General features: G+C 32.5%; 4 protein-coding genes across 7 annotated transcripts; 1 reads left to right on the top strand and 3 right to left on the bottom strand.

Annotated features, from left to right (window-relative positions):
* The first annotated feature begins 25,630 nt into the window (after positions 1–25,630).
* Positions 25,631–35,237, top strand: LOC106721233 (glucose dehydrogenase [FAD, quinone]). Its single transcript, XM_045683137.1, has 15 exons — positions 25,631–25,723; positions 26,946–26,977; positions 28,433–28,675; positions 28,855–29,026; positions 30,317–30,516; positions 30,734–30,858; positions 31,584–31,764; positions 31,999–32,259; positions 32,748–32,896; positions 33,250–33,415; positions 33,612–33,822; positions 33,897–33,941; positions 34,120–34,267; positions 34,690–34,750; positions 34,907–35,237. Exons 2-14 carry the CDS (start codon positions 26,960–26,962, stop codon positions 34,736–34,738), a joined length of 1,968 nt encoding a protein of 655 aa, XP_045539093.1. The 5' UTR covers positions 25,631–25,723; positions 26,946–26,959; the 3' UTR covers positions 34,739–34,750; positions 34,907–35,237.
* A 260-nt stretch (positions 35,238–35,497) lies between these two features.
* On the bottom strand, positions 35,498–36,717 carry LOC123722182. The gene is made up of 3 exons (XM_045683147.1): positions 36,609–36,717; positions 36,150–36,244; positions 35,498–35,567 (listed from the first exon to the last, which is right to left on the bottom strand). The coding sequence occupies exons 1-3, from the start codon at positions 36,666–36,668 to the stop codon at positions 35,498–35,500; spliced, it is 225 nt and encodes a 74-aa protein (XP_045539103.1). The 5' UTR covers positions 36,669–36,717.
* A 524-nt stretch (positions 36,718–37,241) lies between these two features.
* On the bottom strand, positions 37,242–48,838 carry LOC106707268 (condensin complex subunit 3). The gene is made up of 26 exons (XM_045683351.1): positions 48,540–48,838; positions 48,252–48,422; positions 47,944–48,069; positions 47,446–47,594; positions 46,923–47,082; positions 46,359–46,540; positions 45,899–46,093; positions 45,535–45,695; positions 45,037–45,227; positions 44,665–44,763; positions 44,252–44,323; positions 43,872–44,000; positions 43,490–43,603; positions 42,894–43,068; positions 42,486–42,568; positions 41,692–41,809; positions 40,925–41,010; positions 40,716–40,835; positions 40,459–40,626; positions 39,805–39,901; positions 39,604–39,672; positions 39,056–39,163; positions 38,541–38,678; positions 38,056–38,217; positions 37,344–37,548; positions 37,242–37,248 (listed from the first exon to the last, which is right to left on the bottom strand). The coding sequence occupies exons 1-26, from the start codon at positions 48,696–48,698 to the stop codon at positions 37,242–37,244; spliced, it is 3,444 nt and encodes a 1,147-aa protein (XP_045539307.1). The 5' UTR covers positions 48,699–48,838.
* A 966-nt stretch (positions 48,839–49,804) lies between these two features.
* LOC106714604 (glutamic acid-rich protein) lies at positions 49,805–60,596 on the bottom strand. Of its 4 annotated transcripts, none has more exons than XM_014507684.2 (13): positions 60,468–60,596; positions 58,187–58,382; positions 54,745–55,352; positions 54,383–54,554; positions 53,026–53,236; positions 52,473–52,749; positions 52,230–52,330; positions 51,820–52,132; positions 51,524–51,715; positions 51,009–51,119; positions 50,667–50,818; positions 50,382–50,589; positions 49,805–50,089 (listed from the first exon to the last, which is right to left on the bottom strand). In XM_014507684.2, exons 2-13 carry the CDS (start codon positions 58,374–58,376, stop codon positions 49,892–49,894), a joined length of 2,733 nt encoding a protein of 910 aa, XP_014363170.2. In that variant the 5' UTR covers positions 58,377–58,382; positions 60,468–60,596; the 3' UTR covers positions 49,805–49,891. The 4 variants fall into 4 exon arrangements, with proteins under 4 accessions (XP_014363170.2, XP_014363171.2, XP_014363172.2 ...); XM_014507685.2 differs by having other exon boundaries at positions 60,406–60,596; XM_014507686.2 differs by lacking the exon at positions 60,468–60,596 and adding an exon at positions 60,361–60,382.
* Positions 60,597–61,417: the final 821 nt, after the last annotated feature.

The following is a 61,417-nucleotide window of genomic DNA, read 5'->3' on the forward strand; positions in this document are numbered from 1 at the left end:
CATAAGTGTGCGTGTGCCGTTTAGCGTTACGCTCCATTTCTTACCAAGCTATTAAACAATTTATGCGTTACAACAGGTTTTTTTTTTCCAAATTTTAATGATGTTTTTCCTGAAAAGTCATTTTGTTTTGACTTCGATAGCTAATTATGACAGGCAAAACTTTGTCCGTGAACAAGGAAAGAAAATTGTTTAATTAAACATCAAAAACTAGTTATCCAGTCAAGAACGGCACGCTGTAGTTTAGTAATACCTTTATCATCGCGTGAACTATCTTAGCTTACATCTCTTTCATCCGTTTTTTCTTCTCTCAGATTGTATGCTGTATAACTTCTTAATATTGCATAATTATAATCTCAAAACGTGGGTCGTTATGTTAACTAACAATGGTATTCATTAAACTATTAGTATTAGAAATCTGTCGGAATGTCTGTCATCTGTTTCTGAATCACGTTCCCTTAGCAATGCACTGGAACTGAATGCACGAACATTGTGGCACGCTAATATTTCACTATCGATTTGACACTATAATTAATGCAATAAACATGTTGATACCTAAATTACACGATTTATTGAAAATAACAGCTTTATATAAAAAAATATCCTAAAATTTACAGGAGTATTTATTGCGTTTGAAGCCAAGTACATTTTGACTTGCATAATTCAATAAATGTGCATGTCAAAATGTACTTGGTTTATATTATTTCTTCACTTGTTCTTTCTCTCCCGCTCTCTCGATCTCCCTTTCTTTTTCGTGCTTTGATTGGTTCAGTCAGCCTTGCAGCTGCATCTGCAGGGGATGATCTGCTTTCATCGGTTTCTGGCTATCCTTGTATACAAACCAAAAAACCATCTACTCTTGCAGATTTATAAAATGATGCGTTTTAATAGTGTTGTGATATGTGTTTCTATATCCTATTAATTGAAAGGAAACTGTGATTTAGTGCAAGCGTCATTATGTAAAGAAAATCAATGAAAAATGTATCATTGTTAAAGCTATATTTGTCAAAGTTTTATATTAACTAAAACCCGTTAATTATTGATGCAAAATCATTGGAATTTATCACTACGTCTGTGTTATTTATATTTATAAGCACGGTATTTTAAAAGCTCTTACATTAATCGTTATTTTTTTTATCACAGTGCTATAGCATTAAAAACTCATAAAGATTGAATTTCGCGCGCCTTCAACGACTTGAATGCTTTTAATAATTCAAGTGACAATTTTTTTCCTCGCAGTTGCGGTACGACGGTCATAAATCTTATGAAGTGCAACCTGTCTGTATTGTGGTTGAAATACTTTGTCTTTTTTATTGATATCTCTGGTCGGAATTTGTCAACACGTAAAGCAAATATATGTATACTAGCTGTAGCCCGCGACCCTGTCCGCACGGCATTAAACACTAAGTAGCCTATGTGTCCTTCTAAACTATGTAATATATTATCTGTTTACGGAGATACCTTCAAATATCCATCTATCCATAAATACATCCATCTAAACATTTGCATTTATAAAGTAAGATTGAATAGTCGATGCATTTTACGCATATGTATAGTAGTTTTTGATGAAACAGAGCAATGTATGTGTAGTGGATTTTTTATTGACAGCGCCATCTAGCGATTTTTTAAGACGAGTGTGTTTTGTCAAGTTCTGTTGAAGATCCCTAAAGGGGCGGATACTATTTCATATAAATAGGCAAACTCTGTTGTTATGTTCGTTGACAATTTATATTGCTATAAAGCAGACAGGCAACGGAAATATCTTGAATGTCAATCTTGTTTAATGATCGGAACGCTTACGAAACAACGCTTAATGAATATAAGACACGAAAACAATTATCATAGTAGGAGATTTAGTTGTTAACGAAAAGTTGTTTAACGGAATGTTTTATCTACAAGTCAGTTAATGCTTCGGGCGCGCTGAAGAAATAAATATGTATTTTATTAATATGTCTATATTAATATCTGAAATATTTCAATGTATGTTTGATCTTGAAAAATTCCAAACTACTGAATTGATTTCAAGTATTCTTATACCAAGCTTCCTTATAATTCTCTTTTTCTAATCACAAATACATAGAAAATATAAAAGGAAGATGTACGGAGCGTACATCTTCCATTAAAACCCTTGGTCGTAACTTTATGGTAATACACAGGACAGATAATTCCAAAACCCGGTTAGGGTAAAAGTAAAAGTTTTAAGCCAGTAACACACGTTCAGTTTAAACTGTACTTAAAACTGTTCAGTTTAAATTGAACAAGTTTAGCCGGCTTTAGGTAAATATAATTTTTTTTCTATAAGACCTTGAATTTAAATGACTCAATGAAAAGGCGGATCCATTACGTGTTAATGAGTCAAGTTCTTACTCTACAGTATTACTGATTATGTTCCGGTCGACTTCCCGTGTATAACCTAACATGCTAAGATTAGTCGATAATAAACACCGTTTTAATTATAACTGTGTTAAAATTAAATCAATCTATAAAATCTGTATGTAACTAACGAGAAATTGTAGTTAATTGATAGTGAAATCGAATGAGCAATGGAACGTTGTGAAGTAAGCCGCGAATGTGTCGGCGTAACGGACTTCAGTGCAACTAAAGACGTAATAAACCACACAGATATGCATCAAGATCGCACGCGCTAGTTTTGGCGTTACCTAAAAATAGGGTGACCATAACTTAACTATTTTTTCCAAAATTTGTATTTTTGATTTCATTTTTTCATTTGAAGGTTGAGGTCACACAATCATATTCTTTTGTAGTCTTCTAAAGTTATATAATGCTACTTAATAAAAAAAATTATAAAAGAAAAATATGGAAGGTAACCTCTTTCTGTGTTTCTCCTCGTCCGTCGATTATAGGTAGGTTAATAATTTGCAATTGCGGATTTTTATGTACACGGGTTGCATAGCTATTTCGGTGATTCAGGTGGCTGTTTGCTTGTTTGCCACCTTATGATATAAAAAAGAGTTTTTTGAAACGAAAGTAATTTGATTAAAAATAATTTTAGAATTTGCTATTATTTTTGTCCTAATTTTTGAAACATATTTGTGGCTACCTTATTATAATGATAATAGCGCACCGAAATTTTACACAACTTGCGAAACTGTCTATCAATTTATATTATTTACACTACAGGGTATGTTTAAAAAGAGGCATTTTGAAATTAAACGTTTTATTATGTTTAAATGAAAGAATTTGTCGAGGCATACAATTATTATTCCGTTGTTCAAATATTTACATTATGCCCATAGTTATCAAGTAATCAATAAAACTGCCAGGTGTCTGCGACAAGTCTAAATTTAATCCAATCATTAAGTCCACCAATCTATCATAAATTAATGATTAATTCCTATACATACAAACATGAATATACATCGCAAAACTGTTTTGTACTTAAACTAGATCAATAACACTCAACTATAATGTCGTAGGCGTATTGTATTCTTAACCTTGTGGTTAACCCTTTCACCGGCGAATCTAGAAACTTCTAGTTCGTTATGAGAATTTTGACAGCTGTCAGACCGAATCTAATATGGCGGCAGAATATTAAAAATAACCAAAAAACGTTACAATGATCAAATACCTTTTGTGAATTAAATCTAGTGACCATATTACAGTGTTAATTTCAAATAGATATCTTACTAATATTATCAATGCGAATGTTGGTTGGATGGATGGATGGATGGATGGATGTTTGTTATAAGGTATCTCCAGAACTGCAACATGGATCTAGCTGAAATTTGGCATGGATCTAGAGCATATTCTGGAAGAACACATTGGTCACCAGTTAAGTTTTTTTCTTAATTCCGCGCGGATAGAGTCACGGGCGACAGCTAGTTATTTATAAAGGTCAAGGAGTTTTTGTACCGTTTAGCGATCATATAATAAATGCTACATGTACTCGCAAGGTACAATTGATACGTGATCTATACATGAATTTAGATGTGTAATTGATTTTTTTTATTGATTGCACGGTCCTGGGCGTGCCATTTAACCATGACACATTTTTTTACAAATCTAGTACTTGTGTTACAATCTTTTTAAAATGGTAATTTTGTTCATGGGTTTTTTGGGCAAAAGTAATACTCTTGCGAAAGATTCAAAATTTAATTACCGTCATTTACAAAACAAGAAGAATTCAACATCCTGTTGTCTTTTACTTCAGGTTGAAAGAAATAAGAAACACTTCATTGACAATTATAGTTTTACAAAGTGGGCATATGCAGTTCCTTTTTATAATTATTATTTTTCTCTACTTCATACGACCTAAATATACCTATACAAGTAATTAATTATTACAATAACTTAATTTATATTGTTAAAGAAAAAAAAGTCCGTTATGATATTAAACAACAACACAATACCCAGTCCAAATAACTTCCTCGATCGAACAATTGTTTGATTTCTGTCCAATATAAATGCTAAGCTAAAATTAGGTCATGTCTAGAATATTCCCTGTAATACTGACACACCCTTCATTTTGCGAACAATTGACCTTTCGGCGGTAGCGACAGGTAGTCATGACTCTTGATTTGGTGTTAGACTAGCTCTGGGTAAATGCTAGGAATTCCTTTGCCGCAGTCGACAACGCTTTAAATTGACCTCTTATTACATTTTAGTGTTTATTTTCACATAGCGTCAAGCCGCGCGACGCGCGACGGTTGCTCGTAGCTGTCATTTTGACAGCCGTGACCGCCGCGTCAGTGGAAGACGCTTGATACAATGCAAAGACCACTCGGCAAGAGTCGCGCGGTTAGCGGCTAAGTGGAACTAACCCTATAATAAGTCTTATTTGTAACACGTTAACACCGACAATTATCTATTATTAAATTAATAGTATTAAGGACACAATACCTTATTTCAGTATTTACTTGAAGGCACTTTTTTGTGATAGTTTATTTGTGAAGCAAGTTGTATGTAGCGTATATAACCGTGGATTTGTCGAAACGCAAGATACAAAAACATTTTTCCTCTGTTTTTTTAAAGACTGATTAGACAGTGAATTGTCGCGGTTATTCTAGTATTCGAAACATTGTAAACAAATTGTATTTGTAAGTTATAAAATATGGGTATCTGTTCTTCATACAAGGCATTTAATTTTGTAAACTTGAAAATAATATAAATACATACAATAAACTAGAATGGAAATGCAACGGCGACCAAATTAACAATTTCCTCGCGAAATTTAACAGTTAAGAATTTAATTAACGTAATGTCTTTAAATCGCCGGACTACAAACCCATGGATAAGAAGTTTAAAGATATGCGTAATTAATTTAATTAAGCAAAAAAAAGAAGAAACAGCTAAGCAAAAACAAAAATACAGCACAGAACGACTTTTTTTGACAAGTCGACAATATTTAATTACCACACATTGATGTTAAAGAACCAATATACCTACTATATACAGTCTGTAAAGAGATTTTACTAAGACAAATTACGCAGTCGACGTAGTTAAGAATATTAAGATGTTAATTAGATTAATAATAGATAAATAGGTCATATATTTGTTCAAATGAAGACATCAAGATGCATCTAGATTTCGTATATTCTACATTAGACGAGATTCGGTCAAGTCACGCTCTAATACCGCTTTTTAAACCGCATATATTTATTTATAATTAATTTTTTTCTCGATTACTATCTTTTGTTAGCTATAGATGTAATCTTTTGGTATGAAGTGGCTGTGTTATAATAAATTCTCAGTGAAACTTGGCCTTGGCTTTGGTGGGTTAGGAGTTACGACTATCCGTCTAAAACATCGAATATATAAAAAAGTAATTAAGTAAATATGTCAGATGTTATATAATTTACTTATTTACTTTTGTATATAATGTAAGACAGAATACATGGCATCTAAATTTGAATTGGAATCGGTCTTAAAGAAGTACAATAAAAAAGGATCACAAACGAGCGATACGCTGCATCTCTTGAGTCAGAAATTATGCCTTTACTATAAAACATTTTTTCATCCAAAAACAGACATTCATCTGTAACAAGGACATACTTGTAAGTAGTTCTCGATTATTACCGTCTGTTATTAAATTCTCTATTTGCATTGAAAATAAATTAATCATCACAACCTGAGAATGCAGTGAAAACAAAACACTGTTCATCAACTATAATGATTGAGTTTAAATATATTTATATAACTGATTTACCTACTTTAATAAATGAATAAAAGTCAGACAAATTTATCTGACCCGGTGAATATAAGTGAAAATAAATCTTTAATGCTGATCTTTAAATTCAAAAAAGGGTCACATTGTCCTTGTATGACTGTAGCTGTATTGTTGTGTCTTGTCATCTGTATCATTAATTATATTTCGTATATTTTCTGACAAATACTTGATAGCAGAGCCAAATAAGCATCTCTGACTATAGGAATGTTTAAATGGAGCAGTGGCATAATTTGTCTGCACCACGTAAACTCATCATTTTAAATTCAAATCTGCAATTCAATATTTATAAACGTTCAATTTGTAAACTTCATAGATTGATTTATAATAGTAAATTTAATAATCACAATATGTCTATTTCTGTATTTATTAATAAAGTAGGAATTAATCTGTGATATAAAAATATTACTGGAGTCTATTCACGCCTTAATGGTTCTAATCAATTAGTTTTATCTTTTGACACCATCGATAAACAGCTGTCATAATTTGACATTGTCTTTGGTCGTGCAAGACTGCATGTAGTTTGTCAAAACTTTATTAGTCGGAATAAATGATAGCAACTTACATACATACGGTAGAAAAACGCCAAGACCTTGGATACCGGATTTGATTTATTGTAAATAATTTTATACGTGTATGTATGTAACTATGAATCAGTGGATTTATACATAATATGTGTTATGTTATTTATAGCCAGATAGTAGAAGTAAGTTGAAAAATGAAATTGAAATGCATCTATCGATTAAAAAATCAGATTTCGAACCCGTCATACATCGGGTCGAAACTAGTCGTTTGATTCACCGGACTATACGTGAGTTCGTTCTTTGTTTTATTTTATTACTAGCTGTCGCCCGCGACTCCGTCCACACGCAGTTAAAAAAAAAAATGAAAAATAGATATTGGCCGATTCTCAGACCTACTGAATATGCTCACAAAATTTCATGAGAATCGGTCAAGCCGTTTCGGAGGAGTACGGGAACGAAAACTGTGACACGAGAACTTTATATACCTATTAGAAAATATTTATGAATAGTTAAAATAATTGTAAACTACGAATATGTAACATTTAATTTATTTTTCCAACGCCTGTATAATCTTATTCCTGTTTCTAATAATTAACTTTGATGATATTTTAGATAGACTGTTGTTAATTAGCGTCATATTATTAACTGTCGTGAAATTTAGACAATTTTATCTATTCTGGCAATTCTAAAGGTATTATGATTGAATCAGATCATTGCAAAGTTATATATTTAGAGCGACCTCTAGGTGAGGAGATTGGAAGTTAAAAGGTCGAGAATTACACCAGGAGTGGCTATCCAATATCCATACCATTGCTATAGTTTACATTTAGTCATATCGCGGACCTTTGTATTACTACGCCTTAATATTTTTATTATACACGATATCGTGATTTATGTTTTAAACTATCTGAAATAAAACTATTATCTTAAATCATTTAAACGAAAATAGTCTTAGAATTAATTAAAAACATCGATAAAAAATTACGAATCGACCTTACTTCATAAAATCATTTCAGTCGTTCAGTCTACCAGTAGTAGTACCTCCAGATAAAACAATTGAAAAACAAGCAAAATATATACATTCAAAACATGTACATACTCGCGAAAAAAATATTTACTTGTCAGTCGAGTAATAAAAATTACAATATTATGTAAAACAGTGTTCTAATTAATCTACATAAGTATAACAGGGACGTATGTTTAATACGAATTATACATTAATATACTCCGGAATAGCTATTATATAATACATAATATTTTATAAGGTGTGGTAATTACAATGGAGTATACCTCTACAAGCGTATTAACACCACGCACAAATGTTACGCCCGGGGGCATAAACAATTAAATTTGATTGAGATTCAAGTAATACCATTTATATGAATGTCGACATGTTTTACTGGCGGCATATCTCGCCTTGTTATTTTAATAGATTAAAATTAGTCTAGAATTTAAGAAAATATTTTTTTAACCAAGGAAGAATTTGCAAGCTTTTGACTTCAGTGTAAGTGTACATTTTTAATGATAATTATAATTTGTGAAGATATTAAATCACTCTCAAGTAATTAAAATGGAAGAGCTTTAATAAAGTTACAGCCCTTTGCAATTTTTTTTATAGTAAATTTAATTATTTCTGTAATTCCTAAAACTTTTATGATAACGTTAATAATGATAAAGGTCAACCAAATATTATCTAAACGGTGTTTATCGTAAAAACTAGCTTTTATCCGCGACTTCATCCGCGCGTAATTAAAAAAAAACACTTTTCTAGTGGCCTATGTGTTCTTCCACATTATCAACAGAGACTAGGAAGAAATGTTTTGTAAATATCAGACATCAGACTATAGGAAAAAGTACCAATGGAATGCTTTAACCATACTTCAGTATCACAAATACCTTAATACGTAGCAGTAATAAGTATTGTCGACGTACCCCAATCAATCGTTACTTTTCGATCTACAACAGTTATTAGTTATTTGTACTTAATTGTTTTGTAAACAATTTTTATGCAAATTTTATTACACCTGATTACCGAAGTGCTAACCGTTTTAACGTACTTAAATTAAGTCTCAAATTAATTCCATTGCGTGTAAAATGTCATGTAATTGCAATAGATAATTTGTTCAAAAATGTAATTATTTCTACCGAGATAAGTTAATCAAACGATTATTGACAGACAGGACTGCTTACTTAGTTACTTAGTTATATTGGCAGTACAAACCTATGATTTATTACTGAAACTGGACGGTTTTTTTTGTCTACTAAAGTCCAACGGATCCGTCTAAAGTTGAGATGACCACTTCGTATCACAAACATCAATAAGTGTCAACAACAATAACCAGAATGATGTCTCTTGTTTATATTAGATATGAAAATATTAAACTAATTATAGAGAAGAAAATGGGAAGAGGGATGGGATTGACACCGTTCCGTTCGAAATTCATCAGATGAATTCCACATGCAGTACCTCGACTTCACCTTTCCATTTTATGATGATGTTTACGGTGAAGTTTTCATCATCTTCACCTTTTCTGAATATAAAAAAATGTTAATAAAATAATACAAATTATTCGTACATAGATTTTGTCTCGAGAAAAATACGTTATAGTTTTTATATGGGTCTAACGCAATCCGCTGCCGTCACACTTTTATGGACGCGTTGGTTAAAATTGTTACTTGTAACCTCGTTTCTATAACCTCCAAATGTTAAGTGTTTTGTTGCAAATGCGTAATTGAAGTAAATCGATACATATTTTAATTGTGCAACTTGTTATATATTTTTTTCTAATATTATTCAGAATATCCGAGAAAATAATTGTTAAATATAACTAAACGCTTTAGATTGATCAGTTTAAGATTAATTTACATATTTATGGAGTGCTATAAACTATTTATAGGTTGAAATTTGCTTTGAGTTTAAGTAAATTAACACAAGTAGACAGATAATATAAATTTTATTAAAATTTAAGCATTCCTTACTGTTAAAGATCTGTCAAAGGAGGTTCAATTCAAATCCGAAGTTTAGTTACAAAATAAGTTTTGTACAAACCACAAATAACTGAATATCACTGATTGGTGTCGTATTGAATTATGCAGATATGTTAAAAAATATATCAAAATTATACAAGGTTTAATATTAAAAAAAGTCAGTGACGTCACATAACATAAATTTAGATTGAGTGTACGAATAGAATTATTCATGACTAGCAGTTACACGAAAAAATAACTATTAATAGATATACTTCGATGGTCATAAGTTGGTACCATCAAACATATAATGTTTTTATTGGCACTGCACAGTTCACTGATACTATTAAAATTGCATGCAATTAATATAAAATATACATTAATAGAAATTACATACAATTAATATATACTAATAATATAAAAGGTATAATTTTAAATTAATATCAACTGATAGCTTTAACATAAAGCACTACAAGGCAAATGAACCTTTCCTAAAAATTCTATAACGAATTCAATAATTAAGAGAAAATAGAAATAGGTTGATATAGAATTTTCCGAAACTATATCCTCTACTTACGATTTTGTATTAATATTACGCTCTAAAATGTTTTTGTTTTTTAATTAAGACATTAAGTAACAAATATGTTAACGCAGTATTTACGCTTTATTCGCATGAACTCAACCTTCCGCATTTTTATGAACAAGTTACTAAAATTGGTGTGGATTTCTTAAATGTCACAGTCTAATACCGCCGACAGAATGATGTATGAATATACTATTATATTTAAATTTGCCACAAGATACAGCAATTAGAGTATACGAGAACTTATATTGCACTGGTTTTCTGTCCTTCGGTAAGGAACATTTAATTAATTTTATTGACGATATATGTAGGGTTGTCACTTGCCAATAAATGCGACGGTTACAAAAATCTTACTCATACATGGGCTCATCATCAACCTGCCCTTATTCCTATGAAGGGTCGGCACAGTATGTTCTTCCATACAACTATATTCGTCATATCTGAATTCACCCTCACAAACGCGGATTTGCGGAGAGAGAAACAGACAAACAGACAGATTCTTTTTTTGATGTTAAATACAGACTCAAATTTTATTGATTGTATGTAGATAGATGGATGAAATATTTAATGTTGCGAGGTTTATCTAGCAATTAGCATTCCAGTGTCGCGTGGGATGCGCTCCACTGGTTCGGCTGCGGCGAGGAGTTGCAAATCGACAACTATCTTCATACTTGCGGATAATTGCCGTCAGTTTCCTTTCCTCAAACAGATCGTTATCAATTTCAATTTTTTCGGCATTTCCTTAATTTTTTGTAGTATTCCGAGGGTTGGCAGCACTTTATTTTCACGTCAGACTGTCTGTTTCTACTGCAATGAAATTTATATTGACACATGTCATCTCCCACAATGTCTTTGAAAAAAACAGAGACAGCAATACATTAATAATGAACTTTTTAACAATTTAAAAAAGGGTTAAAAGTATCTCCTGTATTACTCGAGGCTATTTTCTACATCTGCGCCTAGTATCAATAAAATGTGTGGAACTGTTCCGGAGTTACGAAGTAAATTTTAAATCAAACGTATCCCACGGGAACCGTATACATTTCCCAGATCATTGGTAGGCTAACTAAGAACACATCTTTCAGACTGTGTTCTACATATATACCAAATTTAATCGAGATCTATCACCTGTTCTGGAGATACCTTCTTCCCACACATTCAAACATTCATCCATCCATACATTCAAACTTCGCATTTAAAATATTATTAGTAGTGACTGCGACTCCGTGTGCGCGGAATTAAATTGAATACTTGATTAGTAGCTTATGTGTTCTTCCTGACTGTGTTCTACATATGTGCCGAATTTCATCAAGATCCGTTGAGCCGTTACGGAGATACCTTCAAACAAACATCCATCAATCTATATATAATTTCGCTTTTAAATTATTAGTAAGGAAAGAAGTAAGCTAGTGTTGTAGAATATTTATACAGTGCCTTTTTATGATGGTCGAAAAGAAAACGCAAAATTACACTTACAAAAAAAATACGTTACAAATTCCAAATGTCTATCTCGAGGCTATCTATTAAATTGCGAAATATCGTTTGAAAAATCTAAGCGAGTTATTAAAAACGTAATATTATAATGCTTTGTAAGAAATAAATTAACACATGATGCAAAACAATTACGCACAACCCTGGCGGATGTGTTTGTCAAGTGTTAGTACAAAATTTTTAATTGAACCGGTCTTTCGTCATTTACTTACAAGGCGTTTGAGTGAATACAATGTTCAACTTGTAGGTTTTTTTAGAGGAAAGTGACAGCTCTTTTATCTATCAATTATATCATGAATTAGCATGAACAAAGAAAATGTTTTCTACTTCGTCATTTAACTATAAAAATATCGTTGTATTTTTCGACAAATCTCTTTCTACTAAAAAAAAAAACTGTAAATACGTGAGAAATAATTTTACTAAACATTGTTGTCAAAATACGAAACAAATTCGTAGAATTGTAGTTTAATTACTAACTTACATTGTATTGCTATGCAATTGCTTCATATTTCATTGGTTGTTCTGACACCCACCTAGACATCGCAGCGTCCGGTCTCACGAATTTCATTTCATACTATTATTAATTCTGATGTCCCTAATAATCTTGAATGAAATTGTTATAAATACTAATTAATTAGAATTCTTAAGGTGAAGGTTAACATCAAGAGAAAGTTAACAAACGGTTTATTTAAATACTAAGCATGTTATACTTTGTCATGCGATGATCCTCTAATCATCGTTGTAAAAATGTTCACATCAATAGAGGTGAAATGCTAACATTCTCATAAATTATGCTTTCATCTATCTGAAAAACCTTTTTTTGTTGGCAATGTTTTTGCAATGTCTGTTAGATGTCTTTTGGCTTTCGAATTATAATTAACATGTTTAATTTCATCTGTAATATCTGATAATAAGATCTAAGATATACTTTACCACATAGACTACTTACGAACTGATAATTAATAGAAATACAACGCCCACTTTCTATTTCATCTAACTCCATTTATTCAACAATTATAATATGAATTAACATCAATCAATCGTGTAATTATCTATGGATCAAACAGAATGTATTTATTTATATAATTATAATGTCGGCTGACAAATAAAAAGATTTTGTTGTACGCAATAATGACAATGCGTTTATATCAATGGTTGTAATATTGCGTGCCTCATTTATAATATATAGGGTAAGTGCTACGAAAACACAATGCGCCATAGACACACCGCACCCACTTGGCAAATGAGAGTGTACTGTCGTTGACAAAATTGCTTCGGAATTTTTTGTTACATTTGAGAAATACTATATCCAAAATGTAAAAATTAAGTATAAGCGCCCGACTGTACAACATGGGAAACTTCGGGGAAGAACAATGGGTTTAGTTTTTTAGGCTACGTGAGGTCACTATCGAATGAACATATTACGTATATTGAAACCTAAAATCATGCAAACTTATTTACACGCCAGTTATTTTATATTTTTAAATACACATATATTTAATAAAAAGTTAAGTAAGATATTGTTTTTATATATTCCATTTAATATTAGTTGATAATTATAATGTAGGATGGTTTTAATTGGCGCGATCAGGCGTACCAATTAAATTACCTTAACATAAGGCACGGTAATGACTAACACCAATTGCATTGCATTTATTGATGTATTCTTTATCACAAGACTTGAGTATTATTTTACGATACCAAAGAATTGGGATAAAGTAAGTATGGATTGTTAAATTTAATCTTAAAATGTAAAATGAGTACTTACATTTTTAGTACCTAAAAATGAATAAAAGATAATACTAAATCCTGTTAAGTTTTAAAATATTTCTCCTCTTGTTTTTCTAAATAATTGCCGCGACAAGATCCGGTGGGCATAAGTCAAACTAAATTATGACAGCTAACTAGCGCCCTCCGGACAACGTTAATAAAGAAAATTTTATACTGTAGCTATCATGGCAATTTTTACAGGAGGTAGAAACTGCGACAGCAGCGCCTCCCTTACTATAACAATATGTTCTCAGTGCATCTGCAACACTTATTATTTATTGCAGACGTGTAGTGGCCTTATTACATGAACCTATTTTCTTTCTTTCTCTATAAAAAAACATACAAACGAATGAACCAGATCAAGTGCTAGTCCCGTTACCAATTTGGTCTGAAATCATTGAAGCGTCTAGACTTTAGATTAATGTTAAGCGCATTTTGTGAAACTTTACTCTGAACTAAATTAATGAAGACAGCGGGGTGCCGTTTTATTCAATGCGTGGATAACATTTTGTAAAAATTATAATATCTTTTGCTTGTAGTGCCTGTGCCTGAATAGTCTAGAACTATTTTGAACAACAATTTAGCTTTATTCATTTCTTTGACTATGAAATAGTATACATTTTTGAAATTACCTATATATCGAAGATTCACAGTAAATATGTTACATTATGTACATGTATATTTTAAAGTGTTTTTCCGTTATTTGCTAGTTGTTTGTAGACATACCCACGCCAATCTTATTAATATTATAAATGCGAATGTCTAGATGGATAGATGGATAGATGGATAGATGGATGTTTGTCACAAGGTATCTCCAGAACGGCACAATGGATCTCAATGAAATTTGGCACAGATGTAGAACATAGTCTGGAAGAACACATAGGCGACTTATTACTTTTTTTTAATTCTACGCGGAGTCAGCTGGCGACAGCTAGTATTTGTATAAAATCGATCATAAGACACGACGATTTTATCTTACAATCAATTGGTTTACAACGAAGGAGGTTTCATTGGTAATTAAGTCGTTACACTCCTTGTTACACCGAGTTTAACAAATCGAACTTGTCAATGTTACAAATACCAATATCGAGGTCCGTTTGTTAGTTTTTATGGTATATAGTTTAGAACGTGATATTAATAATACATAAATCTATAAATTCCTTATAAGAAATATATAAAAAGGTCGATTACAACTTAATATAGTAAAATACACAAGAGATTTATTATTTATACTAGCATTTGCCAGCGACTCCGTCAGCGTTGAATAAAACAAAACTAAACTTGTACCCTATATGTTCTTCCAGACTATGTTCTACATCTATACGAAATTTCAGTGATTTCCATGCAGCCGTTCTGAAGAAACTTTCTACCAAACATCCTAACATTCACATTTATATTACTAGTAATATACTAGCATTTGCCAGTGACTTGTTTTTTTTTTAGACACCACTACTTTATTATTATGCCTTCTTAAGATGTTGCACAAGTGTATGAAATTAAACATTACAATTATGAAGTAATGGCAACATACTTTTTGTTATACGTCATACACGTTGTACTAACCATAACATTTCTCATTTTCATGTTAATTTAATTTTATTCATCCTTGTTCAAATAGCAGGGCCAATAATAGTTCTCATTTGACTATTATCCGTCAAATTGAAATGAAATATCGATGTTTTACGTGCGATCTTTAGGGTTCCGTACTTCGAAAGGAAAAAACGGAACCCCTATAGGATCACTTTGTTTATTATAACATAATTTTTTCTCAAATCACATGTTTGATTTAATAATCACGTACCTTGTTTAACATACATATGAATATTTGTTGTAAAGTTTTTTATAATCACAGTTGTTAAATTATTTTGACTAACCGTGGGTTTCTGAGAATAAAACGTATTATTGTGTCTGTTATGTCAAAGAAAATGACAAGGATGACGATATGTCTTATACAGAGATTTCAGACAAGCACTAATTTTGCTTAGCGAGTAAATTTTAAACGCGTCGTTTTAATTTTTTAAATCTTTTTCATTGAACACTTGTGTGGGCGATGTTACAAGATTCGCTATCAAAGACAAAGCATTATTGAAGTTATTGGTTCACTGATAATATACAGTTGTGCAACAACCAAACACCACCTTTCCATTGTTATATACAACTTAACATTATTTATGTTAGAGCTTTTAATTAGGTATCCAATCAGGAATTTGAAGCATGTAGTGCTTCCCGTTGGGGCGATTGATCGGTACCCTCTTCGATCAATCGGACCAATGGGAACATTTTTTTTGATTCTATTCCTTTAAATGCTCGAGTCATATAACTTTTGCATATAATCTTTATATATCGAGATTTGAATATAAATTGCAGTCCTAGTTTTTAGCTTAGAATTTGATATATACTTAGCCTAACGGTTTGACAAATGATTAACACTTAACACACAAGCCAGGCAAATGGTTTGTCTAGCCTCTTGTGCTTAGATTAATCCAAAAAGGTTTAGGAGTTTATTTTTTCTTACACGTTTACAATAGTTCGGTTCATGTTGTGCGAGAAAAGATTTTAAGCGGTTTGCGTGCTGTTTAGTGTTACCCCACAGTAAATTACTAAATAAACCCTCGCTAACGGCCCGGTTTCGGCGCAATTTTACAATTTACAATAAACACAGGGCTGACAAAGTTAACTTTTGTAGTTATTATTAATTTTACCTTCACGATTTTCGGACAAAAGTATATATCTGACTGATTTTAGTTTTTAAATATTGATCAAATAGAGATCATGTTTTAAACATATAGAATAATTCTAGTTTGTATGTTTGTAACGTAAAGATTAAGGTTATGTGCTTTATTTTCTTTTAAATATATTTAATTCGGATGTTAATGTTAATTTAATGTTGATTTTAAGAAGCAATCGAATACATTTATTATCAGCCCATCTTATAGGTACTTTTTAGAGAACTTTTATTTCTAGATATTCTTTATTAGACCATTTTAAATCTTAAATTATTCAAACTTTCGTGAGACATTATCACTAACTTATATAGAAACGGCTTAGCCATTTTAAATCTTATTGGTATGTTGCTTCGTATTAAGCGTACGAGTACGCTAATACGTGTGAAAAAGTATTACCATTTTCTGTTTCATTCTAATTAATTATATAATCTACGCTGATAATACTGACACAATTTCTCAACCACTAAATCAATACTGTTTTGATGTGCCTAAGTGCCACTCATAGTTTGGTTTTTGTATGAAAAATGGACACCAGGCGACTGTTTGGCTAACCATTGAATGTCTGTGCAGTTTAATTATTTCTTAATTTTTCCCTCCTTAGTATAAGCTAACAAAGATTTTTTGGCGAAGTAATTATAAATGAGGGCGCACCTTGAAAAAATAAAAAACTCTTGAAGTTCTTCTATGCAAAGTCTTCGACATCTAATGATTAGATAATAAAATATGGGAAATAAATTAAATACGTCTATAGATGCCAACCCTGACAAAAGCTAACGAGTATTGGAACAAGAACGCGGCGATACAGGGTGTGGCCCACCTGTATTATGGACATAAACGATAGGTATGTTCCAATTTCAAATGTAGAATAATTAAGTCAAGGAAGGTTTATTGCTATCAAATAAATCTAAATCGTTTGTTTTAATATCCTTTATACAGAGTGTCCGGATTTTATGCGGCAATAGAAAAATGTTTTCGATCAAGGAATCTGTGGTGTGTAGACACTTTTTAGTTGTATTTTTTAGATAGTGCTACAAATTTCTCTACTAGTTATACTGTTTTAAATTTAAAAACTTACCTTCATCATAAAACTAATCTAGACACTGAAAACTTCTTTCAATCTAGATATTAATTCACATAAATTTATATCTAGATCAGACAATCTAAATCTAGATGTGTAACAAAGCTTTATTTTTCATAATTATTCATAGTTTAACCAGTATTACTGTGAATAAACAGTTTGCGGTGAGTCAGCCGTGAGACAGTTGAGGTCTTGAACTCTAGTTGGTCTGTTTGACCCCACGACTTGCGGTTACACCTACATATTAGTCATTCAATACCACCAATGAAATTGATATTTGATAGACTTTAAGTCCTTTAGAAATTATCACAACAAACCTGAACCAACCTATAATTAGAAAGATAATAAAATTGAATTGGATGAGCTTGCCGTTAGTGATGATTAATTTTAGTAGTTTATTTATGCTCATGGACAACTGTACAATCGAATCTTAGAACTGAAAAGGAGAACTGAAAGAGGGAGAAACCTCTATAAGCGAGAAACATTGTTCGGTCCAAACGGACGACATCTAAGTGGCAATGCTGTGAGAGCAAAGGGGCCTGCCTAAAACCAGCGCAGGGAGGGCCGATGTCGTCCCTGTATCAGCTGAGCTGGCGACCTTTTGTCACGTTCTCAATCTTTTTTTTTTTAATATCAGTTCATAACTTTTTTTATGTGGCAATAAACGTTTATTGTTCTGTTCTGTTAAGTTTTGTTCTCTTCTGTTCTCTTCTGTTATCTTCTGCTCTCTTCTGTTCTCTACTGTTCTCTTCTGTTCTTTTCTGTTCTCTTCTGTTCTCTTCTGTTCTGTTCTCTTCTCTTCACTTCTCTTTTCTTCTCTTCGCGAGAATCTCGGGATAGAGAGATATCTGTAAGCATGAAAAAAATATCGCGGTCAGTCGTCTCCGTCCGCGGAGAGTCTATACTCTCGCATATACAGGTTGGACTGTATTTTTCTAAAAAAAAAACAGATTATTACAATTGGATTTTATAGATCGAGTGGTTTATAGTATTAGTCACTCCTTACCTCTTAAGCTTGGCAAAAAACTTATACAACTTGGCGAAATTTATTAGACGCAAGTTCCATCAAATTCGTTTATAAAGCCTATGGTTATTTTATTCTTAAAGGATAGTTTAAAGCTTTCAAATATTTTGAAAGTTTTTATGGAATGTTAAAATTGTGGTCGATATTTTTACTTATAAAGTAATTTTGTAGGCTATTTCACTAAATTTACCACTGTAAAAGTCATGTCGAAGTGGGTACAGTCGCTACGACCAACTCTGCAGGTAAACGTTTACTTTAATGTAAAAATAAAATAAACAAGTTAATCACGTTTTCATTAAAAAGATAATACCGATTTTGTATGTATCAGTGACAAAATTATGTTATTTTTATTGCATATGTGAACATTTTATGGGACAATTAATTCAACAATTCATTTAATTGTTAAATCAATTTCAGCAATTCCGATTATTGCCTATTATTACATAGTTTCCGATTCCGATTATTACCTAGTATTTTTTCCACTAAAGACGTTTTGAAATTCAACGTTTTCCGATTAGAATGGTCGACAGTTACATAAGTTGTAATGTAATCCTTTTATTTGTAATCCCACGACGAATTGATCTGAATAATCCAAGAAATAATACGAACAAAAAATACCTAACAAAAGACATTTTAATTATCAATGACAGTGCGCAGACTTCGCCTACAATTTTTCGCTAAGATTAGGACTGACTAATAATAAAAACCTCACGATCTTTAGAAGCGCCAAGACGCACTTTTTTATCTAACTCGAATTGATTCAATCCGAGGTGTCTAATGATAGACACCACTTATTAATGATAAGATGAACTCCTTAAATAACTGAATAGCAAAATATATGTGATTTATATCATATTTTATATTTATATTGATGTGTAGTTACGCGTTGATATATTCTTGCACTGTTTATCTATGTATTTTTTTTATTTGCCATTGTTATGTGTTTTTACTGTTATTATAAATGTTATCGTGTAAACTAGTATGTATAGTGTCAAATTGGTTGCGTACTGTAAGGATGCTATGCAGTTATTTTTAAATAAATAAAAAAATAAAAAAAAATCATGAAACAGTAAATGGAAATCACAATTCTTGGTTTGAGTATCGTTAGCCGTTCAAATTATATATCAGTGTATTTCAATGTTATCCACTTAATCTTGATCCATGTTATAAAGACACGAAGACCTTTCGGTGTGCACCATATTTTGACCTTTCACACCACACCTTCAAACCTTAAGTAGTAAACATTTATTCACTCTGTATAAATCTCAGGACAATACTACAGCCCTACAGGCCTACGGCCCTACACTACGGCCCTACAGGACAATGTAGGGCTGCCTTACGTAATTATTTTTCTTTTTTATTTAAAAGGCTTTAACAGTGAAGATAATATTTGTTTCATTGAAAAGGCATTCAATTCTCTGTACTTAAAAACATATATTTTTAGTCTTCCTATATAAACTTATGTGAGATTCCGTAGTTTTTGAAGCCAAAAATATTTTTTGGCTTCAAAAACTACGGAATCTCACAAATGTAAAACAATTTGAATAAGTGCATGGAAACGACACATTTACAAAACTTGTTTCTTAAAAGATACTGAAATGTCCGTTACTAAACATCACAGATAAGCAAAATTAAAAATGTTTATTACAGATTGAACAAGAGTTGAACACGGAGCTCGGGTAATTACTCTTTGTTTATAGATCTCACGTTCCTATTTGTCAGATAAAGTTTAGGTTAATAAGGAATCGTGTATGTTTGTTGCTGAGTCTTTTGTAATGTCTAGCAATGCGCGTCAATAAGCGTTATAATGTTTTCACGTTTGTTAAACTCTTCAAATTACAACTTGTTTTAGATATTGAATTATAGAGTAATGTAATTTTTAAGGAATAACTTAATTCAGTAGTCTGCTGTTTTTATATTGACGAATGTTGCACTTTCTTTGCCATTGCAGTGTTTGCATAACAAAGAGTAGGGTACAAACAAGAAAAACGTGAAGCATCTCGCTCCACTGGATGAAATCGTGTACATTAAATAAAAGTTTCAATGCGCCTCAAAATTTACATTTGCAAAATTTCATACACGATATTGTGCTAGTAGTATTTGAACGGCAATATTTATTTATTTTAGGAAAACAGATAATAAAAGTTTTTTTATGTTGGAAATCATTATTATTAATATTTATATTTTCAATTTATAATTATATTAATTTTTGGTTATAATTTACTAATTCATTCACCTGTAACTGTAAATGATCTCTTTTACAAAGATTTAGTAAAATTGCTATTAATGTTTCAAAGGTCTTACTTTTCGATAATTTCTACATAGCAAAACAATAAATTGTTAAGATAAATTAATAAAGATAGAAATTCTTACGATCGAATTCACTGAGGATGATGTAAATTGTGTATTATACAAACGAATGTTTTAGTTATCACGGCGTACCTTTTTATTTGTGTTTAGATTTTGAGTAATATTACGATGAAAAACATAAAACTTATCTTTAGTGAATTTACAGAAAAATATGTAATTTAATTACTTTAATAACAAAATCAAGTAATTTTCGAACCGCAGAATTTAAAGTATTACTACGTGTACGTAGGTATAGAATTCTAAGGAAAATGGTGTAACAAAAAAGGTAAAAATTATTAGTCGAAGTAAATGCACATCGTGGTCTCATTTGTTACAAAAAAAAATCCAGATCAATGTAATTAGGTCGAATGCAAATGCATACGGGCGTTGGATTCCAAATGTCGAGAGAACATTGTGACTACGCGTTATGAATTAAGACTGTGTGTACTTTAAAATACCTTTTCACATCCTTAACAACGGGCAAAAAGCCAGCAAAATTATTCTGAGGATAATAATGTTTTCTCTTGGCCACTTTTGCAGTTGTTTTTTTATTTGAATAGTTGTTTGTCAACATAAAAGTAAACAAATAATTCAATTTGATTTTTAAGATGGCGAATTTGATGTATTGTTTTTTTGTAAAACGTTTTTTTCGATATTCATCAAATTAATTTCTTGTTATCACATCACAGTTTGATCAGAAGACGTGAGAATTCATATAAGAATGACTGTCTTTTTTCCTAACCCATAATAGTGACTCACTGTTGTATGTATAGATGTCACTGAGTGTACAATTCAATGGGCCTAGCACGAATATTAGCTACAAACGCCTTAGTATCGTCATCGCCAATTACGACAAAATTATTGTGAGATTTGGTGTACTTATCTGTTCTGCATTGAAACGCGTTATTAAAATTTGTTTGATTTTTTTTGATGATGTATATACAGTCTTTTTCGTGTTTTTATTTTTAATTATAGGCAGACAGTAGAGTAGTTTTTAATTATAGTTAGGGAGGAGTGGCGGCGCCTCGTAAAGCGGGTCACCGATATTTGATGACCACGACCAGTCAAATTAACAAAATATATTATATAAAATATAGTATATATACCACCGGCTGCGGAATCCTATAACTCAAGCAACCAGTGGTGAGGGCTACATAGACAGGAACCACCTTATAACAATAATTATTATTATTACTTTACGCCCGATACGCTGCACAAATTTTAATTCAAATTTTTTCGATGACGATACGATGGCGATTGTCATAAATATTCGTGCTAGTCCCACAGTATAGTTATTACACACTTAAAACTCGATGCCTGTGGGTTTTTCCGACAGGATATCTCAGAATTTTTTGTCGTCACTAGAGTTATACGGCATCGTTATGATAACATTGTGTTGCGACTTTATTAAATTGACTGACGTATGATGTAACAATAAGTTAAATTTTTTTGAGGTTGTGAAGTATTTCCTTAGAATTATGGTTACGAGGAATATTTGGAATTAAAAAAAGAGAATGTCAACTTTGTTGGTTCGGTATTGAAGGAATGAAGTCTATCCTTAGGTGACATAGGCTATATTTAATAATAGATTTTTAAATTATTATAATTTTAATTAAATAATACTATGAAAAAGACCGAAGAGTCAAAACATAATAGAAGTGTCTCGTAAATGTTGAATTTTTACTGTCAATGAGAAAAGGTTGAAACAATAAATTAAAGTCAATAGACAAATGAATGGTTACGTATATATATACTAGCTTTTGCCGGCGACTTCGTCCGCACGGTTTTAAAAAAATATACTAAGTATATTAATTTCGCTATATTTATTAGAATTTTGTTTGCAGTAATAAGAACTGAATCGCAAATAATTCTTTTTATTTTCAACTTGAATTATGTGACTTTTTATTTTAATTGTAATTGATTTTAGATGTTACCAGATGATTTAATAGTTGTACTTGTTTGTAGGTGGCTAGAGGCGATGTATCACTCGTCTTCAGTCACAGTAGATTTTTCTCAAATAAATTATAATAAAGGTAAATATTTCATGCACTACAAATAACATATGGGTTATTAATCACATTATTTCCATGCCGTTTCGAATGATATGGGTTTTTCCAGCAATTGTTCCACTTAGTCTATTGTTAACAAAAACTAGGCGCAACTTGAACTTTACACTTCTTGTAGTATAAGTGAGATGAATAATAATTTACGTCACTTATGTACATAATAAATTTCTGTGATAATTATTGATTATTTTTAATTCATCAAAATTGCCTTCGAATGTCCTTCATTATCAAAAGCCTTTTACTTGAGACGATGCGAAGATAATTTTGGAAAACCATTTTTTACGTCACTCTTTTTGATAGCCATTGGATTTAATTTAGAAATAACTTGTTCTGCCATAACTTCTACGTTTTCAATTCTAACAATGATCTTCAAGAGTTCTACTTATCTTGTTGTGGTATTCTACCTGAAAATACTAAGTCGTGCGATAATGATTAATTTGTAAAACTGAGTGCTTCAATTATGATGCAGGCTCAGGGTATACTCTAGCGTAATTGTTTTCGGGACTCAAATAGTTTTCATTTGTTCCAGAAATTATAACATTCCAAAACAAGATGATGCTGAAGTATATCAGGGCAACACGAAAGATTACTTCTATATACGATGGGAATACCGGATTGGAACGTACAACAGGTTTTATTGAAAGAAAGTATGCAACGTAAAATTGTGGCGGTGAGAGTTTCGCGAAATATATATGTTGTTGTTGCGATTTCTTATCAACAAGGAAGAAAAAACAGCACACAAAATTGACCAGCAATATTTTTGATTTAAACAGGAACAGTGTAGAGTAATTGGTAAGATGACAACATTTGAAAACCATACTAAATTAACAAACGCTTATATATTTTTGACTTTATCTGACCTCATTTTTCTCTTGAGGTCTTGGTCCTTCTCGAGACGTATATTCGTGTAACAGCAGCAACGTCTTATGCCTTTGCCAATGTTGTCAAAAGTCATCAATTATGATATTGTGATTGTCATAAAAAATATTTGATTGTGTATTGTTTTTTCGTAAGAAATGTAAAATGCCGTGAGAAATATGCGTTGATAGAGTTTTTACTTCACTCGTACTACACGAAGAATATAAGTGTTAGGTTATGTTTATTTATAACTAGCTTTTACCCGCGACTCCGTCCGCGCGGAATAAAAAATAGAAAACAGGGTAAAAACTATCCTATGTCCGTTTCCTGGTTCTAAGCTACCTGCCCACCAATTTTCAGTCAAATCGATTCAGCCGTTCTTGAGTTATAAATAGTGTAACTAACACGACTTTCTTTTATATATATAGATTTGGAAAATCTTGAGGAATTATTTAATACTCATAGTTTTAAAATTAAAACTGTATATTATACAGAAGTAGTTTGTAAAGGATAGATTTTTTTGTAATAAAAAAAATAATATGAATATTGAAAATTACGCAGGTAACATTTGCTTTGGAAATTACTTAGAGACTCCATTAACGCTAAGATTAAAATGAAATCACATGATACATTCCAAAATGTCACTCTTAAAGTTCTTAGCTGACATTTTGATTATTGTCCCATCTATCAGTCTGCCAAAATTAATCCAATTCTTATCTTTATTGGTAACTCATTCTGAGAAATTTATATTTACTTATAGATTTGAGACGGTTAGATTTTTTTTAATGATTCATAATTCAAATAAATTACACATTTTTTAACGTTTCTCATTTCATAGTAATATTATAAATGCGAATGTTTAGATGGATGGATGTTTGAAGGTATCTCCGAAAGGGCTCAACGGATCTTAACGAAATTTGGCACAGATGTAAAACATAATCTGGAAGAACAGATAGGCTACTCATTACGTTTTTTTTAATTCCGCGCGGACGGAGTCGCGGGCGACAGCTAGTCACAAATGTATTTAGTATATACAGACGGATTAAGGACGTCCTCTTTTTTGAAGTCCGACAACAAATTAGTGGTCTGGATGTAAACGAAAAAGTAATTGATATTTTTATACAGTTAAAAAGTTTATGGCTTCGCTTGTCTTTATTTGAACAATGATAATGACAGTGAACTTTTAAAAATGCAATGCGGTCAGCGGCACATGATGCGAAATCGCGCCTTCGCCAACTTTTATTGCGTTGATAACTTGATCTTTATTTCTTTATTTTAACAGTATGTTTGTATGTACCATGTAACATGATTTTTAATAGTAAATCACTTGCCATCTTGTCAGCTTACGTCTGTATTCATATTTGTCATCAAGTTCCTACTAAGAGCACCTTTAGTGGTAATATGACTTTAAGTGCGGCAGCTGAAAGTCCGAACTAAGTAAGAAATAATCAAGTCACGTCTTATCTTTATCATAACGAAGTGCTAATTGCCTAATGGTTAACGGGATGAATTTCCGATCACGTGGCCGAGGGTTCGAATTCATTCGACTATTATCTTAACATATCTTAGCACAAGCGCAGAGCTTAGTTGGTGTGGTGTAAGATATATTAGTCAATTGACAAATAATTTTATTCAGAAAAAAATCTCAAACACAATTGAAATATGTGCTATATTTCCTTTCTTTCATATTTTTTAAAAAACCAAATACTTTTAATCTGTTTGAATACTATATACAGAGCACACTTGTATTTGAAATTACAAGCAAAGTTACCATGGCTTCTTTTCATACTTCGTTTTACATTTTTAACGAAATTAAATTTACGGAATTAAATGTAAATATAATTGACTAAATTAGGAATTAAATGTATTATGATTATAATGATCCTGAGTTATCATTTTTATTTCATGAATTGTAAAGGCTATGGTGGTAGCATTATTCATTTAAACAAATATTTCCTTATATCTCATCGTTCAACAGATTCAATATAAACAAACGTTGTTCGCACGCAGTTGGTGTCGTCTCCCGCGCCTCTTCTAACGTGCGCGCCTCGCGGTCACGGACAGCGTTTTTAATCTGTTGTTACATTAAATTTCCCGCTCTTTTTGGTATGTTTTTTATTTTCATTAATCGGCAAAAATATATTTATCCGTTGCCAGTGATAGCTAAATTTTATGATTATAAATTCAAATAAACTATATCTATATTAACTGAACGCATTACTAACATTAAATAAAATTTGATAAAAACTAATCATTATAAATCAAAGGATATATAATTTTTATCATAATAAATAAATATTAATAACAAATTGAAGTAAACATGAATAACATTTTACGTATAATTTATACCAATCCTTATAATTTGCTGTAAAATATCGCATTGAATACGTTAAAGTATGTCAACAACGGCGCGCCATATTGCGGAAACCGTTATATTTTCTTTATTCTGCGATCACTTTAACTTTAAACGTATGCTAATGTTGCCTTGTTTTATAATGTTCCAGTACGGAGCTTAAACTGTATTGTCAATAATAATATAAAATTAACTCACTTAAAAAACCAAATGAAAACTTTTGCCATATTTTGTTGCTATCTTCAGATTTTTAATAATACTAGCAAAAGTGGTGCTTTACGAGGGAACGCTAATATTTCAACTTTGTCATAGTATGCGAAATATAATTAAAATAATATATTGTAACATATAGATTATCAACATTATATATTTTAATTGGTTTTATAATTTCCTCAAAGATGGCGTTTGAAATAAAATAATGTTCTAATCAATTTAAATCAATATTTTAGTATACATGAGGATTTTTACGAAAGATAATCTAGAAATAAGTTTGATTTACTCTGCCAAAGCCGAAATCTAAAAGAGTAATAGTTTCTTAATAAAGTGTACCACAAAACTTTAAACATTATGGGCCAGTATAGGGCTCCCTTAATAATATCACCATAAACATATTTTGAACACAATCATATAATCACATAGTATTTTATAGTAGAATAACATTAATAACTTAAAAAAATACAACTGTTTAAATGTAATCGTTTCTCTACGTAACAAACAGAACTTTTTTTTAAATAAATCTGATACTATAAAAAGCAATATTTTTGCGTGAAATGGTTAACGTGTTCTAATTTAATTTTAAATTGTATTTTTTATACGACTCATTTTTTATCCGCGAAATTAAAAGATAATAATAAAAATTGTAGGAAATATTAATAACAAGTAACTCTTGATTTTTATTGTTTTTAATCTCTAAACAGACTTAAAATTTTTTTACTTCAGTATTTTGTTAATAAAAAAAATAAAATTTTGTTTCAGAACGTCATTTAAAAATGATACGTGCCGCGGAGGTAAGTGATTAAATACGCTATATTATTACCATTTCATTTCATAGTAATTAAATTACTTTTTGTTAGTAACACGTTTTCTTGTATTAGATTTCATCATCTCCTTGACCTTGTCCCACTTACGTAGGGTCGGTGCACCAGGTTTCCGTCCTCCAAATCAATCTGTCTGTCGTCATCTTCATTATCACCCCCTTCTTGATCATGTCATCTTTCACGCATTCCATCCATCTCTTCCTAGGCCTACCTCTACCTGTGTACCTCCACACTCATACTTAACACTCTTTGCCACATGCGATTCTTCCCTCCTCATAACATGCCCATTTTTCTTGTATTAGATTTAAAATCAGCAATAACTCAAAGTTTAATTGCAAAATTAAGTTGTGAAGCTCATTGATATGATATTATTATTTAAAGACTATTATCTATTACTATTACGAGTATAAAAGACGGAAATAATTCATACTTTTTGCGAGATCGTTCACGATAACCGCATACCTTTGTAATTGATCTATATTACGATTGATTATAAAATTCTGTAGAAGACTACGTAAGATTTAATTGTAAGAATAAAATAAGCCATCTTTAATAATATAATTGTGACTTCCTTCCTAACAACTTGTTTAATTAGCAGTATGATATTTAATTAGCAGTATCATGGACAAGCTAAGATTAAAAAACACAATGACATTTGACGTAAAAAAGTCAAATGTTTTTTTTTAATTTATTAAGGCATAAAGTCATATGTCTCATTTGAAAAACAAAGATTAAGTTAGGTAAGGTTCATTAACGTAAAGAGGTAAATTTTAGTTATAAGCTTTGAATTATATTTTAGGTAGCTGTACTTAGTCATAGCTTCATAATCCTGGTCCTTGTGACGCTGGACTTACTTCACATTTAGCCTCTCGGCCTCCCTTATGAAAACATGCTAAGCATTCGGCAAATATAGTCACACGTCTTTATGGAAATAGATGGGCTTTCTTTGTCAAATTTGAGTTCTTTGCTTGTTCTTAACTTTAACACATATTTTATTATAATTCTAGCATCGTTGTTTATGTTGAATGTCTTTGGTTTTTTGTTGTTTTTTTGTGATAACTAATTTGGTTACTTAAGTAGTAGTTAGTGTTTTGTACAGATTACCGAAACCGTAAAGTTAAATGTAATTAACCTTGGTTATTTTTTTTTACTCTTTTTGCTTAAGATTCAGAGAATAATAATTAAGCTGAATATCAAAGAAGTGATATTATAATATGATTAAGCTTATATAATTCTGCAAGAAACAAATAATACAATTTTTCGTATATTTGTTTCAATATCTGTAATTAAATAGAGGCATTAGGTACCAAGGTACGAAATAATAGGGAAAATGTGGGTAGAAATTTTGATAATGACTGTACCAAATTGTAACAATATAGTTCGTCAGTTCCTTCCATTTTGTGAATACCTCTTACTTGTTCACAGACGTGCGAATGCCCAATACGAGAGATAGGTCCGGCAATGGCGGACTCTTGCTCGGGGCATTCGGTGCTACTGTTCATGACTGTGCTGGAGGCGTTCATCAACGGACGCTGCGACCTGGCTGACCCTTGCAACCGTCTCGATAATAAAGACAATCCGGACGATGATTATGACTTCGTTGTTGTCGGTGGCGGCACCGCAGGCTCCGTGGTCGCTGGCAGGCTATCAGAAAACCCGCAATGGAAGGTATGCTTAGCATTTGGTTCTTTGCAGTGAATTACAACAATGTGAGTGAACAAAAATGTTTAAATCGGGGACGGATAAAATAGGGGACGTTGTAGAAATCTCACCCAGGATTGATAGCGCTACAATAGGCAGTGCCATTACGTTTATACGCGAGTAAAGTTGATTATGTGTTCTATAAGGTGTTGCTGTTAGAGGCGGGCGGTGACGAGCCGCTGTCATCATCAGTGCCGGCTTGGGTGACGGCCTACTGGTGGCGTAATGACACCGACTGGATGTACTACACGGAGCCCCAGGAGAAGGCATGTCTCGCGGATGGTGGGAAGTGTTACTGGCCTAGAGGGAAATTACTTGGTAAGACCATAGTTTGTTAACGTGAGTTATTTGCTTTTGACTTAGGACATAATATTACGAAATAGGTTTGTTATAAGGTAAATCCGTATGAATGTTAGCTTTAAACGAAATACGTATTTTCCGACTATTTTAGTAGAGAACTTAGAAACCGGTTAATTAGTCTAACAATTCCTCTTTTCCTTTCCCACCTTTTCTTATTAGGGAATGATGGGAAGAGGAAGTGGATTTAGTAAGAAGCAATGCATAGAAAGGGGAAAATTTTTCGTTCCGTGCGTTCCCTCCGTCGAATAGAGATAGGCAACGCATCAAAAATTGCGGATGTCTATTTGCAGAGGTCACTTCATTTTTCAACGAATTCAGGTGTCCTATCGCAAGTTTGCCACCTTATGATATAAAAAAATCTAAAGTCAGTATTTGATCGTTGGTTTTAAATGTAACATCATCGTATTTAAAAATGTGTTTATCTCTAAATTATAGCTTTGCTGCATACCTTATTTTAATTTATCTTGCGTATTGTAGTCGTAAAACCCCAATAATATAAAAATTGTTATAAATAAATAAATTATCGAAGGATATTGCACAAATACCTAAATAAAATGTAAAGTGAATCATCAAAGCAATCATGAGATGAAACAATATTAAATCGTGATTTTATTACATGATAATTATAATAGTCATTAGGCAGAGGAAAACTTGTTCGCGTTTTTGTATTAATAAGATAATCATGCTCGTTATGAATTATAACAACTATTTCTTGGATAACTAATAAGTTAGGATTAAAAAAAATGTTAGGTACCCTTATTTCATTCAAATAAATTAACCCCTATTACCACTTAGATATTTGAATGAAGCATTTTCATTTAAATCCACGCATCTCCCTATGCTTATCCCGCTCTCGAGGGTTTTTTTGTGACTGAGTAGTCATTGTTTGCCTTGAAAAGGCATTTACAGTTTCACCGGGCTTGAGGTGGCCGGGCGCAGATGGCGCTTGGTCTAAACCTCGTTACCCCTCGAGGGGTCGGTGCACAAGGTTTTATAAACCTTAAAGTTTTGGCTAAATAAATTCATGTCGTTATTAAACATATAGTAGAGATAGATCATGATACAATTTTATTTAAAATATATCGGCGTTATATCACGCCTGTCACCTGCCGCCTGTCACGCTTGTCACCGAAACAAAAGTAAAGGTATTAAGCGAATCTCAGGTTAATTGTATAAAAGATAGTTTGAAGATTAGTATAAAGTACAAAGGTTTGGTATGGTCCGTTTATAACAAGTTCCCATCATCAGGTGGTTGTTCAACAATAAACGGAATGATGTACATGCGAGGACATGCGGCTGACTATGACGGGTGGGCGATTAACGGCGCACATGGCTGGTCTTGGCATGAAGTCTTCCCCTACTTCCTCAAGAGTGAGGACAACAAGGAGATCGGCAGCGGAGTGTCCGGACAGTATCATAATATTGGTGGGCCGATGCCGGTGCAGAGAGTAAGTTTATGTAGCATTTTAAAGATGTATAAGACCACTGTACATTATTCCAGTCCAGCAACTTATAAACACTGGAACCACACTGGAATGTAGTGTGTGTATATATAATAAACGATAACATTAAATATTAAAATGGATTTGTAACTCTCAGTTCAATTAAGGAAGTAGAATTTATATCAACAAACGTAAAAAATGTTAAATAAAGATTATTTTGCAGTTCCGTCACGCTCCAGAGTTCGCTCACGACGTGGTGGCGGCCTCCATAGAGCTCGGCTTCCCCCCGACTGGTGACCTCAACGGAGAGAGCACTACGGGATTTACGCTGGCACAGGCTTTTAATGAGTTAGTTTCATAAAAAAAATCAAATCAACTCATAGAAGCACATAGAAGTTAAATAAATAGAAAGTAGGGTGGTATTATAGTTTTCAAACATCTTGGCAGTTCGGAACATCGCTGAATATAATTTTAGATATAGCGGAGCCGCCAGTGACATTGAAATGGCCAATACTTTAACTTATTCATTGTCATCGACTCACTAGCACCGTATCAACTTATTTCCGTTGCTTTAAATTGCTAGAACTAATGCATAATGTTTAACTAATACGCGCGAAGAGGTCAGCCGAAATTCAAGAACCTTTTTGTTTTTATTACTATTATAAATAGGATATATTTGATTGTTTTTTTGTTCCCATTGAATAGGCTCCTTTAGGCTTCCTTTTCAAAATTTGAAAATTCTTTCTCTGTTGGGAAGCTACATTATCCCAGAGTAACATAGGCTATATTTATTACTAGATTTTTTTCTATTCCGTGCGGACGAAGTCGCGGGCAACTGCTATTTTGCGTTTATACCCTTTGTAGCGAGAATAAGGATCAACAAATATAAAGTAGAAAACACACAGAAGCGTTGTTTGATACAATCAATATTAATTCCTACTTTAGCAATGAAAATAAGCACTTTGTATGTCTTACTTAAATATTTTTATGAATATTTGGCAAGATCAAGAATTTATATTTGATCACAGAAAGCGGTTTGAATTAATTTCAATTTTATTTTTTCATTTAAATAGCGGTGGGTCAAGGTACACAACATCCCGTGGTTTCCTTCGCCCCGGAGCGAGACGAGCAAATCTAGATGTCGTGTTCAATGCTTTGGGTTCTAAAGTCGTTGTAGATCCTGACACTAAGAGAGTTACAGCTGTTGAATATATTAAAGATGGGGTCACCAAGACTGTTAAAGTCAATAAAGAGGTAAGGCTTTATACCTTACCGTAGAATTCCACTGACGTTACACAAGTATTAATGTACATCGTCGTCTCTGTTTTGTCAATGGGTATGAAAGGGATGACAATATTGCAAAGTTGCCAGAGAAATTCTACGGTGAAACATTTATTAGAAATATTGAGTTCCAAACTTCATATTCTTTATAATAGTATAAATCTCAATACTTTATTCCTGCATAAAAAATCTTTATTTTCATTCCAGGCGATACTTTCAGCGGGCACACTTAATTCTCCTCAAATCTTACTACTCTCTGGTATTGGACCGGAGGAGACGTTGAATAAATTGAACATACCAGTGATACAAGATCTGCCCGGCGTAGGCCAGAACCTACAGAACCATGTCGGAGTTAAACTGGACTTTACTTTGATGAAGGAACCAGATCTGCCGGTGCTGGACTGGGCAGCCGCTATGGATTATATGCTGAAGAGAGAAGGACCTTTATCTTCAACGGGCTTGTCTCAGGTTAACTAATAAAATATTGTCTGTCACATAAAGTCGTTAAGTAGACACTTAGAAAGTCCCATAATGTAGATTTTCTAAGAATAAAAGAAAAAAACGTTTTTAAAAACAAGCTTTTTTATGTTCATGTTAATTAAAATAACTAAAGTTAAAAAAAACTATTCGATAAAGTTTTATCGTTCATTGCGAAGTTTCTATGTCCACCTTCCAGCTCCATCATCAGATCAGCACCACGACATCGTTATATTGAATTGTAATGCGTTTTATAAATGTATGCAAAATTTTAACTCAATCAGTAACTGGGAAATGGATTAAATTTATTTGCAAGATTTGATGACAAACATTGTGACATGTGAAACTGTGTTAAAGATTATAAAAATACACACTAATAGTGTTTTAGGAACTATTAAAGGGCACTTAATGCTACAGTTCATTAGGCCACAGATGTAATAGACTCTGCTGGTTTTAAAATGTTCAATGTATGACTCCAGTTGACAGGTATGGTGAACTCAAAGTACGCGCCTCCGGGCGGCCGACAGCCCGACGTTCAGTACTTCTTTGGAGGCTATTACGCGAGCTGCAGCGATGGCAACACTATAGAGCCTGATCAGTACGCAGCTACGGAGCGCAGGACTGTTATGTGAGTACTACAATTTAAAAAGATGACTTAGGAACTTCTTGTATAAAAAACAAAGAATTCCTAAGTCAACTTCTCATTCAGAACATAGTCTGGAAGAACACATAGGTTACTTATTGAGTTTTTTATTTTTATTTTGCGCGGTCGGAATTGCGGGTGACAGCTAGTATTTATATAAATAGGAAAGATTGATTGCATGGAATAGGCTTCTCATCTACTGAACGGATTTAAAAAAATCTTTCACCATTGGGAAGCTACACTATCCCTGGGTAACATAGTATTTTTTTAAATTCCTCGCGGACGAAGACGCGGGCAACTGTTATAATTAATATTTTTGTAACTATTGCCTATACTAGGATAGCAGCGATAGCTCTTCAGCCGCGCAGTCGCGGTTATATCACACTAAGGTCAACGGATCCCACTGAACCACCAATTATGCAGCCTAACTACTTCTGCGACGAGCATGAGATGAACGTCCTCGTGGAGGCAGCCAGGATCGCGTACCGACTTGCTAATACTACGGTGAGTCGCCGCTGTTTGGTTAGGTTGGCTAGAATTTATTCCTAAAGCAATTGAGGTAATTTTTCGGAGATATTTTACAACTCTATGTGTTTTTGTAAATTAACAATATGTAATGAACTTGAAACCACAAACATGTGTATCAATCTAAATGTTCAAAATTTTTAATAGTTAGAGTAATCTACGTATTGTATTCCAGATATTACGGGAGAAGTATGGCATGATACCGACTCCGGGATACGGTGATGAATGTCCCGGTGGCGGACCCAACCCCACTGACGAGTACTTGAGGTGCCTCGCACAGTACTACACGGCCCCTGAGAACCATCAGGTCGGCACTTGTAAGATGGGGCCCAGAATAGACCCTATGTCGGTTGTTGACCCACAGCTTAAAGTGCATGGGATAGAAGGTGACATAAAATCTGTTGATTTTCTTTATTTTTTGTACTTGTGTAGATTTTTTTTACCAAAACATTATTTTCAGGTCTTAGAGTAATAGACGCTTCAATTATGCCAACAATAACAACCGGTGAGTGCAAATTAAAATGTAATAGATTTAGTTAAGCAGTGTCTAATAAAAAAATAACACAAACGTAGCACAAACATTTTGACTACATGTTAATTGGCTCAAATTGGCTAGAAATCAGAGCTAAATAAGTTGTTAATTTCATAAGTTACGTTAGTGGCAGTTGTATGTTTTTGAACAGGCAACACAGCAGCTCCGACAGTGATGGTGGCGGAGCGCGGCGCTGAGTTCATAAGGAGCAGACATCAGTTGTACAAACACAGACCAGTTAGCGGACTTGGCAATAAATTTGGTGACAGCTCACACCAGAATGACGCTTATGACAATAGGTAACTGTTACAGAAACTGTCGAATAATTTATTTTATTATTTTAGTAATGTTTGTAGGTTTTTATTATTTCACAAAATCCATGACCTCAAGATCAACCATCCTTACCATAAGGGTCCGTTCACACGGACGGGGAATGATGTGCGGATAGAAACACAGATTTGCAGACAGGCAGACAGACAAATTTAAAAATTAGTTCTTGATGATGAGACGCTTAAATTATTTTAATTGTATAGACAAAAATTTTGCTCTGCTCTATGCCTCGGTCTATCTGAACGGACTATTAGACTATTGGTCCTTTTTATTTTTTGTCTAAGACTACTTTTGCACTAAATGATGCTAAACTGAGATGAATCGGCTATCTTAGAATTAGATTATCTTTCTTTAACTTTATATAAATACTTCAACTTAGTTTTTTTTACAGACGTTACATTGTATCCATCGATAAAGTGGAATTGCAAGAACTTTTATGATACAAGACAATGGTAAAATGTAGAAAAAGAATTCTATTGGTGTTGGTTTAAAAAAAGAATAAAAAAAGAATTCTGTACTACATTGAATCAGAATTACGCACGAAATGTATAAAATGAAAATATTAATAATTAATTATATAATAATTTTTAATCGTGTATTATTAACAGATGGCATTTCGAGAACGTCGCAAACAAAGATCACAAGTGGGGCAATTGGAAGTGGGATAAGGACTGGAACTGGGACAACAGACGGAACGAACAAAATCCCAATTGGATCAAAAATCCGGACACACCTATAGCAGCTGCCAGCAACTAAAGTTTTAGTACAATTTAAATATATTTTTGTTAAGACCCTTTGTCCACTAGTAGACTAGTCACGCGACTGCTATTTGTATGAGTCGCAGTTCCACCAGTGGAAATATTTCATACACTACACATAGAGTTGTGGCGTCTCACTAGTGGAAAAAGGATCTAAAATTACCGAGGGATGTAAGAATCTTGGTAAAAAAATAATAATAAATGAAATTCAATAAATTAAAAATTAAATTATTTATTTTAATTAAGGAAAGCATTAAAATATGACCAGCATAATATATTTAATAATATTTTTTTTGTTTTTTTTTAAATAAAAGTCCTACAGGTATATTATAATTCCTAGATTTTTATCTGAAAAATGTAATTGTATTTATTTAGAAACCGCTGTAAATATTTATTTATTGAAAAATAAAAAAAATAACGTATGAAATTAATAAACTTTTATCATTTCTTTTTTCCTTTACTTTTTCCTTTGCTTTTCACAGGTACCACAGGTTCAGGTTCAGAATCCGAACTGAAAATTACATTACAATTTTAAAAAGAAAATTATAGAAAAGCAAATTAATGAAATTAAATAAATTGAACTAAACAGTTCATTGCACAAAGCCCAGTGAGATTGTAAATTCACTATTTTAAAAAAAAAGAAATTATACATTATCTATATATATAAAAGAAAGTCGTGTTATTTACACTATATATAACTCAAGATCGGTCGAACTGATTTGACTGAAAATTGGTGGGCAGGTAGTTTATAACCAGAAAACGGACATAGGAACTTTTTTATCTTGTGTGCATTTTTTTAATTCCGCGCGAACGAAGTCGCGGGTAAAAGCTAGTTAACCATAATTTAATTGTAGACCCTAATAATATAAAAAATGCGAATTTTTGGGTGTATGGATGTTTGGATATTTGTTGGAAGGTATCTCCAGAACGGCTGTATAGATAAGTTTTTTAATTCCGCTTGGACAGAGTCGCGGGCGACAGCTAGTGATAAATAATTGTATTACATATTGTTGTCTCAGTTTATACAAAGTGAATGAAAGGGATGTCAAATCATGTACAATTGCAATAGTTATCTATGGTAATAAGAACTTACTCATCACTCCCGCTAGGTGTCTCTGGTATGGTGACATTTCCTGACTTCTGTTTCACGTCTATTAATTCACTAGAATCTTCTAGAAGAGATTGCACCTAAAACATTTCACTTTTAAATTGAATTTTTATTTTATATCATAAGGTGGCAAACGAGCAAACGGACATCTGAATTCGACTGAAGGAGGAGGGGACCTTTAATCGACAGAGGAGAGGACGCACGGAAAGAGGACATTCCCCCTTCCTATGCGTCCCCTCCTCGGTCAAATCCACTTCCCCTTCTTAAAAAAAAAATTGTATTTATTTCAAGTAAATCTTTACAATTAAGTTGCCGGGGCTTCCCAAAAAGTAGTCAAGATTTCCCTTCACATGATTTCCTTACAAGAAAATGGTAGGAAGGGAAAAAAGATTAAAATATCTGAAAAGATTATTATGCAAAAGAGAGAAATATTTTGTTACTTACAACTTCTTTATCATATACAATAGTGTGAAGCTGCGTTTCGTCAGCTGAATCTTCAAACATTGAATCTTGTGAGCTGGCGGCGCTACTGCGTGTTGATACCTTATCTTGATTTGCTTCAAATAAATTAAATATAGAAAATAAATTAAGTTGAAACAAACTAAAAATAACATCTGACAGATCGTAGTTAAATTTTCAACTAATATTATAAATGCGAATGGATGGATGGATGGATGTTTGTTAGAAGATATTCCCGTAACAGCTTAATAGATCTTGATAAAATTTGGCACATATGTAGAACATAAGCTATAAGAACACATAGACTTCTTGTTACGTTTTTTTTAATTCCGCACGGATATAGTCACAGGCGACAGCTAGTAGTATGCATAAATGTTAAGATGGATGAATGTTTGTTAAAAATATCTCCAGAACAGCTGCATAGAACTCAATGAAATTTGGCACAGATGTAAAAACATAGTCTGGAAAAACGCATAGATTACTTATTAAGTTTTTTTTTTAATTCAGCTAATAGTTACTCATATATTATAAAAAGGAAACAGTCGGAGCATTTCAAATAACATTTTTAACGGTGACTATAAAAGTAAATATGGATATTTGATGCAATTCATGTATGACTTAAACTCTAACAGTAATTAGAAAATAAAAATATTCCACTTAATAAACAATAAATTCTTTAATAAAGCAAATAATTTCAGATATTTAATATTTATATAAAACTGGTAAATACCTGTTTTAGTTTCTTGTTTCTTATCACTCTTGTCACTCTTTTCTCCACTCGACGGTGACTCACAAGTTGAGGTGGAGGAGCGCGTATTTCTTGTCCTTCTCACACTCACGTTAGACCTGTCTTGATCGTCCACGGGAGAAAGAGATGGAGACTTGGACGATGTCTTCTTTTTACCTTTGGATACTTGTTGTTTTCCTATAAATAATTATGAAGAATCTAAGGCAAAATTTCGCACGGACGAGAGCGTCGGTGGCTCAGGGGTTAAGCACTTGACTTGCAATCTGCAGGTCCTAGGTTCGAATCCCGCCATGTACCAATGTGATTTTCGATTTACATATGTACATTTATCCGACGTTCTTATAATGAAGGAAAACATCGTGATGCTGCACATATCTAAGAAGAAATTCAATTATATGTGTGAAGTCAACCCGCACTGGACCAGTGTGGTTGACTATGGCCTAGTCACCCCTAACTTAGGGTAGGCTCAGAGCCCCTCAGTGGGGACGTATAGTGAGCTGATAAGGCAAAATAATTATGAAAAATTCACTTTTTTTTTCTTCAAATAACTTAACGGTGTATTTTCCTTTTTGGAACACATAGACAAAAAATATATATCTGTTTTTTTTTTAAAGAGAATGGAAAGGGAAGGAAATATGTTTCTGTACAAGTATTTCAGCAGTGGAAATTCATTGTAATAATTACCTCTGTCTACATCTTCTATAGATCGTTGCGATCTAGTCCTTTTTATGCCTTTTTCCGTCTCTTTTACTTCTTCTTTCTCTTTACTAGTCTTCTTTTTGCTCTGTGTCTTCTTTTCAGTGTTACTGTTTTCTGTTCTCTTATTTGTTGACTTCTTTTTCTTTCCTAATACAAAAAGATATCAGTTCGTAGTGAAATATGTAATTAAAATTTTTTCAATATGTAAATAACTTAAAAGTTATAATTTTTCTTCTTATAATTTTTAAAGTTTTATTCATATGAAAAAACCACATCACTGAAATTTACCTTTTTCAATTTTAGATACATTTTAAATAAAATCTATATATATAAAAGAAAGTCGTGTTAGTTACACTATTTATAACTCAAGATCGGTAGAACTGATTTAGCTGAAAATTTATGGGGAGGTAGTTTAGAACTAGGAGACGGACATAGGAACTTTTTTATCTTTATAAATTTAATTTTTATACCTTTAGCAACTTTAGGTTTCTTAACAGGTGATACTCCACTGCTGTCTGAATGAACCTCGTTAGGATCTGCACCAGGACTATTATCAGACTCAGTTGACTTTTTAGCTGATTGAATGCTGATGTTTGTATGTTCAGGCACTGTTGTCAAACCAATAAATTATATTAATATTACAAATAGGAAAATTTGAATAGATGTATGTATGGATAATTGGTACTATCTCCAAAACGGTTTAACGGATTTCAATCAAATTTGGCACAGATTTAGAACATAGTCTTGAAGACATATAGGCTACGTACTAAATTTTTATATTAATTCGAGCTGCCGTAATTTAGTTCGACTTATGCTCACCGGGTCAAATACCCTTGTAGTTCTTTACTATGTTTTTAGAATTAATAAGCCAGTTAATTACAACGTTCTATCAAAAATGGATGGAAAAATAGTGAAAAAAAAAATCTATTTTTTAATAGCTAAGTTGACTGCATATTACAGTACTTTATTTTCTATGTATAATTACCATGGGAGATTTTAGAAGGCATTTCAGTTGGCGATGTCTCGTCGATTTCTGGTTCTTCTTCGAGCGTCTCGTTAATAACAACATGTGTACTGCGACCAATCGGTTGAGCTGTCATTGATATCAGATAACATTAGATGGATGGATGGATGGATGTTTTAAGGTACATCTACAATGGCTAAACAGATCTCGATAAAATTTGACACATATAGAACATATTCTGGAAGAACACATAGGTTACTTACAAAGTTTTTTTTAATATCATTGTATATAAATGAAATAAGATTAATACTACATTAAAATACCAAAATGGAAAAGTTAAGCTACAAATCTAACTAACTAGCTATATAATAATACAAATTATTCCTACTTTTAGTTAATTACATATATCAACATACATAAATACCACTTTAGAACAAAATTGGGGTAACGTCTTCTTCGATCCAAGAAAGAACGCGATTTACCTTCATTAAAATAATCCATATAAATATTGTAATTCTCACAAAATTCTCTATAAAGTGATTATTAATAATTTATTTTTCTATACTTACGTAATGAAGTCGTAGTTCGTCTTGTTTGAGTTAAACTGTCTTCACCTTGAAATGTTCCTTCTGATGCAACTGGAGAAAGACAAAATTTGTATTAAAAAAAAACACCTATTTTTCCTGAATAAATCTTTTAAAATATACTTTAAATGATTATCAAATGTAACATAAAAATAAGTGATTCTAATATAATATTTAATTTGTCACCTGTAGTAGATATCTTATTCAAGGAGGAACGTTCCATAGCTTCTAAGGAGCCAAGATATCTCATTAAGTTACGTGTAGATTGCTTTTCCGTCAGGTTCTGAAAACCAAAAGAAAAATTAAAATCTATGTAATACTTTTATGCAGGAAGCGCCGTAACCGCCGCGTGATAGCGCAGCGAATAGCGTGACAGTGCAGCGAGCAGCGTGACAGTGCAGCGAGCAGCGTGACAGTGCAGCGAACAGCGTGACAGTGCAGCGAACAGCGTGACGACAGTACAGCGTACAGCGTGACAGTTATTTCACATTAAATCGACAAAATTTAGGAACGCGTCAGTGGGATCAGCACAAACTTTAACATTTCAAAAAGTGTATGCCGGAGGCTTAATTATAGTCTTTAAGAAGTGTATTTGACGGAGAAGGGGACTCATAAGAAAGGGATATATACTTTTTTCTGTGCGTCGCGTCCTCCGTCGATTAAAGATAGACAAAGTTTCTGCAATTGCGGATGTCTATGGGCAACCTTTTCCACCTTATTTCCACCTTGGTATACAAATACATAGACTTATCTGCAGCGTGTTAGCAAAAATAAAACATTTGAACGTCCCGCGAGGGGCGTGACATTACACTGTTAGCCATCACTCAAGACTTCAATTACCTTTATGAGATCCCGCAGCGTGTTAGCGAGGTCTGCAGCGACCTGAGCGTCACGCGGGGGCGACAGTAGCGCGAGCACGCGACACGCCAGCGGCGCCTCCGGCCGTGACGGGCAGCGTGACAGCGCGCCGCACAGCGTGACAGCCATCCCGCCTTGACTGTCAATTAACTAAAACAAGAACACATTTAAGAAATACATCTATCTATACATATAAATAAAATTTGAATGTAATATATTACAGATATATGTATACATACTTCATGGTTAACTCTCGTTAGTGAGACGATAAACCGGACCACAGCTTCTTGATCTATTTCAGCAATAGGCGAGGATGAAGGTGCGTTAGCTAACGCTCGTAATGTAGGTAATGTTGCTTTCTGGAATAAATATCTAAATTATTCCCTGGACTGATTCAATTAATGCAGTTTTTATTTACAAAATATAATAAAGGTTATATTGTCTTTACCTGTATTTGTTCCTGGGCTCCGTCAACACTAATAGGGTAGGTTTGGAAGAAAACTCCGATAATTTGACGCAGCATATCTTCATCCGCTGAAAAATGTATGCAAATCTTAGTTTACTTTAAACATTTTAAACTAATAACCGTAACCTTAATTAAAAAAAAAAACCGAATGAGACTCTAGAAGAAAAAAGCGCCATCTATTTTCCGCGTCTTAAAACATACATTTTATAATTTTTTTACTAAAACTAATTAAACTTTAATGTTATATGTTATTTCATAATCTATATATATAAAGTCGTGTTAGTTACACTATTTATATCTCAAGAACGGCTGAATCGATTTGACTGAAAATTGGAGGGCAGGTAGCTTAGAACCAGGAAACGGACATAGGATAGTTTTTACCCCGTTTTCTATTTTTTATTCCGCGCGGACGGAGTCGCGGGTAAAAGCTAGTTTAAAATATAGTCGAAAACATGGAAGAACAGATTTACTAGCGGGGGCTCTTTCCCACCCTTGTTTACCAGAATATATTAAGTATGTGCTACTTTTACGCAATGTATTTTAGACATTATTATGTATTCTTTTGCAGTCTTCATGGACATGAAATGAAATAAATCTTGAAAAGTATGGATGGATGAATATTAGAAGGTATCTCCAGAACGGCTGCATGGATCTCGATGAAATTTGGCTTAGATGTAGAACATATTTTTTTTTAATTCTGCGCGAAGTCGCGGGCGTCAGCTAGTAAAGTTAATAAATGTTTAACTAACCTGTAGCTGGATTGAACCACAGCAACAATAATCTGCTCAGTATAGACGGGGATTCCAAATGACCAAGATGAATGAGTCGACAAAATCCTTCAACTATTATAAGTCTAAATGTTGCACACTGAAAAAAATATTGATAACTTTAATTGTAATTTAAAAAAAATTAACACTAACTGTATTAATCCAAAAAAATACTGTTAGACAGTGTTTAGTTTAAAACGTCTTTTAACCCTTTGACCGCTGATTCATATTATTGACTTTAACATGGTGTTATTTTTCACCAAAAATATGTATCACCACAATGCTTTTGTTATAAGTACTTCATCATTTATTAATATAGATCATCATCATCATCAACTTGCCCTTATCCCTATGGAGGGTCGGCACAGTATGTACTACTCCTCCATACATCTCTATCAGCCGTCATATCTGAATTCACCACCTTCTTACGCATATCGTCTTTCACACAATCCATCCATACATTCTTTGGTCTTCCTCCACCTTTATAGCCATCCACATTCAATCTCATTACTATTATGTTTATAAATATTGTATTTCACAATAATAATGTTTCAATCTCTATTATCAACAGTCCTGTCCGGGCGCTAGATTCACGGTATAAAAGGAGTGACGTTTAAGCTAAAATGTATTTGAAAAGTTTTTTTATGTTAAGGCTCTTAAATTCTAAAAGTGAATTTCAAGTGTTTTGTCTCTTTGCTATCTCTATTTCTTCCAAAGAAAATTAAAGGGTTAGCAACAATGTGATATAGATGTTAGGCATAAAAACTACAACTTACTGAGCTGTCCATTAGTTGCAGTAATACTTTTATAACAGTACTGTGTGTTGGACTTAAATATAGCACTGACTCAGATATACTCTCTGAAAAAAAAAAAACATACATCATACGATCATTTAAATTGCCTTCATGAAATTAATTTAAATCTTTTAAGGTTTATAATTTTTTTTTTTAATTATTGACAATATTTGTTTTCGAGAACGGTATTAGAAAACAACAAAAAACTTCTTTTGTGTATTTTTAAGATTCACAGTCAACATCCATGTTTATTTTTTATTTTATCCATTTTTTTAAATAACCAAAAATTGGACCGATTTAAAAAAAATATCTTACCATTGTTAAACTATACTTAGAAAATTAGGCGATATTTAATATTGTGATAAAATATTGCTCTTGTATTTTTTTTACCTTCATCCTCAGTATCTTCAATAGTACGGTTAGTGGTACGCCTCTTCTTCATTCTAGAATCTTCTTTGGCAGCATCCGCTTCGTCATCAAATACTGTGACTCCGTGTACACATAGTAAATCCATAACGCAACGGAGAGCTGTTGTTACTAAGGGCTCATTACTTGTGTCTATTAACTGTAATATTAAGTTTTAATTAAATTAACAAATAATAAAAATAATTATCTTATATATAAAATTCTTGTGTCACAGTTTTCGTCACCGTACTCCTCCGAAGCGGCTTAACCGATTCTCGTGAAATTTTGTGAGCATATTCAGTAGGTCTGAGAATCGGACAACATCTATTTTTCATTTTTTTTTAACTGCGCGCGGACGGAGTCGCGGGCGACAGCTAGTGTTTTTATACAAATATATTTGTTATTTGTTGGCATGTTTTTTATTATCATTTAACAATTTGTCTGAAGTGTTATAAATTTTAGAGAAATTAGTACAAGTTTGATGATCTTTTTTTTTGAAATGAGATTCAGTATTAATGCAGATAAGTCTATCGAACTGCTGTTTTTTATTAATATGATTTGTTATATAAATTTTTACTTACTTTAGCAAAGAAAAATGATTTGTACTCTTTCGCAAACTCTTTGTCTAACATCGCATACAGTGCGACTGTCTCTAGAGCGTTTATCTGTATTTCAATGTTTTTAAATATCTCAACCTAGAAAAAATAAATTTTAAATTAATATTATAAATAGAAAAATTGTAACGACTGTTGTCTTTAAAAATTGACAAATTTGCAAGTCAATTACGCAAGGATATGAATATCACGGTGGGATATCATTGCTCTTAAACACTCTTACACAAAAACAAATGTTTCTCTTTCTTTTTTTCAAACATAATAAAAGAGATGTCAATAGAATCATAACACTTCAAATTAGTCTAAAAATTAAAATAACTAAATATGAAATTTAATAAAATACACATACCTCTAATTCTTTAAATATCATCCGTAGAATAGGCGTCAATGTTGTCAATTGTGGCGTATCCAAAGCAGCATTTAATATAACGAGACACTTATTCAATGTGGCTTCGTCTGTTTTACTTTCTTTGATGGTCTAGAAAATACAAAATATAATGACACTTAAAAAATATGTGTTTAAATAAAAATATGTGTGTATTTTATTATAAACACATTTAAAAGAAAAAAAAATTGATCTAAACAAATTTATAAAAGTTATGATTGGTTTACGTCCAGTTGTATGCCAGCGCTACTGTACTGGCATAATGTAAACTAGGCATTTTGTTAGTTACATTGGTGAAATTTTAGAAATTAAATTGAATAATTAACATAATATTTATAACTTACTGTTAAAATGGGTGGCGGTGGTGGTGCAGGTTGGATATTTAAGTCTTCCAACTTTTTCTGTATATCTTCAACCTGAACAACGTAAACAAACCAGATTAAACGTGGGTTTCTGAGACCAAAATCCCTGTTAAAAAAATGTTTTATAGAGCAATTTTGGTGTCATAAACCTAAGGTAAATCTATTGAATTAGAGCTATAAAATTACACAATCTTACTAACATTATAAACGCAAATGTTTAGATGGATGTTTGTTTGAAGGTATCTCCTAAACGGCTCAAAGAATCTCTATGAAATTTGGCATACATGTAGATCATAATGTGGAAGTATACATAGACTATTTATTATGTTTTTACTAGATTTAGATCGAGTAATTAAACAACATAAAATCTATTTAAATAAATGAATCAAACTTACCTTGGCTTTGCATTCCGCGGCGAGAGCGTAGTTCTGTTCCCTGACCGCCTCCTCCTGCGCTTCCATTGCCACATTCAGAGACACACGTAATCTAGCTCTCTGCAAAACAAAATGGTTAATTAAAAAAAACAATAAACCTATATATTCCTAATGCTCCAAGGAATAATACATGAAAATTCAAGCCATTTAGGTCATAATAAAATAGAACGGACGTACAAACATACCCAAAAAACTGACAAAACAAAGATTTTTCTAAGATTCATTCAAAATTACAAAAACAATTCTTCAATACGGCTTGTAGTCACAATATTACGAGAACTTTTATTTACAAGATCTAATAGACCTTGTATTTAACTAACAATAAATACACACCTGCAACTTGACCTCCGTGCACTCCATAGCTGGAGGTAGTGGAGCTGGAGACACCTCCACCTCCTCAGGGTCGCGTAGTGCCGATATCATAGTGTTGACGGCCTCCATACGCGCTGACACGTCAGGAACTACCAACTCTAGTGCCATCACGAATGCACGCAGTACTTCTGGATTTAACGGGCCATAGTCACCTGGAAAAATTATAATTTTTTCTATGATTGCCCTATTATTGTTAGAGGGCACAGCATACCGAACTATACATAAAATATAGTATAATAGCAGCTACTAAAGCTTTCTACTAGAGTCTAGAGAAAGAATGTTTAAAAAGATTCATTAACTTGTTGGAAAAAAAAACTCATATATTGAATATTTGTTTAGTAACATTTTATATAATTAAATTCAAAAAAGAATATTTAATTGAGGGAAAATATAACACATATTTGGTGTATCACCTCTATTTACAATGAGCTAAAAGCATTTGAGTAAAAACTTCCTTACCAGTGAGTACATCGGCGATAAGATCCTGTAAAGAACTCCTGCCGGCGGGATCAGATACATCGTACACTCGCAGCATCAGCCCCAACTCCTGCAGCACGTACTGCCGCGTGCTGAACCCGACAGGATCTTCGGATTCCGAAGGGCTTGGAGACTCTACTATACTAGAATAATTAAGTAGAAAATATTGCAGATTTACGACATGGTTTTTATGCCTATGTTCCGTGCATACGCATTTATGTTTTAATACGTTATATTCCAATAAGATAATTTTCGTACGAAATAGAACGTGTTAAAAAAGTCAAGATAACCGTTATTTTTTTCTACATATTTTTATATTACATACTTATAGAATATTTATACTCACGCTCTAATATATCCGGTAAGTACAACTAAATCTGGCAACACTGTTTGCAATGTCTCATCATCATCGATACTCTGTAAATGTTCCGCAAGATGGCGCCAGTACCATGCCGTCTCCTTGTTCAACTTCTCAGCGGGAATCAGCCTCATAGTCTTGTCTGTTGGCAGCCATTCCAATAACTCTGATATTGGTAAACGTCTGAAATAGTTAAAATATCTGTTATATTCAGTAGTATATCTTTTTATCTTTCAAGTACTCATTCTACTTTAAAGAAAGAAAATAAAGTATAGAATTATAAAGTAACTTTACTAAGAATAAGAAACATCGCTAAGAAATAGAGAAAAGTCTGGAAAATAGGTTAAAATACATTTTAGCCTACGTAGGTGGCATTAGCATAGATTAATAGATTAGTTTGTTTATTAAATTTTTTCTTTATACTCTAATATTATTAAAGTTTAATTACTTGAAAAGTGACTCCAGTAGTTTGCCAGCAACATACTGAGAGTCTTTAGCATCAAGGGCGTTGTCTAAACGTATAGCTTTCAACAAATGTACTATGTTGCCTTCAAATGAACTCAACCACGCTGGTATTAAGATCTCTTCTACCACCCGACGTACTCTTACACTACGTTCAGTAAGTCCCACCTGTAAAAAAATTAATAAATTAGAATCAAAAAAATATAATATAAACGTTTTTTTGTTGTGTTTCTTTAACATAGCCTACATTAAAATTCAGTCATGTACTTATTATTTTAAACAAACTTTTTTTCGATATTCCTCGCTACCAACTCCACTACCCCATCTTTTCCTCTCCTATGACGGAGTAAAATTAGATCTTTATCAAATTTATAACAATTTTTATATTAATATACAGTATTTAGTTAACACTGAGTGTCTTAAGCAAATTAAAATAATGTAATCAAACCTTGATTTTTCTTTAAATTAAATTTGAATTGCTGTTTGACATAATGGCTGCAAAATTTCCACACTTACCATTGAAAAGTATAACATAAATATTATCACTTACCTTAAGAGTGAGCACTCTCTGTCTGACTCTAAGCTGTGTAACATTCATAGCGGAGATGTAGAGGAAGGCCGCGCGGCGCACCGCCTCGTCCACATCGCAGAGCCGCTCCAACACAAACGGTACGTTACGAGTGCACTTTGCTATTGACATTACTATCGCTCTGAAAATGTTTTTAACTGTAAGTCTCTTTAAAAAAATACAACAACGTAATGGTAATAACAAATACAACAAGAAATATTTCCAGTAATCCACAAAAATAGTCCGTTGCTTCATTGTCTTATTTTTAGTTACAGTCCCTAATCAAGTAATAATTTTAAACGGTTGTTTTATACGGTTGAATCTGGATAAGTGAAAACCCTCTATAAGCAAGTCATAGCCCAATCCCAACTGAAAATAACCATAAGTGAAAAACTCGTTCAATTAGACTCCAGCTTAACAAGGTTCATTTGTTTTACTCTTGCTCATACATAAGGTTAATTTTTACTTTTTAGAGGAATTTGGAATCTCACTAATTAATACCCACCTTCTAACAGAAGAACTAGGGTCACAGCTCATATGGAATCGGTACGCTCTGGTTACCTCATCATCAGGATCCATAGGATTTTGGAGGCGCTGTAACGCCAGACCGGCCCGACACCGTACAGCACCTCTAGTATCTTGTAATCTTTGCATCTATTAAAAAAACTTTATATTCAAAATTAAAGCTCACGGGACAGCCCTGATCAAGGCTTTGGCAAACGACATAAGGGAAATCAATGGGAGAGGCTTACATTCAGCATTGGACACACACAGACTGAACGAATGCATGGATGAAACCCTAATGAATAATTAAATATTACTGGATGTTTTACAATTCAATATTATATATCTTCAAAAATGTTTTAAAATTAAAAACAAATAATATTTTAACAAAAAAGCTGCAGATTTACTATTACCATAGATATTCACAAGTGGAACTGCAGATGCTTGCCGTTAATAAAGTAGTACATGTGCTATATAGATTAAATAAAATTTAAATCACCTGTGAAGCAAGTAGTTTGTCACAAAGATCATCATCAAGAGATGCATCATTACCCAGAGCAGCAAGCACAGTAGCGAGTAACTGGCTCGCACGATATCTTACAGATTGTCCGGAGACACATTGAAACTAAAAGAAAAACATAAAATTTTAACATACCAGACTTTTCATCACACTATCAGTAGAACCCCTTAACAATTAGTTCCAACCACAAATCACAATGTTCCTTGGAGTTATGTAAAGTCTGTCAAGTCAAGGTTTGCAAGAAACAAAAAAAAAAAAAACAAAGTTTTTATGATGAACATACTTACATCGAAAATGATATCAAATATGAACATAAGAAATTCTTCTTCATCATCCAGGCTCGTGCAAAATGTCGCAACAAATTGTATAACTCTGTCTACATTAGCACTGGTGTCTCCAAATGTAAATAAGTATTGTAGGGCATTCCTGAAGCTCTCTCGGAATGCATCTTGTTCAGTCTGTGAAGTTATGAAAAATTAAAGACAAAATTTGATCAACAGACGCTAAAGAAAATTTACTCGCTTATTGCCCATTTGAGCATTTCATAAATTATACAGAACTAAAAAAAAACGTACCTTTTTATACAGTTTTGTCATTTCCTTAACGTATTTTTTGTGTTGAACAACATTGTATTGAACATTTTGGAAAATCTTGAACATAACAGGGATATTCCGTGGATTTGGTGTTGGACACGATGGCATCGTTTGAGGAATTTGAGGATCCGATGGTGCCATCACTAATTCTAATAACTAAAGTTGTATAACAAACCGAACCAATTAATTGTGCAAACCGATTAAGAATATCTAAAACTTTTGAATACACCTTCAAATCAAATCCTTTCTTAAACGATACGTCAAATTCAAATTGACGTGACCGTTTTATTTTCAACTTTTGAACATTCTGACTTTTTGTTTTTAGTGTTACCATAATTAAAGTTGAATGAATAATAAAAAAAACAGAATTAATACATAGAAAATGGAAAGTACCGGCACTCTTCCAAATATTAACTCTTTAAAGGCGACTTGGGGCCTGTAAGCTCGGGGAAGGTTTTCAAGTGAGCAAGTTCCTATTAAAACCCATTCCGTGCATTGGAGATATGCAGGATTACATTCAACTTTTTTTAAAAACAGAATGAAAGAATTATTTGTTCAAATAAAACAAATTTAAGTATTAAAAATCTTTAATATGTTTTCTTTGGCTGATTAGTACAATCACGATTATAATTAGAATTAAAATTAATAGTAAAACTCAACTTATGCGAAAATTATTTACAAATTAAAAAATCGTAATACATGTCTATCTATAAAATAAAATTAGTTTTAAATAACGTATATTTTCTTATAGGTGCATTTTGACAGCACAAATATTAAGGGAAGGCGTCCGTAGTATTACCACATAGTACTTGTATGTGTTATAATGAGTGTAAATGTTACGTGTCGTTAGCTCAATAAAGATCAATTGATATAGCGGGAGATGGTGGGATTTTTCGTATTTAAGAAATATAGTCCCGCTTTTTTGTGAGTTTCTATGTAAAAAAATGTAAAAAAACAACTTTGAGTCTATACCCTATGTGTATCTAATGAAAACCAACAAAAAAACCTTGTGACAATTTAAACCTAGACTTGGGTAAAAAGAAAAAATTATATTCGTCTAATATGTTAATTATAACTCATGTATATTGTTTACATAAAAACGATTTTAATTACTAAACTTTTGAAAAAAGAAAGATTGTCACATTTATTTTGCGTAAAATGTTTGCAGGTAGTTTAGGAAAGCTTATTATCTTTAAATTACCTAACTGTTTATATAAATAGGTAACAAATAAATGTTAATTCCATAGGTAATGGATAAATTCAATTCAATGAATTAACTGTGTAGTGTAAAGTCTCGAAGTTTCCATCATATCACAAAGAAAGCACGCAATTACTTATTCTAGATCATCTATTAGTGAGTCTAGCTCCTTCTGTAATGTCATGGACTCTTCTCTTTGCTTGAGGACATCGTCTTTAAGTCGATCTACGTTAGCCATGAGGAGTGCGTTGCCTTTCTTCAAAGCATTTACCCTAGTTTCGTGCCTCTTGAGACGTTTTGTGAGATTATCCTTCTTGTTTGGTAAGGGCGCGTCCTGAAATTGCAAAAAAGGTAAGCCATTACATTCTTAATTTCGTAATATTACTTTTAATAATGATACTTGTTTTGCACTTTGAAATATTTCTATATTTACATATAAAGCTGGCAATTAGTGCCCAATATAACTTATTACCTAACCATACTAATAATTTCGAATTAAATGAACGATTCAAATGTTAGTCAGTAAGTAGTATTTCTTTCAAATTCAACAAAAAAAGTACAATTTACTTCATAGATCTATGATTCGATAAATCAATAGTATGTCGAATATATTTATTTTTTCTCACCTCTGGTTCGCTTTCGCTCTCAGTTTCGCTTTCTGTGTCCTGCTCTGTTTCGGTTTCTGTTTCTTCTTCGCTCTCACTCTTTTTCTCTTCTTCAGATTCTTCCTCTTCCTCTTCCTCCTCTTCTTCTTCATCTGATCCTACTTCTTTCATCATTGCTGCCATCTTGTCTACTTCGCGCTTTAACTCTTTGTACTTTCGCTTTTCTTCCCTGTAATAGTTTAATGAAGGTTTTAAAAAAAATGTTTAATCATTGTACTATAATTTTGTATACAGTTTTATGCTTACTTAAGTGCTGCCTGTTGATTCTTTAGTGCCATCTTATACCCCATACGTTCTCTCTTCATATTGTCTTGCTTTTGCTTTAAATGTGAGATCTTGTTTCTCATGTTTCGTATTTCTTTCTCTAATCGCTTTTGTTTCTTCTCTTCACTTTCTTCCTGCAATTTTACAAAACAATAATCAGGCCATTGTGTAGTTGGTATCACCACCATCGTCTCCCTTCCCTTTACCCTACGGAGAGTCGAGACAATGTGTATGTGAGATTTGAATTTACTCTCTTTTTAGACGTATCCATGCATATTTTCGATCTATATAGCCTGTGGCATTTTAAGAAGTAAAAAATTATACCTCTTCATCCTCGGATTCTTCCTCTTCTTCATAGCTGTCATCCTTTGTTACGGAAAGCTGCTTTATGGCGTGACTGGATCGTCTGGAGCCAACGCTCGTCGGCATTATACCCTGAAAATAAACCATATTATTTTAATGTATTTTCTGAATAATAGATGAGACTTAGGATAATTAATGCCTTTCTCATTGGTTAAAAATGTTATTGAAAATTATTTTAAAATTGAGGTTAATGTGTGCTTTACAATTTTTTAATACCTTTTTTATTTAATATTGATTTATAATTTTTATTTTACTATAGTCAATACAACAGAAGAACAGGACGAAAAGCTTGGGGGGAAGTTAGCTCTGAGATTCTACTTAGAGTAATACCCGTTAAACTGAATACAAACAGACTTATTAATCAAAGACTGGTCTTAGATTAATTAATTTAAGTGTATTAACTATTTTTAAATTAAGAGTAATCTTAAAAAAATATGATGTTTAATACAAAGCGGTTTCGGGATCAGTAGCTTTACCTCATCGTTGTTAGAGTTAGTAAGAGAAGCGTTAGCAAGATTATTGTTAGCATCAGCTTTCTGTCGCATTTCCTCGGCTTCCTTAGAATTAACATCAATATTTAATAACCTACACTGTCTTATTATATCGAGCTGGGTCTTTTGGTAGAATGACAAAGGTTCTTCAGAAGCTAACAATTCTTCATATTTATCCTGGAATTTTTAAAGCGGTTAGATGTTAGAAGCATTGGATAGCGTATAATTGTTAATAATTTATTTATTACAAATATAAATCTTTATAGTAAAATGATTCGTACCGATAGAGCTTGTTCTAATTTCTTTTCTAGTTCAGCATTTCTTCTCTTCATTTCTTCTAATTCTGATTGTGCTGTATCTCTTTCTTCTGCCGCTTCTAAATATTGTTTTTCCAAATTGTCAGCTGTTTCTTTTGCTTTTTCCACTTCCATTTTTAGATTATTCACGAGTCTTTCATCGTAAGCATCGGTAACTGATATAACAGTTTTGTGTTGTTCTTGTTTTATAATAGCACGTTCTCTTGCCAATTCAGCTTCAAGATTTTGTATTCTTGTTAAAAGGCGCTTATTTTCTCTTTCTTGAACTTCTTTATTTCTAATAGAATTTATTAATATATTAGTATTAATACTTGTATCCTTGACCATTAAAAAGGTTTTTGTCGTCACGTTAATTCACATACGTATTTACTAACCTTAGTTCAATCGCAAGTAGCTGTTTCGTTGATTGTAGATCGTCTCTGACTTTATCAATGTCGTCCATTTCATCAATATCCTCTTCTTCGGCGGCAGGGACCTGAAAATTTTAATTAATCTGTAAATTGAACATTTAACCGTAATTTATAAAAAAGTGTACTGATACTTCGGGAAATTTCACAAGCTCATATGTTACTGAAATTATTTTTTCTAAGCTCTAGGATTTAGCACAACATACTGACTTCTGTTACTCCTGGTACAATAATTCCAGATGGTGAAGCGGCAAGGTTCGCTTGCGACATCGATTTTTGAACTTGTTCCTCTATAGTCATTTGTCTTCTGAACTTTCTTAAACCTTCTAAATTCGGTTTACTCCTGTCATTGCACTTGACTTTTTTAAGTTTGATGCCTTTGGAAATTTCTTTCAGTAGCTCATTGTGTGAGTTAGGCTTCTCGGATTCGAAGATAAATTGGCCTTTGTTTTTAACAACTGCCGATCGTGTGATGATAGGGCTTGATCTGTGAACAAATATAACGAAGTACTTAATAATAATTTAGCTTAGCAGGTTTTTTTACATACACTTATATTGTATTACCGTTGTTTAAGTATTCACACTAATTATGTTCATCAAATCAATCTTATTAGACGTCTTTAAAATGTTAAGATCGAAAAAGGAATGGAATTTAATCTATATAGTTTCGACGATATTAGTACGTAAAGAGTTCGGCAGGTGAGCTGGTGGTTCGTTTTACGTTAGTTGTTGTTTTATGTATTTAACAAATCTATCTACTGACCTATCATTGCAGACGACATGTTTAAGCTTCCTTCCCTGCTCAACTTCTTTCATCATGTCGCTCCAGTCAGGCCTCTTCCTCGGTCTACTGCGTAGTGACTCAATTTTTTTCAATTTAACTGGATCGAGGGGCGACTTCTTAAATTCCGGTGGAGGAGGCATCTTTGGTGGCAGCGGTGGCGGCATTGGAGGAGGTGTGGGCTTCAGCAAACCTGCACAAATTTGATGAGACATCTAACTAAATATTTACAATTATAGGGTTTACGAAGTCATTCCATATAGCCTAAATAAAAACAATAAAAACGAGTTTTTGCCACACTATTTAATTTGGTATTAAATTAATTATAAAGTAGTTTCACTACATTATCTATTGACATTATTAACTAGAAAGATTAAATTATTTTAGATTAAATAATATATAATTGTAGTAAATATAAGTCAGTAATATTTTTATGGTCTATTAAAAAACTCATAGAAAAAATATTAAATTTTCATACCTCTGAAATGAAGGTCGTTATTTAAATCAGGCATTTTCGTATATCGAACATTAATCGACAAAAAAAAAGTTTCTATTACACAAAATAATAATGGTCGAATGCACAAAAGTTTAAATTCCGAAGATCACCAGACCAGAGACAAGTTGGTTTGTAAACTGACTTGTGCATTTGCACCTGAACGAGAGAGGCACGCATTCGACGCACGCGGAACTGCTTGCGACTATTTCAGACCAGATTTAGACCACAAACGTTGTCTAGCGCTCAGGAGATCAAAAGGTAAAGGATTGAAATAGCGAGCTAACTCAACTAATGAGACAGCAAACGGAAAATATGACGTACGTAAGACATTATTGTCAAGTAATCATTGTCAATTGTATGTTAACGTATATAGTTTATTAAAGATTACTTACAAACAGTTAAATATTTTCGACGAAATTACGATTTCGTTTTGTGTGTACTTTTGTTACAGTCTTTACAACATTCACAAAAGGTACGTTGTCGTTTTTGAGAAAATAGACCATATTTACTTATGAAATGAAATGAACTAATTTAATAAGCATGATTAATAAAGTAAAATCAGTATAATCTTTAAATAAAACTAAATAAGCATAGAATTTTACACCCACATCGTTTAAAATTGATGAAGAATCTGAACGGAAGAAATTATAGAGTAGAGTAGTAGAATAATTCTTGGCAATGTTAGCTATTTACTAAGTCAAGGTAAAATTAGATGGTTATTCAATCCTACTGCCTTAGAACTACACCTACTAGAATCCAAAACCCTTTGAGGAAATAATTTTTTTTAGACTAAAATAGGGTTAGTTTTTAGGATTAGTTTGCTAAATATTGAAGTTTACTTACTTCTCAAGCTCTCGTTTTTGGTTAGTGTGTGGCCTTTAGGTATTTCGTTTGCCAGTGTTTTGTCTATGTTCTCTTTCACCCTTTCGTGCAGTGGGTCCCGCCACTTCTTCATGTTAACTTCGTCTTTTGATGGTGCTTTTTGTAAAGATGCTTTTCGTGGCGCGGGAGGAAGCTGGAAGCAAGATTATTCAAAGATTGATAAATAATAGAGGCCTAGATGGTTTGGAAATTGAATAAGAGTAATGATATAGCTATGATATTAATCAAAATGTGTGCTGCAGCATTTTCAAGTAATTTTTTATGGGACGTAATTTTTGGTCTGAAGTGAACATGTAGAAAAGATCAAGAGGGAAGAGATTTACCTTTGCTGTAGGCTTTTCAATAGGTGGTTTGGTTGCCATTTTTGTCTTGTCTTGGGAATTTTCTTCTATATTAGATTTGGCTGCTACTTGTGTCTTTTCTTCTGTTTTTGATTTGTCAACAGTTTTTCCCTTTTCCTCTACTTTAAAATTTTCCGATGGTTTTACCTTTTCTTCTACTTTTGATTTAGGTTTTACTTCGACTTTCGCTTTATCTACGGGTTTTTCAGTAAGTTTACTGTCTTTTTTTAAGGAATTAGTTGGCAGTTTTCCATTTGTCGACTTATCGACTGTTGAGTTGTTCTGTTTTAAACCATTTTTATCGGGTTGCTTTTGATCTATAATAGTAACAGTTTTGTCTTTAGCTTTATCATCAATAGTTTTAACACTTTTTAAAATTGGTCTTTCTGGTACTTTGTCGTTCTTTTCTTCTGAATTTATTGTTTTGACAGTTTTCAAGTTAGATTTTGAAAACCGTGGTTTCTCATCAGCTGGTCTATTTGCTTTATCGGCCTCTTTTGCTGCCGAAGGCTTGATTAATTTTTCTTCTACTTGATCAGATACACCGTTTTCTGTTTTGTCTTTTATTGTTGTTTGCTTTTTTAGTACAGCTGTAAATAACAATATACAACTACAATTATTTAAAGTGTATCATCTATAATTTCATTGAGACAAACATGTTTTTGTATAGGAGTTTCGGCAGTGGAAACCAGAGGTATAGTTCAACGTGTACACCATTACTGCACTTAATTACCAAATGCACGGTCGCTTTTGGGTCTGAATAATCTTACTAATACTATAAATGCGAATGTTTAGGTAGATATATGGTTGGATGTTTATTTAAGGTATCTCCATGAAACGGATCTCGATGAAATTTGGCATAGACATAGCACATTGTCTGGAAGAATACATAGGGTACTAATTAAGTTTTTTTTTTATTCTGCGCGGACGAAGTAGTGGGCGACAGCTTGTGCGTTATAATTACTACAGTGCCTATTAGTATACGTGTTCATTTTCTGGATTTACAATATGTAATCAATTACAATTAAAAACACGTGTGGCGACCCCGTATAGGTGCATTTGATGACATTGCACACGTAAATAAACATGGTCGCTGCCAAGATGGCCGACCTTCGTCAGATTAACGCGGGAGTTTACATTTTTTATTGATATCTTAAAATACACATAAAATCTTAAACTGGATACATTGGACTTACTATGAGGAATAGTTTAGGTTCAGTTTATCAACGTCTAGCGTGTGAAAATGACGACTTAATTGAATTATTTTTTGCGCAAGGACTAACCTAACCTCACCATGGTTACATCATATCAGAGACTAGCAGCAGTTCAAAACTCGAGCGAACAAAAACAAATGTATTTAGATGGATGTCTAAATTTTCGCATTTATAATATTATGAGCATGTAGCATTGGTGCTCCATTCCTGTTAATTCTTTACGATTTCTTTCTCATCTTATTTCCCGTTTTCCGAAAAGTTAGTATAGCATTTGTAATTCTTTTTATTGTTTTAATGTTCATTGTTTATTCCACGTTCTGTACCGTTTTTTATTTATTTATGCCTCTTAATTTATTATTAGGAAATTGTAATATTATAAATTGCACTTATTAGAAAAGAGTGAGATGTAAGCTGTTGAATTATTTTTGGCGTTGAACGCATAGCGCGTTTTGATAAATCATAGCGTAACCCCGACAACTTGGTATATTTTGTAAAATGTCTGTCCTCTCTAAAAATATCGCATCTCGTTGGCGTTGCCCGTTGCCCGCCTCCGAATACATATCTTTGAACAGTAACATCGTTCTGAAATACGTCACATTACGAAACCAGCGAAATTTTAATTACCCATTAAAATAATATATTACATTTCAATTAGTTTTTTAATATTAAAAGCAAACATTCCAAAACATAAGTGATCTTTAAGTCCCAAAGTTTTACGGGATAGAAAAAAACAATCAAAAATCTTTATTTTTCAGTCATGTTTATACGAAGGTTAAGGACAGTGTTGCCATAAACAAAAAACAACTTGATATCGACATACTTTTGCAAGTCATGCTTACATAAAAATTAAAAGTTTAATTAATTTGTACAAGTATTACCTACAAAATTCAGATACCGGACGTAGGGTAGCTACTTAATTTTACAACACACGAATAACACCAAATGAGTGGTTAAAAATCACATAGATCTAAGTGATCTATTTCACGTCTTCAGAATTCTCTTACAACACTATTCGAAGGTAGTAAAATATTCGTCCAAAAGGTAAAAATAATCTCGAGAAAGCACTTTTTGATATCACAGTTTCGCCACAAAACTCCAGACTGGCAAAGTTATGAACGCTTAAAGTCAACTGTTCGAAATCTATGTGCCCTGCCAAAGTTTCGGGCGAGATGTTGACGTCACTATGTAGGTAAATATATATCAACCTACATACATATGCACTCTAAAATATAGCCCTCTTTCGAAGTGGCGTCGATGAAAAATAAACAATCTTGCCACACGCGCGTTGTCGATTTATTTAGCGCTCTTCATTTTTACAATACGCATACGTACAATCTGGCTGAATGAAATTACATATGACTGGCTTTAATAAGTTAAAAAACGATAACAAATATTATTTTCAAAACATCATTTAATTTTAGCAACAAAGTTGTATACCAATCTTGTTTCTACGATTCGATTACATCCTAACACTTGGTACTTTAAACTGATTGAAAATTAAGAAATTAATAAGCTCTGTCGGTGTATTTGATAAAAATAGACGAATCAAGACAACAAAAAGACGTCCTTAAACTGTTGGCGCTAGTAAACCGCGTGCGCCGGAGTTTTGATCCAATTACAACGTTAGTCAAAACTATTCTAGTAAACATAAACATTGTTCGTAGTCCCCGTATAGATTAAAATCTTTAATCTATAAAACACGCGAATTTATAATGAAATCTATATAATTTAGTTTCTTATGAAATTAAAAATAAGTAAGCGTTTCAAATTCTTTGAGAAGCTAAATGGAAAAATCGTGTTTTGTCGAAAAACAGTCGCACGTCAATACTTTTCTCTTAAGACGTGTGACCTAAATTTACAGAAAATTACATAAATCTTATTTTCAAACAGAAAACATTTTCGCCACACGCTCCACATCAAAAAGTTCATAGTGCGCCTGCGCCTAAAGCCGCGTTGTATGTTGCATTGTTCTTTTAATCTTATGACTAGAAAATAGATGTCGCACGCCACTTCATCTGCATTAAATCTATATTCCAAATTATTAAATAATTAAATAACATTATGTTATAAGTTTATCCAGTTGATAGTTGACCATGTTAGTCCTGCACAATTAACTCGTTTGCAACGAAAGCCATATTATAGAAACCAAACATTTTAATACGTCTTTTACATAGCATTTCTATTACGAAAGTCTAATAGTCAATACTCACGTTTCAACGGTTTGGTTGTTGGTTCATCGACGGATTTTGACGTGTCCATCGTCTTGGTCGTACTTTCGACTGGTTTGAGTTTCTTCTGGGTCCATGGTGGTGGGGCCTCAGTATCCTTGTCTTTGACCCAAGGAGGTCTGAAGCTGTCGCGTCTCGCACTATTGTCTCTGCTCACGTTACCGATCGGCATCTTTGTCTGTTTAGAGTGGAGTATAAAGTGTAATGTTTGTAAAATCTAGTGATCTCTTTAAATGAAATTACAACCCAGTTCCAAGTGTAAGCCTTGATAAATTACATGTGACTTACGCTAAATGTCTTAAATTCCAAAATATTTTCGAAAAATTATTTCTTGTACAATTAACGAGAGCTATCCATGTTAGGCAACTTTGTTATTTACGATTTGTACAAAATTACAACATTTACAAGTATACTAAACTAGCTTTTACCCGCGACTTCGTCCACGCGGAATAAAAAAAATGCACACAAGATAAAAAAGTTCCTATGTCCGTCTCCTAGTTCTAAGCTACGTCCCCACCAATTTTCAGCTAAATCAGTTCGACCGATCTTGAGTTATAAATAATGTAACTAACACGACTTTCTTTTATATATATAAAGATTAGATTTATAATAATACGAAATAACTTATTGGCCATTTTTTGCAAAAAGTAACATTACGTTACATATCTTAAACAGGGTTTTTGGTATCATAAAGCCACGGTTAGACTTTCATTTGAAACGAGGTAAAAAAAACTGTCGTGTAACATCAAGCTGAAATGACCAATGTGTATAGACCGACAAAGTTATCTGTCAGGACAGTGGGCATAAGTCAAACTAAATTATGACAGCACACTAGCGCCCCCCCTGTCAATGTCAAAAAATTATCACAAAATCCTTCTTGTACTGTTGCTGTATGGTCATACTTATGTTTTTTACATGTTTTCTGTCAGAGCTCAGTTAGTTATTTTTGGATAGCTACTGGAGGTGTATTTTAGTTTTTTACAGTTCTCATTAAAGTCAGTATTTATAAAGCCAGACATTTAGTTTGTTTTGTTATGTTGCTATTTTGTTCGTCTTAAATTAATGCCGCTTATTTCTTTCTGTATAATAAAATGAAGCTTGTATAATACTGCTTGCCATTACTGATAAATAATTGATGACGAAAAAATGGATTCTTATACTTAACGGTTTGAACTCTACTATCGCCCTCTTTTTACCATGCCTTTAAGAAGGTTAATGAGGTTGTGTGAGACTGTGTAATTCACAGACCTGTGGCACCCCTTTATGTTGAACGCCCTGGGCGGTAGCTTAACCGCGCCCTGCCCTTATGCTGGCACTGTTTGTACTTGTATTGAAGTGGTATTGAAATAAAACGAAAACGTTGATGACATTTTAGAATATAATGACTAAATATTAGAATGGATTAAATACTATTCCCTTTTTATTTTGATTTGATTAATTAATTATGCAAAGTATGTCGGGGTTGGAATATATTAACTACAATAGACTTTATCACATGAATGTAAGCATTAGCCAAATTAAATTGTAACTTTTGCACATCAAAGTCAACGTCGAATATCCGTAGTTATATTGCGAATGACCGAGTTTAAAGTTATTTAAGCCATAGCTAAATAATTTAATAGCTAATTATTTAAATTGTTTTATATATCTGATGTAAAATATATGCGTAACAAGAAAGTTTGAAGCAAGTCATTATAAAGATAGCACGTGATAGCGAACGATTGAAGCGAATTGTTGGCAATGATTATATTTATCCCGCTGTACGATACTGTTATATACTCACAAATAATATAGCAAGGACAATATTATGTATTTGCCTAGTGTTAATACCTAAGACAATGTCTTACGACTTACGTTTGAATGAACGTTTCATGTTTACCAATACTATTATTGTTTTAAATATTATAAATGTAGATATCATTACATTATTGGGTCTAAAATATATAGTTAATGTTTGTTTAAGAATAAACAATTAACTAATGCTGACCCAAATAATGGATTAAATTTAAATTGAGATGCAGTGTAAAAATTGTTTGGACAAGCACTATGTTATTGATAATTTCTGTAAATTCAACTTAAATAGGTCAAGTACATAACATGTAAATATTTTCTAAATAGATTATTTACAAAACTGTAACAGATTTCATATTAATTACAGTCTTTCTGATGAATGTGTAACGTTTTAAATACTCTTTTCTTACGTCAATCCACTTGTGTTTGTGTCTGTGTGTACAAATAATAAATTCACTTGAATAAAACACACCGAATAACACTTCAATATATCAACTGGTCATATTTTCCATATGTCAGGATTAGAACTAATAACCGAGTTATTTTGTGAGAAGAAGCAACGTTGAACGCGCGTCCGCGACTACCAATGGTATTTGAGTTCGGAACAATCCTGTTGAATTTATAAATAGGTGTGCCAAGGCGTGTACAAGAATCGCTTCTATCAACAGATTATATTTGATTTTTAATCATGCTTACGTATTAAGATGAAATACAATTACTACCGCACTCTGAGTACGCACTAAGGGACAGCTTTAGTGCAGATCTTTATAAAAAATCGGAGGAATAACATTTAATAAATCTGTATAACATTTAAAACTGCAAGTCTGTAAAAGGCATCTTTAAATACAATTACTGAAATATGAAATATTGATGTACAATTTAAATTTTTTAAAACAGTATGCTATAGTCTTATATATAAAATTATCATGTCACAATTTTAGTTACCATACTCTTTCGAAACGGTTTGACCGATTTTATGAAATTTTATATGTCTGAGAATCGGCTACTATCTATTTTTCAAACCCCTATTAAGCTTTTATGTTGCGCGCGGACGGAGTTGCAGGCGACAGCTAGTATTATATAAACATTATTAATATATATTTGTCTCAAATTTATTTGGCATGTATACAAATTGTATCTCTTCAAATATTGTAAGACATCAAGATTCTTCTTATGTGTAATCGCTAAGATTAGAAATTTTATTTACATTTTTTTATGATTACATTTACAGCTGTTAATGAAGGCAAAATTAATGAAATGTTTCATTCAAAATTAAGTGAACTATGTATTTTTCCATTTTTTTACATTATAAGATGGCAAAAGAGCAAGCGGCCACCTGAATTCGCCGAAATAACGAATGTAACGCAACTCATAAACATCTGCAATTGCAGATGCGTTGCCTAACTTTTGGCTTGAAGGGAT

This window comes from Papilio machaon, chromosome 21, assembly GCF_912999745.1.
Source record: "Papilio machaon chromosome 21, ilPapMach1.1, whole genome shotgun sequence".
NCBI lineage: Eukaryota > Metazoa > Arthropoda > Insecta > Lepidoptera > Papilionidae > Papilio > Papilio machaon.

What these genes read in the sequence shown, in the direction of transcription:
- LOC106714604 (XM_014507684.2), bottom strand. Translation starts at nt 58,376, where the DNA reads ATGCCGATCGGTAACGTGAGCAGAGACAATAGTGCGAGACGCGACAGC. An exon ending in TTGAAAAGCCTACAGCAAAG is followed by an intron (nt 54,555 to 54,744) that starts GTAAATCTCTTC and finishes TCTTGCTTCCAG; the next exon opens with CTTCCTCCCGCGCCACGAAA. An exon ending in AATTAGAACAAGCTCTATCG is followed by an intron (nt 51,716 to 51,819) that starts GTACGAATCATT and finishes TAAAAATTCCAG; the next exon opens with GATAAATATGAAGAATTGTT.
- LOC123722182 (XM_045683147.1), bottom strand. Translation starts at nt 36,668, where the DNA reads ATGTTTGAAGATTCAGCTGACGAAACGCAGCTTCACACTATTGTATAT. An exon ending in TTGTATATGATAAAGAAGTT is followed by an intron (nt 36,245 to 36,608) that starts GTAAGTAACAAA and finishes GAAATGTTTTAG; the next exon opens with GTGCAATCTCTTCTAGAAGA. An exon ending in ACACCTAGCGGGAGTGATGA is followed by an intron (nt 35,568 to 36,149) that starts GTAAGTTCTTAT and finishes TGTAATTTTCAG; the next exon opens with TTCGGATTCTGAACCTGAAC.
- LOC106721233 (XM_045683137.1), top strand. An exon ending in GGCCGATGCCGGTGCAGAGA is followed by an intron (nt 30,517 to 30,733) that starts GTAAGTTTATGT and finishes ATTATTTTGCAG; the next exon opens with TTCCGTCACGCTCCAGAGTT. An exon ending in TAAAGTGCATGGGATAGAAG is followed by an intron (nt 33,823 to 33,896) that starts GTGACATAAAAT and finishes CATTATTTTCAG; the next exon opens with GTCTTAGAGTAATAGACGCT.
- LOC106707268 (XM_045683351.1), bottom strand. Translation starts at nt 48,698, where the DNA reads ATGGCACCATCGGATCCTCAAATTCCTCAAACGATGCCATCGTGTCCA. An exon ending in ACAAACTACTTGCTTCACAG is followed by an intron (nt 47,595 to 47,943) that starts GTGATTTAAATT and finishes TTTTTTTAATAG; the next exon opens with ATGCAAAGATTACAAGATAC. An exon ending in GAGCCCAGGAACAAATACAG is followed by an intron (nt 40,836 to 40,924) that starts GTAAAGACAATA and finishes TATTTATTCCAG; the next exon opens with AAAGCAACATTACCTACATT.